The following is a 72,089-nucleotide window of genomic DNA, read 5'->3' on the forward strand; positions in this document are numbered from 1 at the left end:
CATGACATCAAAAACTTCACATCTGTAAGAAAGAATCTGTCTTCCAAAGATTTGAAATGGACAAAAAAGACAAAATCCTGTATCTTCAGGGAAATGAAAACAAGACACATTTTGTCCAGATGCATAAAATGGCAGACTGAGGGCAGGAAGATTAACAGAAATATATAGAAGGGTAGAAAGAAATTGGGAGCAAAACATGGCAGATAAATTAAGAAATTTCTTTTTTACAGAAATGTCAGGAATTAGGAATGCTGAACAATCTAGATTTTCCAGTGTCAAAAGGATATCTTTGTATTTACATCAAAAGAAATGCTAGTTTATCTCATAATAGTCAAAGTTGATGTTGGCTAAGAATTCTGGGACTTTGGCCCATTTAAAAGTTGAGGTCCCTCAAAACTATTGGATAATACACATAATTTGGCCTAACTCTGACTCTTTGATCTCTCTGACTTTGCAGATATATTATTGGGAAAAAGGAAGGTTATATCTGGTGTTCATTTCTGATGTTGATATAAACAGTATAGTATTTTTTTCTATTTCTATTCTGTTCTCTATCAATTTTTCACCTGCATTTTTTTAAAAAAATCTATTTCTATTATGCCACTTATATTTTCCTCCAATTTTTCCCTTATTTTTTTATATTCCTTCCACTAGTATTGTCAGAAACCTAGAGTTGTATTTTGCTAGAGAGGTAGCCATATACATCAAATAAACAAATTTATCTTTTCTAGTTGGCCAGTATGGCCAATATGGGTGGGAGGAGTGTAATAGCCTTTGAGCTGAAAATTAATTCTGGCTTTTATGTGAAAAAGAATATGCTGAGAGTAGATAAACATTGTTTACTGAGTCCATAGAAACCAGAGGTGGTTGGATAAGATTGCTCTGGACTTTGGGCTTTGAAGTTTCTCACAGATCTGTGACCTTACATAGGATAAGCAAATCCAAATCTTCCAAAATCCAAGTTCATTCAAATCAGAAGAAATTATTTACAAAAAAAATGCACACTTCCATCATATGCATTCTCCTGCAACTGAGCATTAACAATGCAACTCTTTTCGTGCATGTGCTTTTCAAGGATTTTAAATCCCAGTAAAGTCACAGTCCCCTTTTAGACTTGAATCTTTTGAAATGATTTCTGTCCTCCTGGGCATATTGGTACATGTCCCTTCTCCCAACCTTGGTACCACTTTTTAAGTTATTCTCAAACTCTCAGGGCTTACCTTGGTTGGCCTTGTGAAGTTTTTCAGTTTCCTAATCATCTGTGATATTTAGCAGAAGTCATTTTTATATTTTTTTTAAGTAATACCGCTTAATCAGGGTATAAAAGAAGAAGGGGAAACCCTGTTTCCAGTTTCCTGCTAAAGATACTATCTCTTCTTTACAAATTAAACTCACCTGGACTTTGTCATTTGACAAAATCCTGTCTTTGCTGCATAATAAGCAAAAGGTTACAGTCAACCTCTGCTGAACTGTATTCAATCCTACTATACACCATGGAAAAGTTAGAGACGAGCATTTCTGTTTTTTAATTTTGGAATGTTGTTAATGTAGCAAACCCACTATTGAGCAGCTAAAATTACAAAGAGTTGTCAGATTCCAGAAAACTCCTGTGCTAGTTTGCTACAGAAGAATAACAAAAAGCCTTGTAGAAACCATAGGAAGGAGATCAAATCTTCCCTGCCATTCAATCTTCCCTGTTTTTCCCATTTAATTCTTCTTGCTATTTCCAGGGCAAAAGATTAGGAATTTACATTTGAAATTAAAAAAAAAACTTAACAAAGAGGTTAAACTTGACCAAAGATGGCAGCTCATTCAAATAAAGATCCTTTCCTCCATGAGACTGCCATTCTATCTATAATGCTAATTGAGCAGGAAATGAAGAGGGGGACTACAACTCAGCAGGGTACTTGACCTTAGAATGGCCCCTTTTGGAGATCTGGTCAATTACACTTCTTAAAGGGCCGGTTCCTTCTACAGCACCTTACAGAACAAACATAAGGTTTTCCTAAAGATGCTTTTTCATGGGGCAACTGGATTGTCTTTGTTTTTCCTTGTTTCACTTCTCATCCAAGAAGGTTCTGAAAGTCCAGTTGCCTCTTGAAAAAGCATCCTTGGGACAATCATGGATGACCGAGAATCTCCACAGACATAAGCTTTTCTTATATAACGGGCTTGTAGAGGAGGGCTAGGGTGGCCAACTGTGGTCAGTTTGTGTTGTGCTCTTGGAATAAAATTCATCTCTGTTTGCAGCAACTACCTGTGTTCTCTGCTTTTTGTTTGTTTGTTTTTTTCCTTATCGTGGCTTGGAACAAACCAAATTTTCTTCTAACAAAACTTAAAGAGTAAACTTAATTCTTGACAAGGTTTATTGAGACTCTGCAGTCTAATAATTGAACCGTTGGTCTAAGCCTGGGAAATTTTGGATCCAAATCTACCCTCAGCACTGGAAAGGTCACTGGATAACTTTGGGTTAGTCACTCTCTCAATCCAATTTATCTCAGAAAGTTACTGTTATGACAACAGAAAGGAGAGGCTGATCTAAGCTGCCTAAGGTTCCTGGAAGAAAAATCAGGCTATAAATCTAACATATAAACAATGAATACATTTCATAATAAACTTGTTAGTTTTTAACATGCCAAGAGACTCTTTTGCTTTCTGTTGTCAGAGATTACTGATTTGTTTTGCCTGAACCTGACTTTCCAGGGTTCTGCAGGGACCTGAAGTTCAAGATATATCACAATGTGAGGATATTATGTGTTTACTGGGACACATGGCTTCTCATGCGGTGTTTTAATTCTGAAATACCTCCATAGCTTGAAGCTTATTTACAAGGTCTTTTTTCACTATGTAATCCATACATGCTTTTTTGGCAGCCTTCTAGTATTTTCTTTTGAAATGAGCAAAATCCCAGTGGAACCACCAGCATGAGATTATACATTTTTACTTGTAAAGCTTGCTCTGAAAACCCTATGCCTAGCTAGGACAGCATGCTTTCAGTTTTCCATTAATAATAAGGTATTAATCAAACAAATGACCAGCAGAGTGCATTAAAAGAAATCCCATGAAACTACTACTTACAGATCCACTTGTGAGCCAAAATACTATACAAATACTGTTTGTCTATGTGAGTTTATTATTGTGTTTATGTATGTATGTATGTATGTATGTATGTATGTATGTATGTATGTATGTGTATATATATGTCTATATACACACACATACATAAATACATATATATGTATGTATGTACTCCTTGACTAAAACCATTTGTTTAGCAACCATTCAAAATTAGAACTGCATTGCAAAAAATGACTTATGACTGGATATCACACAACTGTTACAGAATCTCCATGTTCACGTATTTATGATAGTCAGAGCATCCTGAATTTATGTGATCACCATTTGTAACCTTCCCAGGCTGTTTCCAATAAGCAAAGTCAAGGGAGGGGAGTCTGCTTCACTTAATGACTATGTGATTCAATTAATAACTGCAGTGATTTGCTTAACAACTGTGGCAAAAAAGTCATTAAAATCAGGCAAGATTCACTTAATACCCATCTTACTTAGTGACAGAAATTCTGATCCTTATTGTGGTTGTTACTCTAGGACTATCTTTATCCATGTATATACTGTATATGTGTGTGGATGTATATACAGTATGTCTATGTGTATGGGAATGTTCTGTTGCATTGCATTGTGCTGTGTTGTATTGTTATATTATGTTACATTTCATACCAAGTCCTGTCATTGAAAACTGTTTCATTACCACCTATATTAAGACATAACAATGATTCCCTATGAGTTTCTTAAAATATGTTGGAAATTTGCTTAGCTACTTTCATATTTGAGAGGATGGTAAGATAGAAAGTGAAGGCTCCATTCTGGAAGCTCCATCCATCCCATCATTTAAGAACAATTATGCTACTTCAGTGAATAATGCCCTATTAGGTGAACCTACATACTAGTTTTCTCATCGTTGTTGTATTAAATTGAAGGCCAAAAACCTTCAATTATGGAGAAATTTAAATGTGGATAACTCCAGATGGTCACCATATATAAGGTAAATATACTAACAGAGTCAATGCTTCCACCAGGAAATCTAAATTTGTTAAAAACATGGAGATGGAGAGGTTTTAGGTAGAAGAAAGTACTAATAAAGTCATTTTGATAAAATGAAACGTGTCTGTTTCAAAGGTATGTTATATAGAAGTATTTCTAAACCTTAGCAAGTTTAAGATGCTTTAACTGGCTGGGGAATTCTGAGAGCTAAAGTCCACATATCTTAAAAATGTTGCGAAACATTGGTATATAGTATAAAATCACCATAAGCTATCCAAAAATAATATTCTGAACATATTCAACAAGAACAAATTTTAGCATGCAAAATATGCTATGGGAAAGTTATTTTGACTTGCAAAGCAGACTCCATCTCTTCCAGTACATGAAATGTAAGTTGGTGATGCTTTATCTTAAGACAGTTAAGAGAATCTTAATTTGCACTGCAGAATGAATTGCATAAAGAAAGTGGGCTTTTGAAATCTCTGCACTGCTGAATTGTCAAAGGCATTGCACATCAATGCAAAAATAATATATAATCATGACTTGTATATTTTGCTTTAATGAAGTGAATAAATTTTTTATTATATTTTTTTTTCTTTTGACAATAACCTTGTATTGTTTTCTTTAAAAATAATGGGAATTGGCATAGATGACTCTATCTTAGTATTTGGAGATGAAAGGAGTATTTTTTTAAAAAAAGAAACAAATTGTGCTAGCCTGAACAAAACCATTTTATCACTTCTGTATTCTAAAAACTTAGGTAAGTTGGACAGCATTAAGCATTCCTATTCTGAGACATTCATTCTGGTATCTGTGGCCAAAAGAGAGAAAAAACCTGACTTTCCCATTCTATTCAACTGCTATCTATTGTAACAGATAGAAGTCCCTATTTATCCTACTCCATTGGCTTCTAGCATGATCCAAGGGGGAAAAAGATGTATTACTTTACTATGTAAGATACAGTTGTTATAGGATGAATAGGGGCAATTCCCATAGCACTGGGTAGGGTGACCCTAAGCAGAACCTTTAGTTTTTTCTGTTGCTATGATATACCTGATTTATCCCTTCCAGTTAGCTCTTTCATTTGCAAGTGAAAAAGATGAGACAAGGGCCGGTTTAATATTTCTTGAGGAAATAAAACTATGCAAAGCCAATCAAACCAACCAGCAGTTTACTTTACCAAGGGATGATAGCATTTTTATTTTGAATTTGGATCTCTCTCTTTGTATAAAACTCCTATCTATTGGCTCTAGTTTTATCCTCAGGTAAAATAATTTATTCCATAGCTTCCTTCCTGTGTTGGAAGCCTGCTGTCATGTTTTCCCTTATTCTTTTCTTTAGGCTAAACATTTTGTTTTTGAAACCTCTTCTTTGTATTTAGCCTCCAAACATTTGCCATCTTGCTTCTCTTCTCTACATTCTTTCCAGTCACTCAACATCCTTTTTCTAGTGTAGCGACCAAAACCGGACATAAAATTCCAGGTACGATCTGACCTATGCAGCCTTTAGTGGAATTATCACTTGTTATGATCTCCAGCACTGTTCCCATGTTGATGCAACCCAAGTTTGCCCTGTTTTTTTGGCAGCTGCAGCATGCTGTTGGCTCATATTCAATCTGTGGGCTACTCAGACACCCACTTAATCAGCTAATGTAGTCACTGTCAAAAGCACAATAAGATTTGTGTGGCATGACCTATTTCAAACAAGCTTGTAGGGCTGATGATAGTACAAGCATGCTTCCATATCAAAATGGCTGGCATAATTTAAGTAATCAAATCCTATCGTTTTAACATGCATGGTACACTTTGCAGGATTTCATTGAAACATGTACACCTGCCATTTTGATGCCATTTTTTTGTCTCCTGTAGATGCCCGGTTATAGGGCTACAGAGATACAGATCAGAGTTGGGGCTACATGCCACACTGTTTCAAGGACTGCTCTGTTGGAGAGTATTTCCCCTGAAATGGCTTTAAATATCCAAGGATATCCAGGGCTGCATTACACAACACCCAGTCGCAGCTGAAAATTGATATCCCTGACTTATGAGGGTCAGACTTTGCAAACCTTCAATTTTGCCCTACAAGTGATTTTTTTTTTTACTTTGTTCATTTTTAGTTACCCACACTGTCTCATGGATTCACAATTTTCTGGGAATAGTAGGGCTGTTTTTGTGTTTTCTTGTGTTCGGACTCACTGCTGTCTATGGAGATTCTCAGGCATTCAGGTCATGATTGTCCCAAAAGTGCTTTTCCAAAAGGCAGCTGGACTTTGTTTTTTCTTTGAAGACATTTTGTTTCTCATTCAAGAAGCTTCTTCAGTTCTGAACTCTGATTTCTGTTTGCTCATTTTCCAAGGAAGATGATGTAGCCAACTGGGCTCTGATAATATAGCCCAGACATGTCAAACACAAGGCCCGGGGGCCGGATGCGGCCTGCAAAGTGGTTTCATGTGGCCCGTGAAGCCATCCTGGAAACAGTGAGGGAATGGTCCCCGCTGCCTTGGCCCTCGCCCAGGCCGGCCGGGAGCCAATGTACAATTTTGTGGTGGCCATCTATGCTGAAATGCATTCAGTCTTAGCTCCACAAGGCTGTCTGGAAACAGCGAGGAACCAGCCCCTGCTGTGTTGGCCCCGCCCCGTGGATGCATGCTGGGGAGGTGTCACCCTTTGTGAGGAATGAAGAAATGGACCATGCCTTGGCGCTTGCCCCGGTCCCAACCCCTTCTGCCAAAGACCCTCAGATCTGTCCCACTCCTGCCCAGGCACCCACAGGCACCCTTGACGCGAACGATGTAGAGCTGGCCATGCCCACCCAGTAGGCCACACCCACTCCATCCACGCCTACCCAGTAGGCCGCACCCACCCTGGCCACACCCACCCAGCCCCCCGAGGGCAACCACAATGCTGATGCGGCCCTGAATGAAATTGAGTTTGACACCCCTGGTATAGCCCCTTAACCTCTAGCACTATCTTCATCAGTTAATACAACACACAAACTTCTTCCTTTATTACTTTCATTTTTGCAGGGAATGAGGCTAATCAGACTGCACTCCATTTTCCTAGAAGGGATAGCCCTTTATAGATAACTCTCATCCAGAGCTGAATCATTCTAATCATTTTTTTAGTATCACCCAGGCAGTACTGTGTTAAATATCACATTGAAATGATTAATTGATTGAAAGAATGAATGGGCAGAATTCATTCATTTTTATCTTCATCATTTTAATATTAGAAGTTTCCACGTTAATTCGTGTTTGTGTATATTATAGATGAATTTTATTTTATTGCAATTTGTTACATTGCTATCTATCTTGGGACATGTTATGTAGTTTAATAGAGTTCTGATGTGGTATTTCCTTCTGAAAAATGTTCAAGAATTATAGCTAACATATAACATGATGACCAGATTATTATCTGACATGCATTTTGCACCAATCTTGTCATTGTTGATTTGGTTCTAGTTTGCTTCAAAGCTCAATTCAGAGTACTGCTTATAATTATCAAACACTGGAAGAGCTTGATGATATGTCTCAAGAATTGTTTCTTCCCTTGTGAGAATGTCCAAATTTTGCATTCCTTGGCAAATTCTATGTCTAGTAGTCCATCAATGGGCCAACTTGCAGCTCCATTGGCAGTGGAGCCTGATTATATAATTTTTTCACTTGTTTTTTTAACACTTGTTAAGGCAATCTTATTTCCTGGAGATTCTGGTACTTAATGCTGTGCCCAGTTTGATTGTAGCAAGATCCAATCTGGGTTGATCCCAGGGACCAGAGGTTTAGTCTTCCGAGCTTTCGGATTCATGCTGAAGCCCATCCTCAGGGATCTTTTCTCTAGCAGAGTCCTAGAAGATGGGCTCCAGCATTAGTCCAAAAGCTCAGAAGAACCAAACCTCTGGTGCCAGTGACCGACCCAGATTGGATCCTGCAAACATTATCCTGATACATGTATATTGCCTTCATTTGCGAGTTTCATTGTAACTGAAGCTTTAATCTCTGCCTTGTGTTACATTTCCTTTTACTTTTGTTGTATATCCCTGCAAGCATAGAGTGGAATGGCCATTTATAAAATGTCAAATAAACAAATAAAGTACCTTAAATAACAAATGAAAATAAATATGTGATGTGACATAAAACTTTTACTGGAAAACTATCCAGATTTTACTCAGTCTTCCATTATCAACTTGATTAGAAACCTTTATGTTATTAAGGAGTTAAGGACTGGGGAAACATTAATTTGAGGAGGAAATATTCCTGTACACTGCTAGTGTCATTATTAAATTATTATATCCATACATTTACATCTCATATTGTTACTTGTGTTTATTTTAACAAGTAAATGCCTCATTATATGAAAGCCATCTTTTTTCTATGGGAAGCCCTTTCTCACATGTCTCAGTGAATTCAACTGCATTTTTTCTGGAAGGCAAGGCAAGAAGCACTTTACTAATTAGCATACTTAATTTCCACACATAGTTAATAGTTTTCTGCCATGTCTAATCAGAACAGAAAGTGGGTTTTATGATTACAAAGGAGTAAATATCATTCTGTGTGTTTTCAAACACTAAACAAAAACAAACTGTAACTATCCAAGCATTATCTAAATGGTCTCATTTCGATTCTTGGCAATAATAATCCATGCTATTTCAAAAAATTTGCTGTTTCAGGTAAATTTCAAAATGCCGTAAATCCTCTCATCTCCTAACTTCAGGAGAGGAAAAGATGGTCAATGATTAACAAGAAAACCTATAATATATGCAACCACTTCATTCATTATTATTTCACATTAATATAGCATAGCAAAGAAAACTAAACTGGTATTGGGGGAGGGGAAAAACAGGCATTACTAATGCAATGTTTTTCAATCTTGGCACCTTTAAGGTTTTTGGACTTTAATCCCCAGAATTCCTCTGCCAACATGCTGGCTGGGGAATTCTGGGAGTTGAAGTCTACACACTTTAAAGTTGTCAAGGTTGAAAAATACTATGCTAATGCCATCTTCAAAGATGTTTGTTCAAATTCCCAGTTTACGGCTTTTGAGCTACCCATTGTTTTTCTACTCGAGTACTCATTAGATCCAGTCAAGTACTCACTTTTTCAATAATAGCCAAAGTCAACTTGAGGAATAGGATGCCCAATTCAAGTCTCCTATCACATGCAGTCACCAAGTAGGCTTAAGGGTATCCCTAGAGAGATTCCTCCTGCATTATTGTTTTTTTCTTAAATGATTGAACATGTAAGCGTTAACACATCTATGGCTGCTACCCTATGCCAGAATTATTATTAAACTCAGTTTCTTATCTATGAGCTGAGACTCATACAATTGCTACCCTAGTTAATTTTGTTTTATAGCAAAATCCTTTAAATTAGATGGCCCATGGTGGTTCAATGGTTAGAATACAGTTAGAACAATTAACCAGTGGAACAATCTGCCTCCAGAAGCGGTGAATGCTCCAACACTGGAAGTTTTTAAGAAGAGACTGGACAGCCATTTTTCTGAAATGGTGTAGGGTTCCTGCCTGAGCAGGGGGTTGGACTCGATGACCTCCAAGGTCCCTTCCAACTTTATTATTAATTATTATTATTATTATTATTATTATTATTATTATTATCATTATCATCATCATCATCATCATCATCATCATCATCATCATCATCATCATTATTATTATTATTATTATTATTATTATTATTATTATTATTATTATTATTATTATTATTATTATTATTATTATTACTTCCAGGAGTTCAATCCTGACAAGCTGAAGATTGAATCAGCCTTCTTTTCTTTCAAGGTCAGTAAAATGAGACAGACTGTTGGAGGCAATATGCTGACTCTGTAAACTGCTTAGAGAGGGCTGTAAAATGCTATGAAGTGGTATATAGGTCTATTGCTATTAAGGTTGCTGCTTTCATTGCGCTCTTTGAATGCAGTATTGAAATCAAGGAAACATTTGGAATTAGGTATATTCCAGATATGTTGGACTATAACTTCAAGAATTCCAGAACTACAAATTCAATATAAAGGGAGGGCTTGGAGAAAGATATTCTAAACATACAATTTTCACCTTCACACCTTGTGTGATATTATAGTTTTCATCAGGATCTAATAATCTATTAATCCCTGACATAAATATTGTTCAAATGCTAATACTGCGCTATAATTGTGTGTAGAAGCTAACAATGTATGCCTGTTTATATAACAGATGATCAGTGCTAAGCAAGAGTAGGAAATATGGTATAAAATAAGGCTGAAGTAACTGGAGCAATACTAGGTAACCTTTCAAAGCAAACAATTTAGTAGGAACAGAGGAACTGATTGCGACAAGCATTAAGACCAACAATAAAAAGTATATCTTAAATATATTGAATCTGAAGCCAAACAAGGAAGTTAAGAGACATGCTGGGTATCTCAATAAAAATAACAACCCAGTGTGTTACAGCTGTAAAAAAAGAGTGGATTTCATGCAAGAAGGAATAAAAACAAACTGCCAATATATTAATGCAGTTATATAAATATCTAGTTTAAAATCAGATGGGGAATTATTTCACAAAGGCTACTGTAAAGCTGAAAAACATGCTGCAAAAGGACTAAACATAATTAGAGGGCTGTAATAATTATCTAAAGAGGATAGTTATTTAGAAAGTTTGGAAGGTTTAATATTTGAAACTTTTTGACTCGGAACAAAACAAAAGGAAGAAAAAACTCTTTATTGTTGTAAAAAAGTGTTATCCTCCTTTCTTATTTTATTTATTATTTTTATTTTATTATTAAATTTATATCCCGCCCTTCTCCTTGCGGACTCAGGGCATTATATTAGAATGTGAAGTTATTGAAGTAAAATGTCACATTATATTAGAATGTGAAGTTATTGAAGTAAAATATGAAAAAATATGAGACCAATATTTTTTTCTCAGTATAATACATAGGTACTTTATTAAATTCGCTGCCATCCTGTATGATGATGACCATGAATTTAAATAGCCATCAAGGGGAGTTATTTATGGAATTAGACAAATTTAAGGAAAACTTGATTATTAGTGTTTACTAAGTGGATATTTTGATGGCTGCATATAATAACTAGAATCAATGGCAGTATGGCCTAATTGAATTACCTAATTCTTACAGTGTACATAGCTGAAAAGGATTATCTCCCTTACATCCCACTTAAAGCTTCTAGTTTGCATCTGGCTGACTCTATAATACTAAGTACTGCACTACACAGGTCTTTGGCCTGATCCACAAGGAAATTTCTTCTGATGCTTAAATTTCATTCTCAAAGTGTGCATAGGTCTGAGGGATGTTTGTATAAGGAGCAATAATGAATTTCCAATGAAAGTGGACAAATACAGTAAAGCCAAGGAAACTAATCTGAGAAAGGTTAATACTATAAAAAAGGAGAAAAGCTATTTCCTGCAACCATTTCACAAAGTACTTGAGAGGGTTATTTGTTTTCATTTAAGTTCTGTAAACATTCTAATTGTATAATAAAAGTTGCTTTTTTATTGCAAGAGATAAACATTTGTCAATAGAAACTACATGTCAGACTGTGTGTGACACCAATGATTAATTTGTTTAATGATCCATCTAAATGAAGTCAGGCTCTAATGATAGGAATATAAGAAACCTGACAACAATAAGAGAGTTGAAGTTAGTAGTGATCTAAACAGTACAGCAAACCGCAAAAAGAATTATGTTAGTTTAAAAAAAGCACTTCCTAATTCTGTAGTAGGTATATAAAACCAGATCAGCAATTAATTTTTTACTTTTCATCCTAATGGCATTGTCAACAAAAACCTGCTTAAACAAAAAAAAGTGCAATTTAAGACACAATGGAGGTCTTATTTAACTTATTGAGTGAGGGTCTTGAGATAACATACATTACAAATCAGAGATGAGACAAAGAGCAATACACTTTAAAAAAGATTTGGAAGTTAAAATATGAGGGAGACTCTTAAGAGTGGATGAAGAAGGCTTCTTGATAGGCCACATTTTTGTAGGGATTTTAATCCATGAATTAGCCATTGTTCCATTAAAAAATTGAAAAATACATATGTATACATAGAACTGTGGAGGTTTGTTATTGTCTCATTTCATTAGTGGCAATGCTCAGCAAATTCTAGTTTCAGTAACTATAAAAATGCAGCAACTGAAACCACACAATGGTTGACCAATTAGCTGCTTGAATACCAGTAGCCTACACGTAGTGTGTAAAGACTAAACCCATCTGAAAATAAGAATCCACTTGTGTGCAGACTACTATTTCTTTGTAGTTTATGACTTTAAAAACCTATTGTATTACTTCCCATATAGTAAAGTGTAGTTGTCACAAATAAATGCTTAATCAGCAATAATAAAAAAGTCAGGTTATGTGAGAAGACATATAGATATCTTAGATATATAGTTATTATGGGTAGTCCTCGGCTTACAACCACAAAAAAGTTCATTTCTTATGTAATTTTTGAAAGCTCCAGAGACCATGAGAGCATGCCCCATTTTTGCATGGCCTTTACATTCTTCAAAAATCATGCGAGAACGGGCTGTGATTTCAAGAATAGCTGTTGAGTGTCGGTGGACACTGGCATGTCACCCAAAATGTCATGATATGACACCTTTGACACATGTGTCATAGGTTCTGCCAGTGTCTTCAAAATAAGCAGAACTATGGCAAATCCTGAACTTCCCTAAGAGAAGTACTCATAATGTCCTTTCCTTTGTGGATATTCAGGCAAGCTACAATCATTAGTCAAGAGGTTACCAGTTCTGTTTGGAGCACTTGGTCACTCATCCTTACACTGAGTTTTGAGGAACTAGAAAGTTATATAAACAACTTTTCTGGATGAACCTGACTCCTTGCTTCATTGGTACACATACGACAAATATGAATTAAATTCTCTTACAGAAAAAGACAGGAGTTTTGATGTAAGAAAAGCCCAGATATATTTTTCTTCATTTATCTTTTAGTATCAATGTGTATTTAATTTATTTATTTACTTCCTCATGAGTTTAGTTGATCCACCATACATGGGGCAAGCATTTTGGATTGGTTAGAAAGCTGAAATAGATGGTCATCTGAGGTTGGATTCTTTTTTCATTGCAATTCTATCACCTGTTGTCTGTCCATCTGGTCCTCTTCATCATCTGTATAATGTTCGTCACAGAGACTAAAAAATAAAAAAGAAATTATAAATTTCATTTTTCTAAATAGGTGAATATCTTCTGTTGGGCAGTTATGTAGGAACACTTGGATCTTATCAAGAGAACTTGAAATATTTCATCTTGCCACTGGAAAAACATGTGGTCTACACTATGTATAAAGATCAGTAGACAACAGTTCTAGCAAATGATCTTTGTTTGCTCCCTCTTTTGAATGGTAGTTCAGAACATTAATTACAATTCCATGAATTTGGATTTTAAAAAGAGCAACCAGAAATCATTGCAAATAACCAGCTGAAAGGTTCCACTGATATCACAGTAGTTGCAGCAGCTGGTGGAAGAGGCTAAACTGGATAACATAGATAGGGAGTAGGAGAAAAATGAAAAAATATCATTGCAGACTTCTTACTTGAGGGAAGATCTCATTATTATTAGAAACAGAGAAAGTCTAATGCTTTCAAGCCATGTATAATTGAACATTTTTCAAATGAGCTAATAACTGGGAAGCAAATTATATTAGCAAATAATTAGGAAAAATACAGTAACCTACATGAGGGCAGCATGCTTCTAACAATCAGAAAGAACTGCACTGTTTACAGAAAATTATTCAAAGAAATGTAAGGAATATTTTATATGAGAAAATTGCCTTTATTCACAAAGGTTTATTGAGATATCCAGAGAGGTGTTCTCAAAGCTTAATAAAAGTCAAGATTAACTAACCTTACAGCATCACCTTGACTATAGTCTTTTGTTTCATGGTTGTTATGCAAATCCCGATATGTGATTTTTGAATGTCTGCTGAAGTCTCCACAGTTTAAACCATTGAGATTTTCCCACGAATCTGAAATGTTCAATGTATTTTTTTAAATTACAGGCAACAGAAATTCTTAGATGTCTGAAGTACAAAGCATAAGGAAGTACAACTAGCCCTGACAATGTGTATCTTACATACAAAGTATCTTACATACTTTTGAAAAAGAAGAAAATACTCTTGTCCAAAATATTGCTGAAAACTCTTCAGTGTAATATAGAGCTCTACTTATTTAATTGACTCTGCTATAAACTTGTGGAACTATCACACAATGCCAGGTCAGACTTACAATGCTCTACTGGAAGCAACAGCATTAATTAATGAAAAGGAAACATACCATATCACACATGATTTCTACCAAAGCATTCAACACTTCTTACATTCTCTCAATCTGCCATATTAATTAACAGGGAAGCTAATTAAATAGGAAATGTTGCTGGGCTATTGGTAAGGATTTCATATTCTGAAGGCTATTGGAGATACACCCAACTTGATGCAAAGTAGTCTATATTTCTTTTTGATTTAGACATTGACAATGTTGTGAATAAATGAATTGCTCAAAACATCATGTCTTAGGGTTTTCAATTCTACTGAAAATTTAAAATCTAAATTATGTGCTTGTAACATTTACTGTTACAGGGCTGAGTGGTTATAGCAGTTAAGATGCTGGGCTTGTTGACCGGAAGGTTGTCAGTTCAAGACCCAAGTACCATATGATGGGGTGAGCTTACATTCTTGCCCTAGCTCCTGCCAACCTAGCAGTTCAAAAGCATGCCAATGTAAGTACATAAAAGGTACCAATTTGGTGGGAAAGTAACAGCGTTCCATGAGCCTCAATTTATAGTCATGCCAGCAACATGACCACAGAAGTCTCTTTAGACAACGCTGGCTTCCTCAGCTAGTAAACAGAGATGAGCACCACCCTCTAGAGTCAGATGGGAGAAGCATTTCCCTTTTACTTTTTTAACATCTACTGCAGTTTGACTTCCTAATAAATAAATACAATTTCTGTTTGTTGAAAGTAATTCATACAGGAGACAGGAACTGAAAGCTAGGATTCCGAACAATGAATACATATTATATAAATTTATTTCTTTGCTTGCTAATCCATGCTTCCTCACTTCTTTCCACTCCAACCCATTTCATTAATCACAAACTTTTCTTTCTGCTCCATGCTCCTCTAAACCTTTGACAAGTAGCCTTCCCATAGATGATTTCCTCTGCTCTTCAATATCCTTATATGAGTTAGGTGACTTTGGTTCTCTATTCCCAGTCCTCCTGTGTCAGGGAAAGAAAATGGGGCTCGCCATATGACCTAACCCATTAAAAAAAATCTACTATAATAGCCAATCTTTTTATACCCAAATATCCATCAATAGCTTTCCAATCCAACCTTTTTCCTTCAAAATCACTGTTCTTTTTTTTAAAACAATAAAAAAGGGAACATGATCCCTAGGACAAATTCATTCGAACTGAACTATAATTTGATCAATAAGGCTTTGTGTTTATATCCAAAGGAATATTAGAAATAGACAGTGCAGAGGGATGCTACACGTTGACTACCTATTTATGTCTTCCATTCTTTATCTAAGGGCAGAATAAATAAAATTGTCTACATTTCAGTTTATGAATGTAATTACGAAAATGTACACACACACAAATGTGCAAAAAACACACACCCTATAAGGTTACTGTCAAAATTACATTGTTTTACTAAGAAAGTTTAATGAATGGGCATAATTACCTGAAATACTCTTTAATTCATGGTCTAAATCTGTTAGGGTTTGTTGACTAGTGTAATACTCTAAAAAAGGATCATCGTTCTCAGTGACATCTATGCCTGAAATTTCTGAAATTTCAAAAGCAGCTTTTGATAAAAATTGTGTATTCAAATATTTGGATGCTGTTTCAATGACTGAAGATGGGCGAGGATGGTGTTTAGCAGTTCTGCAAAGGGGAATATTTGCAGAGAAAGGTCTTGAGGAAGCATTATCTGAAATAAAAGAAGAGAAATATATCTGTTTTGAGCATTGCATTGGGAGAACTAGTATGTTTGGGAATAAAGCATCATATTCTGGATCATGATTGTCTAAGGCAGTGTTTCTCAATCTTGGCAGCTTGAAGATATATAGAAGGTGGAGTCCACACATCTTCAAGGAGACAAGGCTGAGAAATATTGGTTTAAAGTAACAATAAACACAGTGAAAAATTACGATTTCTTATTATATATTTTTCCTTCCATGATAAACAGTTATAACATTTCAACTATAACTGATATTAGAAAATGTACATGGGACATGATTGTTGTAATGTGGATTGTATGCTTTTTTCCAGGGTACAGAGTTTCATTCCTTTTTTAATTTTCCAGTCTCTCCTCCACAGTAATTAATCTGAATTCTGTAGTTATTAACCTACTATTTAGTTATACAGTACTTCTGCAAACCTTTATGAGACTGCTAGTACTATTCCTCTTTTTTCTGAATAAGACATTCTGTCTGCATGAAGATCAAAACCTTGAGGATGGGTTTGCTATTAGTATACTCTATTTTATCATTTCATAAGTCCTGAATAACAAAGAAGGAAAAATATTGCTGCTTCTTTCCTGATTCACGAATGAGCTACTTGATTATATAGTAAGCCAGACAAATAAAACATTTATTAAACCCTAGCTCTACACATGCTATTTCAAGCAGAAGGCCAGAAAGGGGAATGAGTTTGCAGAAATGCAATTATGGAGATTACTATTTCAGGATTTTTTTAAAAAGACAATGCAGCAGCAGTTCTATTACCACCAAAATAGTTTTTTGGGAAATACGTGCATCATATGTCAGTACATAAAAAATCTCAACTGCTGGATTTAATTCTTCACACTACATCTAACATCAGTCAATAAGTAAAATAATGTTCAATGAATTGAAATATTGAAATACTGATTTTCATTTGCTGGCTATAGTGTTGGGAAGGAGTTATGCGGGGAGGTAAATTACTGCTGTCAGTACCCAATTAGTTTTGGAAAGCACTCACCTATGGATAAGTTTGATTGAGAAAGTTGAGTACGTGGATTTTGCTTTCCCAGCCTACTTAATGGTCTACCAAGCTCACTGTTCATTATTTCTTGTACTACAGATTCATCAGCACATTCTCCCAGACTCAAGTGCCTTGTCCACTGTTCAGGTCCTGAAGATGAAAATATAGATCCAATTAAGACAATCAGACGTTTTATATTAAGCATTTTTATACTGGTCAACATTTATCCTTTCTCAAAACTTGAACAATATACTGATAGAATTCTGTCTCTCTTTCTTCATCTTGAATTTTCAATAGCAACCTGACCCGTAGAAATTAAGCAGGTGAAGATTTTTCAGTTGCTTACTTCCTACCCAACTGCTGTTAAAAGCATGCAAGCAGTAAATCTGTAGTCTATACTGTGAGAAAACAAAGATGGGAAACGTATGTACCAAACAACTGAAAAAAAAATTGGTTAGAAGACCAAGCTTGCATTAATTAAATCATTCATCTAGATATTCAAGTTGATTAATTGGTAGCAGCCAGTTTAAATTGGCAAGGGCAAATTTTAATAAAACAAACTATTAAAGGCAATGTCTTGATACAGCATCATTTTCTTTCTGTAATAAACACTGAAAAAAGGAAAAGTGAAAAGCGTCATAGGCTTATCAAATTAAACACAGACTTACATCCATCATTTTGTCTAAAAAACCATAATGAGCTGTTGCTAATATGGAGATCTAATTAAAAATAATCAATGTATAGATACATTACATAGTAAAAATAGGCAGATCAAATAAAAGTTCTCATCAACTCATAGACACAAAATAAAGTGAATGCAAATATTTAATTACTTTCTATTTAGCACAATTAGTAAGAGAAAAATCCAATCAGACTTATTCTGAATTCAAACCCATGATTTGAATTTCTCTCTGCCTATTTGTTTTATTTTTTTCTGGCCATTGAACAATTCATTCTGAAGTTAGGTAGCTTTCTAGAACAATAGGGCATTAGTACATGGAACTACAACAAGCAGCAAGGATTGACAGAGTTAACAAAAAGCCTTTATGGTTAGCAATTCATATGCTATGCTATGCTACGTTAGTTCTGTACCTCTCCCTGAATGAAACTAAAGTGTAAGTAATAGTGTCCACATAGGACTCTATTTACTTTGGCCTGAAGTGGGGAACTATCTATTAGGGCAATAAGTAACATAGATAGATAAGCCTTCCATATGAAAGGGAAACATAGTTTCTGTTCAGACTTTCACACGTGCCATTAAAATGTCCATTGTACACCCAATGGCAATCATGTTCAGTTCTTCCAATTGTTAATAATTCTAATTGCCATTGCAACCAGGAGACTGTCTTCTCTTTGGTAACCATTTTTCAGAGACCTCTAAGATTACAAAATTCTTATAGATAGCTATAGATATTAGAAAATACCTGGACCCTCCATCGTGCTATTAAATGTTAACTGCTAATTCCTTTATGATTTTCTTGTTTTTTTAAAAAATATATTTTTACAGTTATTTTATTGTATGCTTGTCTTTTATTGTGTTTCACCTTGAGTTGAAAAGGAATTTCAGTGAAAGCTCTTGAGACTTGAGCTGACACTGTCTTGCTGTCATACTGTGTCACCAACTGGAACCTTTGAAAGACCTTTAATTCATAGCCTTTCCTCTGGACAGATTTGGTGGAAAGTAAACTTGACCCCAGCTGCAACCTCAAGATGATAAACATTCCAAGGTTAAAACCCCAACGATCTCAGAAAATGAACTCAAAACGTTTACTTTACCAGCCGACAAAAGTAAAATGGAAAAGTGTTTTAAGACAATATGTAGCTTTTTTCATTAATGACTAGGTTGTTTATTAAGCAATTGAGTTATCTCTACATGATTAATTAATGATTACCCAAAGAGCTCTCTTGATAAAGAGGCAATCGTTCCATCAACCATCACTTGAATAAAAAAAAAATCAAATGGTTACATAATTATATTTCCCACTAATAAGTGTAATGTGATATTGCTTAGAAGTTACATATGGCATAAGAGAATGCCAGCTTTTTAAAATGGTGCAATATTTTTGTGTGTCTTTTAGGTATAACATTTGTACAAATTGAAGCCAAAATTGCTTGTGCATAATGCTACGGTTCTGATGAGCACACAGACAAAAATGTTTAATTTAAAAATGGAAGTGAAACCATCATTGCCTGAAGATGTTCTGAATAAGCAGAAAAGAAATGTTCTTATGGATGACTACCTGGAAATGAAATGATATTCTTTGGAGACTCTCGGGCCTTGCATGGTGAAGGGATGGATTCCATCTTAAGTTGTCGACAATTTGTACCCATTGTAAAAAATTCCTCAAGTCCTTGATATGGGTTACAAACAGGTTTCTCTCTTAGGGCTACCCGTGACAACTAGAAAGACCAAAAAAAAAAAAAAGACTAGAAAAACAACACTAAGTGCTGTTTTAAATTTTTCCACATGAACTCATGCACTGAACAATCCATTTAAAGCATCTAAAATCCAGAGTAACTTGATGTAAGCAGAATAGTTAGGGCTATCATCATTTACTGTCTCTCCTTAAGGCTCCAAGTAAGCAATGAAATTATAGCTTGGGTTTTGCTGATGGTATTGAGTCTTTTTTTGGGGGGGAGGAGGGATTTCCCAAAAGTACCAGGACGATCTGCTGACCACCTTGCCCAACAGAGAAAATAGAATATTAGGAAACCAATGTTAAGTATAATGCATTCAGTAGGAATATAGTAGTGATACTGCTGCCCTGTCTTGCCTACTCAGAATTAGGTTTCTTACATTTGGTGGAATTTGTTCCTAGATTGCCAAATATTAATCAAATATTTTTGCAGTCAATTCTTGTTTTACTAAACTTTCATTAAGCTCCATCTCTACATAAACCAGTAATCATGCAGGCATGATTATATTTAAATATAAATAACTATATTTATAGTATTTATTTAATACTATGACCTGAATTAAAATTCTGAAGTTGTTCCACATGTATTATTTTGGGCTTCTTCACACAGCATAGGAAATGTAAGCGGATTTGCATATACTGAAATATGCTCGGTTCCACAGAAATAAAATGATGTATAAAATAAAATACAAATTTTAAAGGCATACAGAAATGGGATGTCATAGCTATAGTACAGCTAAAAAACCAAAATAAATGTAGATGCTGCTGTCCAACAAACCAAATGGTCTCATTTGTCAGTGCAAATGCTGGAAGCAAATTTTACACACATGCACAGGATCAGTGGCCACTTGTACCAATATGATTTCTTTTTTAAAAATTTTACATTTAAAGGAGGAACATTAAGTAAGTGCTTAAGGCTGGTGTTATATTAGATATCTGAAACAGCCAAGCAATACAAATCTTCTTTGAGGCTATTATAAAATAATTAAAGGATACAGCATAAGAAAATCAAGTTTGTAATATTAAAAACAGCCCAGTGAAATCTAATATTTTCTCACATTACAGAGAGTTTCAAATGGGAATCATTAATGCATAAATATATTTAAATGAATGTAACTAACTATTTAGGGTCAAGAATCACTGAACTATTGTCTAAGACCATGTCCTCCTCAGTCCACTCCTGTCATTTAAGCTTCCACTGAAATATTATTAAAGAAAAAAAAGCAGAAATTGCTATAGAAAAGTGGTTGCCCAATGAAGGAAGGTAGTGTGGGAAGCAGAGATCAAAAGACAAGAAAAAAAAATAAAGCAAGACAGTGAACTAAATAAACTGTATATAAGAGACAATATGTATATGTCACATACTTGATAAAGGGTTGTGTGACTAACGTGTGAGAAAAAATAACAGTGTGTGATGGGATGTTTTTTTTACTCTCTAAATAAAGTGAAGGTATAATGAAATGAACGTATGGTAAGTTTTTTAGAAGTGAAAAAAAAAGGTCAGAAAAGTCCCTTAAAGGTCAGATATCCCTTAAGACAGACATCTAAAATGTGTCTATGGGAGTGTGTAGTGATGCCTCTGGATTGGCCTGTATGACCTTAAGGAGGATTTTTTACAAGAAGAACACAATTGTCAACCCAGTAAAGATTCACACATCTGCGTCAGTTGCATCTTAATGTTCAAAGAATCATCCTAGGCACGGCTATGTACTTGCTGAATAAATCACTGAGAGAAAACCATCTGCAGGAACACCAAAGATCTTTTCAACGTGTCATTGTGCAAACAAGTGGGACACAGGAGGAAATATATCAGTCTCCCTTTCTCCCCATCACCAACCAAATAATAATGTGGATTTTTTTCTTCTCAGAATAATTTAAAAAGAGGAAATTGGAAGCATGAATGCCAGCTCCATTCCCATTCCTGACTGCTGAGGATTTCCTATTGTAAAATCTTCACAGAAACTCCCTGGAATTTGGTTTCTATGCATGCCAGGTAAACAGATTTATTTATTTATTTATTATAAACTCTTTTGAGACCTCTCAGAATGTCAGTGTGTGATTAGAAACTATTTCCCATGAAAGAAGTTAAAGCAAGGGGATAAAGGGCAGGAAATGATATCCATAATCATGAAGATAGGGTCAACATATATCCTAGTAGCTTTGCTTCCCCTTGTATATAAGCTCTCTTCCGAAATTCGGGATTATATTTTGTTCTCTGTATCCTCTCCTTCCTCCCTTTGCTTCATAGATCTCATGGATTCAGGAATTCCGCCAACACATAAGGGATTTCAATTTGAATGACAGCCTGAAAGTACACTCTGCCATACAACTAGAAATGATTCTGACTGGCACTCTAAAAAATTAGTCCAATGAATAATGAGAAAAATCCCTCTCAAGCTAAAACAGCAGTAAGTAGTAAGAATATGTACAGTAACAGTACCAAAGAATCTTTTGGAGCAACTGGTGAAGCATCATGCATGCCTTGAGACTCCTTCTTTTCTTTAACTAACTCCATTGCAGAGAAAGATTTGCTGGCAGCCAGTTGAGGACGACTTGGTGTCTGCTCATTTGACATGCAAAAGCTTTTCTTTTTGATTTTACTATTCTTGCCTTTTGTTATTGCTCTTTCAGATAAGGAGTTGGGAGTTATGTCTTCTCTACAGGAACAACTATCAGCCACGTCAGCTCTTTCAAACTGTGGAGATGCTCTTGCTAAATATTTGAGACAAAAAAAAAAGCAGAAAGATCTTGTCAGTTTAAATCGCTGCACGTAGCCTCTCGAATAATTAGCCTTCGAGTTTTATCAGCTCACATGGAACGCCAAGGAGCTTTATTCAGAACTGCTTCCCAGACTGATGTACCAAAATGCAGGCTGAAGCTGCTATATTGCTAGCTTCCTGCTGATATTATTTTAGTATTTATAGTTCAAAAGCTTATTAATTAAGGTTAATCAGGAAAAAAAATCCCTGTACAATTTTCCAAGTTTCATTTATCCCTTGCCACATTTCACCTTGTCCTCTAGCTATTCTGAATACTAAATTATTAAATCCATACAGGTCTCTCGTCTAGCCATGTACCCATTAGAAATAATTTTATATATGATTGGAAATGTAGAAGGCATAAAGAATGGCCTTGAAGGACAGTGGAATGATCTGCTCCAATAGCAACAATCAGACAAGCCCATTGAGTGAGTTCATTCCAACAAACTAATTTGAACAAACATCTCAGGTCCCTCCTGTAGGAGACAGCATGGCAGAACCTGGGGGGTGGGGGTGGGGAGTGAAAAAAGAAATCAGCCTAGAATCCCTACGTAACCACAAGTGAAATAACTCCAATCCTCCTTGTATGCCGTTGATCCTTATTTAACTCCAAACGTGTGCTGACCATTAACTGAGAAGATTCATGTGCATAGGCTGTTTAGCAATAAATCAGCTTAACTGAACCTTCACATGTGGACTGGTCTTTCGCACGATATATCCCTTATTCACACAGACAAAGTGAGGGAGGAAAGAAGCACATACAGATTTGAAAGATTCTGTCACTTCAGCTGTTCTAATGAAGATAGTTTTAGACCTATATGGCATTGGTTTTTTTTTTAGTTTTGTCAACCCTACTGGGCTAAAACAAGAAGTAAAAGATACTTATATTAAAAATGTATCTGCATCCCAGTGGACTAGTGAGTATATTAGCAGTTTTTCTGAAGATATACCCTTGAGAAAAATACAGAAGCTGTTAGCAAGGCTGCCTCTGAAGTTTGTGAACGAGGCTAAAAAAATGTTGACACAAGTCTACTTTCACAGCAGAGGAAAATGTTATAAGCTTACTTTTAGAAGTTTCTTCATGTCTGTTACAAAGAAAAGTTAAGCCCTTTTTTCTGTCGACTACAGAAGAAAGAGGTGACCTTGTAGTCATACTGATGGAGGGTGGCAGAAAAATATCTGGTTCAGTCTTCTGAGTACCACTTGAGATAAAAGGGAAAAAATAGAATTTTAAAAAAAGGAAAAAATAGAATTAAAAATGATCAAACTATCATGTTAGGGCATCATCATACAGATTTCTATGGGTTAAACATACACGCAGGAATACTTTTTTAACAAATGTTGAAACTGCAACCTGTAAATTGCAATTTCTTGATGATTTCATAGTGAAAATTAATTGCTTGCAATTATTTTAATTGGAATATACTTACACCCATACATTTAACATATACATCTTCAGAATGAAAGCCTAGTACATATAAAGATTACCTAGAGCAAGGGTCCCCAACCTTCAGTCTGTGAACTGGCACCAGTCCGGGATCTGCCAGCAACTGGACTGTGGAAACTAGGGAAGCCCCATCTGCGGTGTGCAGGCAGCATGCGAAACCACACCTTCTCCAGTCCATGGAAAAACCTTTCTCCATGAAACCAGTTCCTTGTGCTCAAAAGGTTGGGGGCCACTGACCTAGAGTATTAGCTAGCCCATTTAATTTGTGAAATCTGCAAATCTTGTAGTAGTCTTTCTGACCTTTATTCAACTCATTAATAAAAAAAAAGTATGCTACTGGATCAAAGATCAAAGCCTGTGACACTGCAATATGATTAAAAATATACTTGTTCTCTTTACAACAGCTGTGAATCCATTTAATAAATATGCCATTCATTTCTATTGCCTTCTTAGCAGAATCTTGTCAATACTTTGTCAAATGTGTTCTCAAGTCAAGAGATACTGTCAACGCTGCTAATATTGAATATTCTTGCTTTGACAAAATATGCAGAACTATCTGGTACTTTTAGAGTTAATTCAGATGAGAATGAGAGAGAGAAAAGCCCGCGGAAGAGAACGGAAGTGAATCTTTGCTCTCCAGATTAATTGGAAGATGTGAATCATGACCCCAAAATAGGGGAGGGGAAATGCCTGGAATGTTATGTGCAAAGGAAGGGAAATTCAGATCTTGGAATTCTCCATGCTGTGCTGACACTCCTTTTACACTAATAAAGGCTTTTTAGGTTAAACCATGCCTGAAAGTTCTTTGAAGTGTTTCATTAGTCAGACACATGACAGATACTGTATTCATTGCATTCCTATAATCTATTCAGTTACCTTTTAAAAAAAAAAATGGGCTGTTACTCAGACCACACTTGTTTTTTGACTAACCCGTGTTCTAGTAATCACTGCACTGTTTCCAAGATGCTTACAGACTGATTGCTTTATGAGCTACCCTAGGATCTTCCAAGGTATCGTTGCCAGGTTGATCGGTCTGTGGTTCCCTAGGTCCTCCTTCCTTCCTTTTTCAAAAACTGAGACATTTGCCTTTCTCCAGTAATCTGGTAGGTCATCTAGTCTTCAGGATTTCTCAAAGACTTTTGGCCACATCTTCAGCAGCTTCTTCAATATCATAGAATGCAACCCATCTTGTTCTGGAGACTCATTCAAGATCTGTTGGTATTCTCGGAATATTTATCAAGCCTTAAGGCGCAATCTGGCTCTTTCACAATGCACAGCTCATAATTAGGTTGAAATAATTACCCATAATATATCAGCTCATCAGACCCAGCTTCCATTACTATAAAATGAGTGGACTCTTCTGTCTCCTCTTTACAAGCCTTATAAAAAAAATAAATACATAGGTTTTATATTTTATATTACATTTTATCTTACAAATTACATTACAACATAATTGGACTTTGTATTTGTTGGAAAATTGTAATAGGTAAATTATTAGTTTGCACGAAGCACAGATATATTCAATAAAGTTAAAAAAAATAGTTTGAGGTTTACTTATCAAACATTAGCAAACATCTAAAACAGCTGGCAAAAATGAGAAAAAAAGCAGACAAAAGTAAGGCAAAACCCCCCACCAACAATACATAAAGGATGAAGAGTGTGGAGAATTTAATAAAATGTTCTATATTATTTACCTTTATATATCAAAAAGCACAAAACTTTCCAGATCTTCTGGAAACAATACTGTAGGCAATTAGTATAGACAGCCCCAACAGGAATGGCCTTTAATTGTTCCAGCTTTAACCCTTTAGTGTGTGGACTAGAACTGGAAAATAGAATACCAAATGATTCTGTCTTCTATTGTACACCATGGAAGTAACAATTTGGTGGAACATTTGATGATGTATCCAAATGACGTCTTAGTTATGCTACACATTTTTATCCTTAAATCAAAGTTTCAGCTATAACAGCATCCCAGTGGTCATATGATTGTGATGTTGATGCTGGGCAATCGGTCTGAATTTTCAACAATATCAGTTTTACAACCTTACCTGCTGGCTTCCCACAAGCAAAGTCAACAGGGAAACTGACAGAAAGTCAAAAGTTGTGGTCATATGAAGTCGTTGCTTAATGACACACCGTGATTCACCTAATGATGTGGGAACTGCTGGAATGGCCATCGCTAAGCAGCATGGTGATGCAATGAGCTTTACAACCACATTACTTAGCAATGGAAATTTGGGTCCTAATTGCTATCACTAAGCAAGGACTACCTGTAGTACAATTAACTTTATTAAACTGTTGACCTCTGTGTTCTGCTTAAGTTTAGATAATGCTAAATTAATTTTGTTCTGCATAAATATTCTTTTTCCTTCACTAAAAAAAAGTTTGAAAGATTGAGGGCAAAAGGAGAAGGGGACAGCAAAGGATGAGGTGGTTAAATAGTGTCATGGATGCAATGAACATGAATTTGGAAAAAACTCCAGGAGACCATGGAGACAGGATGGCCTGGCATGCTATGGTCCATGGGGTCATGAAAAGCCGAACACAATTGAACAACAAGAAAACCAAAACTTACTATACATGTCCCATTCAATATTGCTGTGGCCACAGCACACAGATGTGACTTAGTTAAATAGTTGTCAAATAATTAACATAAAGCTACACACATGAAGATAACATATTATATACTTTTGTGACCCGATTAAAAGAGAACTAACTAGGCATTATATACTTACATCATCAAGGATCTTGATTTTCAAAGAAGGCTCAGAGCTTGTAGGAACAATATCAAGTTCTTCATGTTCCAAAACATCTGCCCAATACTTTTTCATTTCTATTGCTGGAAATAAAAAAATAAATTTTGCCATCAACCAGTTTTTAAGATTGGTAATAAATATTTCTGCATGACTAAAATAACAATACCTGCTTGTTGAAAGAATATGGTTTTCTTGCCTTATATTCTAGGAACGAATGTTTTAGACATTTAGCATAGTACTTAAAATTAGAAGATGTATCTTTATTGAAAATTATAGTTTGCACTATATGAACTATATGAATCCCATGGACTTATATGAATAATAAAATATGGAAAACCACATAAGTAAAATCACAATTCTTCTATGATTTTTTCTATGTTTAGATTATATTCTGCTGATTTTAATGAAAGTAATTTTATTAGCAATTTTAAATGTGTATACAATTATGTAAATATTCTCTTTAGCTGAATAAGAACTATGATCATTCCTGCTTATTTCTAAAGAAGGCAGATCCATTTATAGTGAAAATTGATATGAGTCACAAGGAAGGTGGGTTGGACATATTCACCACCATATTTGTAAAAGGTGGGATATAAATAATAGAACTAAATAAATAACATGGATTAAATGTGCATCTTGCTATGAAAACACACTAACTAGGAGACAAACCAATATTCCAATGCATGGAGCTTTTGACTTCTGCTATAGAAAAAAGAAAGGACATAATTTTAATAAATAAAACATTTTCTAGGTCAAATACCAACTGTTAATAGTAAATTAATAACGAGGGGGGTTTCTTTGTCAAAAGAATAGGAATCATACTAAATTGTGCCAGTATCTAAAGAACAATGTTTTGCTAGACATCCAAAATTCTGTCTCTCTGCTTTCTAAAGACACTTTACCTTCTGGTGAGATGGATTCCCAGAAGAGTCTAGCAGGTTTTTGATTATGCTAAATGAGGAGAAAAGTATTTTCCCACATTTTCTGTCCTTATCTAAGCATATATGTAACTTGACTAGATTCCTAGTTCTCCATTCAGCACAGGGCACTAAGGTGCAGTAAAGTATTACAGCTTTATCTTAATTGAAAGGAGTTGGGATGAAAAAAGATATTAGCTATTTTTTCTGCTGATTCCTTCTTTATCTAGGCTCCCAAATGAAGAAAGATTCTGCCTTTGTCTCTACGCTTGTTAAGGGGCAAAGAAAAACAAAGATCCCCATATAATAAGCGAAACCAATACTTAGGAATCCCAACTATAGTTTTCCCTATAATTGTACCATGTGGAATTCACTCGGATCAGATTTTTAAATAATGAGAATGGGTTCAATGATTATAGTTTCCTTTTTCTCAAAATTCTTTCTGTTTTCTTTGTTTTGGGTTTGGTGCAGCAATATCTGGTTGTATTTAAACATTCCCCTGACATATGTTGGTGTTGACTAATATGTCATTTCACTTCCCCCAAAGCTAATTTACTAACTGAATTCTTGTAGTGGTTTTGTCTTAGACATACACAGTGATGTATGAAAAGCCAACTAACCTATATCACGAGCATTTGTTATATCTTCCTCTTCCTCCTCCTCCTCCCCCTCTGCCTCCGCCTCCTCTTCTGCCTCTTCTTCTTCCTCTTCTCTGCTGCAAGTATCAGGGATTTCACTTGACAATGATTCCTTGAGTTTTAATTCATCCATTATAATGTTATATGACAATTGATCAACTGGAGTTCTAGAAATGAACATAAGGAAGATAGTGCTTTAAAAATTAAAAAAAATAATCTTAATAGGTGTCAAAGCAATAATTATACACTGCAAGAAAAATCAAGTGCATAATCTGTTGGTGGACTCAGTGATACCTGCTGGAATACCGGTAGATGTTGTGGCCAAGAAACTATAATTTCAGCAACTGATCCAGGTGTATGTGGAGTTGCCCATGAAGTCGCAGATTGCACAAAATGCAGTTGCTTACTTGCTGACCAGCCTCAGCAGAATCACACCTAATCTGAAAGCATTCTACCAGTTGCCAAGAAGCTTCCAAACCCAATTTAAGATGCTAGTTTGTTGCTTATAAAAGCCTATTGTCTTCTCCAGGTAGAATCTGCCCACCTGATATGATACAGCCAGGAGAAGATGCTATGATACTCATTTTAGTGAAATTGAAGGTATAGAGAAGTGGAAAATGGCATTCACAACTGTAGTTCCTTTACTTTGGAACATCTTTTCCTGTGGAGCTAGTTAAGTCTCCTGCTTTTAACCTTTAGGAAGGAGATCCAATGGAATTCTAGGATGCATCAACACAGGGATAGCATCAAGAACACAAGAAATGATAGTATCACTCTATACTGCACAAGTAAGGCCACACCTGGCATACTACATTATGATACCATGATACCGAAAAAGATTCTGAAGCCTTAAAAAGAGTGCAGAGAAAAATAGAGATAATAAGGGATCTGGAGGCTAAATGGTACAATGAATGGTTAAGGAAACAAGGTATATTTAGCCTAACAAAGAAAAATGTTAGGGTGACATGATAGCCCTCTTCAAATACCTGAAGGGCTTTAACAGAGAAAAGGGATTGATTTATTCTCCAAGCACCTGAGGGCAGGACAGGAAGCAATGGGTGAAAACTAGTTTGAGAAATATCCAACCTGGAATTAAGGAGAAACTTCCTGACAGTGAGAACAATTAGTCAATGGAACATCTTGCCTCCCAGAGTTGAGAGAGCTCTATCGCTAGTGATTTTCAAGCAAAAACTGGATATTCATTTGTCAGGATGGAATAAAGTCTTCTGCCTTGGCCAGGGGTTTGGACTAGAAGACCTTCAAGGTCCTTTCCAGTCCTATGATTCTCTTCCATTAATTTTTGGGGGAAGTGAAGACAGCAGCATTTTTTTAAAGGTGTAATGCTTCTTTGGATATTTTTTAATATACTGTTGTAAGCCCCTAGAATGTTTTGAGGAGGATACAAATATCTGTATTAAAAACTGCAATAATAAATAAATTGTAGCAAAATAACATTTGGTTCAAGCCATCTACAGCTGAGCTACACTGAAGAATGGTCCACTGTTTTTCAACAACAACAACAACAACAACAACAACAATAGTAATGTTGAAAGGGACCTTAGAGGTCATCTAGTTCATCTTCTCTGTACTCTCATCAACATTTGCTCACAAGCAACTGAATAATTCAAGTTCAACAGCCAACAATAACAGTTTACAATGCTAACATTCATTCCAATTATTTTCTTTTATTGGTGAAGAATCTGAAACCTATTGCAATTGCTTGCTGGTATATAACTGGTAACAAAAAAAACCCACCTTGGTATTTATTACTGTACTTCATTCCTAATCAGCATTTAGAATAAGCTATCCTTCTGCAAAGCAATATTTTCTAATATTATTATACAGTTTCATTTATTTTAAAATGTAGGTTTCCCTCACATATTGCAGCTATCCAGTCAATACCTTCTATGCTTCTTAATTAATAATCTTTCCATATAGTTCAAGCTATCTTCTTTGAATTCAATTTCAATAGACTTTTTCATAATTGGAGGGCTCGTCTGCACCTGACATGTACCCGAATTTTCTATAACAATAAGAGAAAATTGTTAGCTATTATTTTAGCACATGAAGGTATCACTTTTGCCTGATTGTAATTTTATTTAAAAAAAAGTATTAAAAGTTTTAAAGAGAAGATAAAAACTAACAAAAACTAATGTAAAGAAAGACAAAAAGATAAAGAAAAGGTCCTGGGAAAAAGGATAAAAAGAAACAGAAGTGGCTTCCAATTTTCTCTGAAGCAAATATGAGTACAAGGTTATTTCTTACTCTATGTTGACAAAAACAAAAGCTCACTTCTTCTATTATCCAGTTTTTTTCTAATCATTAAATGCATTTTCCTAGTACATGCAAAAAAAGTATGTAAGGGGTTTCCAATCATTCATAAATATAATTAATGTCTTTTGTCTAATCATCTCTGCAGGTTCCATCATCTTCACTAACCATTCCTCCATTGTGAGCAGTGTCGTCCTCAACTTACAACGGTTCATTTAATGACTGTTTGAAGTTACAACGGCACAGGAAAAAGTGATCTATGACCACTTTTCACACTTACAATCATTGCAGCATCCCCATGGTCATGTGATCAAAATTCAGTTGCTTGGCAACTGGTTCATATTGACGACAGTTGCCATATCCCAGGGTCACGTGATCACCTTTTGTAACCTTCTGACAAAGTCAATGCAGAAGCCAAATTCACTTAACAGCCATATTCCTAACTGAACAACTGCAGTGATTCAGTGAACAACTAACTCACTTAGCAACAAGTGACTTTTTTCCTAGCTTTTCTGTCCATGAGATCCAAAAGAAAAGGCTCTGGTTTCAATTATACTTTAGTCTTTAAAAATCCTCTGAATTAGTATATGCATTTCTATCCATTTTTTCTGGTTTTATTACACATCTTCTAAACATGACAGAATATTCATTCATGTTTATCTGACTGTTAATATTCACTGTAGAATACTAACAGGATCTGTGGAATATTTAAAAGAAAATCCTTAAACATAATCTAGAATACAGTATTAATATTCACTAGAATAACATGCAACTCATAAAATCAATACTGCCATAATCATAAGCTCTTTGCACTGAAATTCCATTAAGTCTTAGCAAATAAGCTCCCCATGACCCCAGGAACAAAATCAGCACAGAAGTACAGATTAAAACAAAAATGGTGAAAGGGTATAACGGCTGATTAAATATGTGAATGGTAATTTTGCATTGCATACAAAAAGAGACAGAGACAGAAAGACAAGCATACCACTTGAAGAACATGGGGCAACTTGTTACTGTTTTCGTGTTCGGGAGAAGAAGCAACCATCTCCTACTTTTAGATTGAAAATAAAGTTGAACTTTTATGCTGGTTTTTCAAAAGTTTTGCGTTAAAAAAAACAGACATATCCAGTACCTGACCCAACCTGGCAGGAACGTTCTTCTTTACTTTTCTGGGAACAATTTCCACTTCTCCACTGATTTAGAGCTTCTTGAAAAGACTTTGCAGATTCTTTTTCATCAAAGGTACCATGCAGAAAAAATCCACCATTTTGAATCTCAGCCCAGCCCTCGGTAGAAAGTTCTATAGAATGTTTCTGAATTAATTAAAAAATTAACTTGAATTAAATGAATTTGTTGTTTTTGAGTGCATCACCCAGCTATAAAATAGGTTGTGGGCAGCATTTAAAAGTATGCTTCGCAAAGCACACTGGCACACATAAATTTCCCAGCTGCTTCAAGGAGTTTTCCAAATTATCTCTAACTGCATACATGAACACAGCTGCTTTGCCAGGAAAACTATTGTTTTTGACTGCCCAGATAACCAGAGATATCTTTCAACGGGCACACCTACTGTGTTCAAAGAGGGATGGGTCACTAAAGCCAATGTATTTCATTAATGCTTGGCATAGCCATAATATTGTGCCATTACTCTCATCCTTAACAACATACATACGAATAACATGTAAGGTACTACAGGTAGTCCTTGACTAAGGCAGTTTTTAAGTGAGTCATGCTCAATTTTATGATTTTGTTACAATGCAATAACAGCCCTGAAGCATGGATTAAAAAAGAAAATTAAGAAAATATTGGATATGAACTCAAATATCTAATATTATTCAACTGTCCAACAACAAATAGAAAAGCAAATTATTTTCTTTCAAGAATTTTCCCCGAGCTGCTTTGATTAGATAACATCCTAAATAAGTGAATTTTGGTTATGATTACGTTATAGAAGTGTCTCTATTTTTAAGATCCCAATCTTCTGGTTGCAAACATCATACACTACCTCAGTATTATCCGTTGGTGTTTTTGGTGAAAATGGAGGAACAGCAACTATATCCTCTACTCTAGTGGTCACTTTTTTTTCCTGTCCATTATTTATGAAGTCATTAGTCTCCGTTGGATTGACAGTTTTCAGGAACTGCTGTGCAGCTTCCAGTTTTCCAACTGAGATACGTGCTTTTCCCTATGGAAAAAAAGACATATATGAAACTCAAAACAAATACAAAAAAACTTTGCATCCCTGTATAATCAACAGATCACTGTAGACATCCTATTCTGATGATAGCAGGCAAAGAAGCAAACAGTTTACAGATTAATATTTGGCTGTTCTCATTTAGTTTTCCTGCATTCTTATCTACATGTTCATTCCTTTCTCTCTCTGGCTTCTTTCTAGATAACCGGCTTTGTTATTCACAGTTATTTTCCAGGATTTCAGCCATTTCCAAAAAAATCCGTTCTTTCCTTCCTTAACACATTAAGATGGATGCCTAATACTCATTGACACAATTAACTAGGGTATATGTAAGATATCTGTTAGCTCTCACCTCACATTCAGGAGGCTGTGAATATTTCTCTCTCTGGGCGCAGACAGAAAATATCTGCTGCGAACTCTGCATAGGTGTCAGGAAGGGCATCTGGCCAGTAAATGTTCAGCTCCATTTAGTCTCCCCGATTCCACCCTAATGCTAAGCAGTGTGGTGGCCTAGAGGTGGAGCTCTCACCTTACATTGAGGAGGTTGTGAGTTTAATCCTAGGTAGTAGCAGATATTTCTCTGTCTGGGAGCAAAGAAAAATATCTTCTATGAACTCTATGTGGGCATCAGGAAGGGCATCCGGCCCGTAAATGCTCAGCTCCATTCAGTTGCCCTGACTCCACCCCAGTGCAAGAGATTATAGGGTTGTTAAAAGAAAAAAATATATAAGATATACTGTGAATTTAGGCTGCCTAAATTCACAACAGTATAGCAAATTCTTAATTAAGATTAAGCAAAGAAAAACACAAATCTATCAATAAAAAGCAGGTAATTTAAATATTAAGAATTAAAAGGTACTATTCATTTTAATATTACACAGATTATTCTATATAATAGAAATAGATAGTATAATTAAAATTGTTGTACAAAACAAATAAAGAGTCAAGTTAGTGTTTACCCCAAAATACATCATTGTAAATAAACATTCCTGTATTAAAGAACTACATATGTTATGTATCAGCTCTGGCAATCTGTGGTTTTGGACTTTTTATTTGAAGAAAATGATACAATTTGCTCTGCTTAACCAAGAAGTAACTAATTGAATTTAATATGCAAGGGAAAGTGGGAGCATAAATGGCCTATACTCTATAAAACCAAAGGTCAGAAACATGAATACACAGAAAGCAGCCAGTGACACAAGCACGATTATCTTAAAGCATTAAACATTTTAAGGGGGAAATCTAATTATAAAAATTGCTAATGTTTTACTCTAAAATTGGAGAATACTTAAGGCACTTCTAGGGACACTACATTTTTACAAACAAGATTTTACAGCATACCCCTTGCAAATTATATATCTGAACCATCAGAATTTTTTCTTCCATGTTTTGAACAAGTTCTTCAAACAATTACTCCAACAGAATCAAGAGACTAAATAACACAATATATAAATTCACTAAGATATCTGTAAGGGTTAATGAAGATATTTTAATATTATAAACAACAGTCTAATTGCATTGCTTTTTACATTCAACATTAGACTTTCTCAACTCGATGGTGTTTGGATTCTGTCTCTCTCTGTATATTTGTTCTCATTTTTTGCTAGATGCAAGGAGCCCCCCTTAACTGCTCTTTGAGTATTTGGTTTTGGCAATAAAGAGCAGGTGACTGCATGTCAGTCCGAAGTCATGAAAGTGTGGCTCCTGGATAAACTTGTTCAAGTCACTGTTATTACAGTAAAAAGAAAAATATCAGGAACATCAGTTTTCATCAAAGAATGGCCAACTTTATTGTGAAGTCAGTCAAAGAGAAAGAATCAGTTACAAAAAAGTATTTCATTTGGGAACAAAGCATTTTTAAAGCTGCCAGTTGGCAGATGGCAAAAGAAAGAAGTCTGTGAAAAAAAAGGATTTGAGTTCCCAACTTCAGCACTTTATGGGCAAAACGGAAATAAATAATTATAACAAAAACAACAATTCAAGTGTACAGAATATTATTTATTCTGATGTATGCTTTTTTTTTCATTACAAAAGACACAGCTAGTCTAAGATATAACATTAAGCCATAATGTGTCTTGCTTTTAGTTAGTGCCTTTTATAAATCTAATATGGCTTTGTATAATGAGTAAAGCAAGCTAGTAAGTCCTTTAAATGTGTTTTTTTAAAAATTTTGCTTTAGCAATATGTATGGATGAAGCAACATTAATTGCTTGCTCTGAGCTCACAATTATAGCCTTACCTTTTTCATCCTTTTCTTGTTTATCCATAAACGTTAATTCTTTCTTAGAAGAAACTAATTCCCAATTCATACTGTTCTAGCTTCCAAAATATCTTCATTAGAAGTAGGACAATTCAATCTATTTAAATTTTATTGAATTGGCCCTATTATAACTCCAAAATAACCCTCCATATTTGACCGGTTATAGGCAAATTAAAACAGGCCCAGTTTATTTTCTTACTTCAAATGTCTTCTCTAATAATCCAATTTTACAAAATACTATAAAATGTGTAAGTTAACCATGAGTTATATGAAGAGATATCTTTTTTCCATTTGTCCAAAAACTATAACCAGCCATTTTGATTAATTTATCATGTATCATCAACTTGTCAAGTCTCAGTAACTACATGTGTAGATTTTTTTCCATAATGATCTGTCCCTAATCTTTCAGATCTTCCAATAGTGCAACCATTGAGTCCATCAACCTTGCTGCTGGCTGTCCTCATCTTCTCTTCCTTATTTCTGGCAAACTCTTTTTACATTCTTCCCAAACAATTTCTTTTTAGTTGATCCCACAATTTGTCTTGTTCAGGACTTCAAAGCAATTTCTGATGTTCTCCTTGAAAATGATGGGTATATGCTCAAGATAATACTGTGGTTGGCTTTCTTCCTCTTTAGTTTAATTCAGAACTTGCATATGAAAAGTTCATGATCTGTTCCAGCTGGCACTTGGCCATTTCTTTGATGCTATAATTGAGATCTTTCATCTTTTAATAAGAATATAGTCAATTTGGTTTCTATATATTCCATCTGACAACAACATGTATAGGGCAACCACTTGGTTCTTTGAAGACAGTCTTAGCTATGAAGAAACCATTGGAGTGGGACAATTGACAAGTTGATCTCCTGCTTCATTTTGGTTTCCTAAGCTATCCAACTACATTTTCCTCTTTAATGTTTCCAACTTCAGCATTTCAATCTTGAATCACAAATAGAACATCTTGCTTGCATTTGCTGTCAATTTCAAATTGAAGATAATCATAAAACTCATCCACCTTCTCTTCTTCTGCACTGGTAGAGACAGCATAAACTTGAAGGATTGTCATATTAAAAGTCTCCATGAAGTCTGATATTACTGAGTCATTGGTTGCATTGTATCCAAGAACTATTGTAGCTATATCTAGTCTAGCTATAAAAGCAATATTATTCTTTGTTTTTCAAGTCCCGAGTAATAAGCCAAGTGATCTTCTGACTAAAAGTGTTCAATCCCAGTCCTTCTCAATCTGATGATGCCTAAGATGTCAATTTGTAGCCAGTTCATTTCATTTTTCATTGGGCTAAGCCAAGGGTAGGCAACCTTGGCTCTTTTATGACTCGTGGACTTCAACTCCCAGAATTCCTGAGCCATTGATGGCTCAGGAATTCTGGGAGTTGAAGTCCACGAGTCATAAAAGAGCCAAGGTTGCCTACCCCTGGGCTAAGCTTTTCTTTGTTTATTCTTCTTACATTCCATGTCCCTACTGCAACTGTATCTTTGAAACTGAGAATTTTCTTTTCTTGTATGGCATCATTAGCAAACAGACATTCCAAAAGCATTAATCTAGCCACATCCTAAACACCATTATCCTCAGCAATTCCTCAGAAGCATGCTGAGTACTAAACAACCTGAAGGCATCATTATTGTCAATCCTTTCATATTTTCTATTTATGTGATTTTCTTTGTAAAAATATAGGAATGGTTTGTCGTTGCCTTCTCCCACGAAGCATGAATTGATGCCTTTATCACCAAAGAGATCATCTGTCTCTGATATCTTCCTATATCGCTGCTGCCCAATATATCTTTGCTTTAGCTGGGTAGTTAGGAAATCTTTGCACCCTAGATGACCCTGCTAGGAAAGTATATTCTTGGCATTCTCTCCCAATGTTCTTCACTCACCTCACCCGAGAACAGCCCTGCCCACTGCAGTCATGATGAGTTAGCACAGCAGGACTTGAGAGGCACTTTAACGTGACTAGTTTTGATTAATGCACAAAATGTGTCTCCACTCACTTTACACTACATATATTAAATCAACCATACAAAAAGACTACTTGGATGTGGTAATATTTGGAACCATATGCAAGTGGCTAACATGTATGTGCTTCCAAGCAGATAACCATTCCACTAAGATGAATGGTGGACATAATTAAGTGAGAAGGACTCAAATGACTGACTTTTTTTCCCATAGCTCTATGTTCCAAATGTTACTACATATTGTGGGAGAAGCGCATTTCCCATGCCATTATGACAGCAGAAAATAGGGGCATAAGAGATGGTGGAGGAAAACTCTGTACAGATCAAAAACAGCTCTAGGATGTTTTCTCTGAAAGGCAAGTCCAGCTGGAACAAACTGAATAGCAAGAGATGTTCAGTTACACAAAATGAATGGTTTCGTTAGAAAAGATACAAAAAACGGGTGTGATCTCTACCTCTTTTATATATAAAGTGATATATTCTTAATGAGAGTATATTCTGTTGCTTTCAATCGGGAAGGCTGCTTGCTGGGCCAAAGTGCTCATGTGACCAGATTACTGCATAAAAGCACTTATCCTGCAAAAATGTCATACCCATTACAAGCTATCAGCAGATAATGATAATTATTTGCATTAGCTGAACAGAGTTATGGACTTTAAACACAATTCTCTACACAGAGTTTCAAGTATGTATTGTGGGTTTCGTATTCATTTAGGGCTGTTTCTATATAATAACATTGGTTAAGAGTAAATAGAGAGTAAGACTGTCAACCTGCCAAAAGAATTTCTACATATCACAGATAAAAGTGCTCCTAAATTTGCCTTGGTGGCTGTTTGTGCATGTATTTAGTGGTAATATGCCTTCTAAGAAGAGTTTGCAATGATTAAATAAGGCTTTACAAAGAAATATACCTGCAAAGAAGTTGTTCTGTGGAGTTTCAGTGCTCCCTTCTGGTGTATTCTGGCAAAGCAACTAGGACAATAATCTTCTCCACATTCTAAACACACCTTGTGGGGAGAAAAAAGGAAATTAAGATATAAATATCTTCAATACATACCTTTGTGATCCTAAAACACTTTGCAGTTTACCTGATTGTACTTACAGCTCCTTACACTAAATAAGAAAACAGATCCAAAGAAATATAAGAAAAAGCCTCCTATTATAAAGCCACTGAGCTAGTTGAAATGGAGAGGGATTATATTGTGAGGCACTAATCTTTCTCTTTTTGTACAAGAGAACTATATCCTTTTGCAATCACCAGAATCATTTTTAGCTTTAAAAACTGAATAATAAATAAACAAAATTTGCACCCTTCAAGACAATGAAGCCCTCCAGTGGCTTATGAAATTTATGTACCATGCAGATGCTAACAGAGTATTTTTTATTTAAGTAACTCAAGGCAATAAAAATACATAACACTCCTTCCTCCTCCTATTTTCTTCACAACAACCCTTTGAGGTGAGTTTGGGTTGAGAGCAGCTGAATGGTCCAAAGTCACTCAGCCCTGCTTTCATGCCTAAGGCGGACTTGACTTGATTTAATTTAATTTAATTTAATTGCCAGAGAAGAGAATTATAAAGACATTATTCTATCTAAGATTCTAAAAAAAAATATTGCATTCTAGTTTATTGTGTATGAACTTCTCAAAATGGAGTAATTATTCCATGTCACTATTTGAAATTGTAACCTTTTTTGGTTTGAAAAAAATAATACAATTTTTCTGAAGAAAAATTCTCACAAATACAGCATGAATTAGGTTTGATTTTTTAAATACATTTCATAGTAGGCCATTTTCACAAACAAGAGGATGCAATGCACAATAATTTCAGCAGTTGTTTCATTCATAATATTTTGTCCCAAAGTACCAGGTACAATGGGGGGATTCAGCCAGTTTGCACCACTTCAGCAGAACGGGTAGCTAATTTTTTGTTGCCCAGGCCCAGAATGGACTTCCGGAAGCGGCATCCACACAGAGAACCAGTTGTTCACATATTTGAATCCCACCACTGATCAGGTCCTCATAGTTATCAACTAGGTTAATCAATTTTAGGCATTCTAAAGCCATGCTAGCTGGCCGTGCTGGGACTTTGACATTTAGCTAAAGAATAGGCCAGAGGAGGCTTTTTCAAAGTAATTTAAGAAAATTTATTACACTAGATCTGAGCACTTGTTTTTTAAAAAAGAAGTCAAACATTTTTAAGGTCGGCAAAGCTTATATTAATTATGATGTAATTATATAAATTATACTAATATAATATATGTTGTATCAATTTATTATATTAATATAAATTAATTATATTAATTTCAAAAGCATTTTAGCAAAGATAATTTTTAGCTTGTAAATTTATTTTTTTAACATAAGCCATTTATAAGACAAAAATAAGAGCAGGATTTTATCAAATACAAAATAAACTTGATACATCTTATTTTTTTAATATATTTTTCTGTCCAAAGTCAGCCAAATAATGTTCCCACCTACTTACTAGCAATGCAGCCTTCATCTCGCATTGACCACAGGCCTTGCCCTTCACTTTAGGTCTTTCAGTGGCTGCATCATTTGCTGTTTTAAGTACAAATGGCTGCTTGGCTGGATCCGGAGCTGCAAAATGTAGATTTGTTTTTAAAGCAAGCAAGCAAGAAACATAGATAAATGCACTGCACTAATAAGTAATTTGGCAGTAAAGAGGACTAACATATTCCCCCTAATGGTGCTGTAGTTGTTTTCAGTATCATGAATTTGTTCTTCGTGCATTTGTTCTTTGATATAAGCTACTCAAAATTATTTAGAATTAAGTAGCCTATATGTCACAGCAATAAATAAACTATTAAGTCAAAGTAATTGAAATTCTAAAAGTAATCTTGGCAACCTTATAGTATAATAAATATTTTCAGACTGTTTCTCAAGGCATATGTTACTTCTCAAGTTCTCCTTTATGCAGATCTTTACACTGTCCACTGAAAGCATAAACAAAGTTGGCAATATGCTAGAACTATGGCTCATGACCGCTCCCCCATAATGCTGAAAATCCAACATTAGGTGCAGGTGGCCCTTGGCTTATAATCAGTTGTTTAATGAATGTTCACAATCACAATGGCCTTGGAAGGGTGTTTTATGGCCGGTTAAAGTACTGCCAGCTATTGTAAAATGTTACACCAGCACCCGGTCATATGCTTGCATTTCAGGTGCATGACAATCTGTTTGCATTTACGACCAGTTGACAAGTGCCTTGCAATCATGTGATTGTCATTTGCAATCTTTTCTGCCAGCTTCCCCAGGAAGCTGGAAGGGAAGGATGCAAACAGAGGGGACGCTGGATTTGAGGTCCTTTCCCCCATCATGCTGAAGGAAGGGAAAATCCTCCCACATACTGAAGGAACAGCCCTGATGTGAAAACCCTAGTGAATTCCACCATTTTGAGCTTTTCAGAATGCTGCCATTTGCTAAGGTTTAACCAGGTGTCATTGTTTGTGCCCTTCCCATAGGGAAAAATACTAGCAAACACCATCATCCTGAGCCTTTCCATCAGAACAGAAAATACTAGCTAATGGCAGCATTCTAAGCGTTCCAGAATGATGGTGTTGCGAGCATTTTCGCCAGATTTGAGGTCTGTTCCTCCAGGATACCAAAAGGTTTCTGCTCCGGAGGGGAATTGATGGAACAGACCTTAAATCTGGCAAAAATTCTAGCAAGTCAATTATTCTTGCAATCATTTCCCTTGGCTTCCCAGCTGTCTGCTTAACAACTTGCAGGGTTGTTAAAAGATTGCAATGGGGAGAGTGGGAATTGCACTTGTTGAGTAAAGCATGGCATCTTGCTTAATGATTGCTTTGCTCAATGACCAATTCCAGGCTCAGTTGTGGTCCTAAGAGGAGGACCATTTGTAATGTTATGCAACCCCAAAATTTATTATGTAATTAAATTGATAGAAACTTGTTAAGTTATCAATTTTCACAAGATGTTTATGTTATCATCTGAAAACGCATGAGATCTTGAGTAAGGCATCAAACAATTTTTAAAAATAAAGCTGTTGTTATTATGACTGGTCATGTAGTCAGCCAGATGTTTAGACTATATTTGGTATTTTTCTCCACCTATCGCATATTTTCCAAGGCACCGGGATAAGCAGATGTTGTTTGATGGTGTTAAGTGTGTTGTCACAAGGATGTAATCTATTCCAAGTAAAGCTGTCTTTGCCAATTGACTGTTGGAGATTTTATTAATGCCAATGGTGTTCAAGTGTGCTCCAATTGTTTTGGTATTGCATCCAAGGTGCCTATTACTATTGGTACTATCTTTGCTTTCTTTTGCCACAGTCATTGTACTTCTATTTGCAGGAGTACAATCTGCACTGTTCTCATGAATTATCAGTTATTCATGGAATACAGATTGAAAACCATTTTGGTAGACTGGTTAATTGGGTGATTTATTTTTCTCATTTTGAAAATCAATCTGGTAAGGCACTGTCACCAGTTAATTCTTTTAACCTACTTAAAGCGGCTTCTGTAAGATTTCCTCAATGAAAAAATAGCCATACTTGCAACCACATTTGGATTATTGCATTATTTTTCAAATCTCAACATTGCTAATACCTTGTTACCTGGAATATGTTCTTTAAGTAGCCTCAGTTTTACTCTGCCTGAAGGAACCTGAGAAGGAAGGAAGGAAGGAAGGAAGGAAGGAAGGAAGGAAGGAAGGAAGGAAGGAAGGAAGGAAGGAAGGAAGGAAGGAAGGAAGGAAGGAAGGAAGGAAGGAAGGAAGGAAGATTAAATTAAACTGTGATTTCTCCAATTGTTCTATAACTTCCTTTTCTTTCCCAACACTAGCCTTCATGGAGCTAGCTATTTTGAAGGCAAGTGTTTTAGATCATGTGGGAATGCAAAGACATAGTCTTTGTTAGCAACTTCTTAAATCAACTGCACTTTCTCCCAGGATTTTGTGGCTGCCATCCTCAGGTACAGTGTGCTCCCCAGAAAAATTAGTTTAAGGAGTTGAAGACAAGAGTATTAAATTAATACAATGAATTAATTAAACTTAATTTATTTCATAGTTATCTTATTTTTCTTCTTTTTAAAATGACAATCATAAGGGTTCCTCATTAAAAAAAATTTGATACTCTGTGGTCTTTAAAACTGCTGTGCTAAAACATGAGAATTACCACAGATGAGAAAAAGCTGCAAGTCATCAAGACTAATAAGAAACAATGTGAAGGAAGCTTTTTAAGATAAAGGGTTCTTTTAGGAAATGATAAATGATGATGAAATGATCAAATTCACACGCAGAAATGGAAGATTCTCAGGAATTGTGAAACACATTTTTACTAACAGTTAAAACAACATTTCAAAAATCTGTAAACATGTCAGGGGTCTGGAGGCATGAGTTGCTAAAGGGAAAATTAAAATTCTTTTGTCTGTCACTTTATCTAGTTAAAATCATATATCTACGCCAGACTTTGTGTATTCAGAAACCTGGAGAACTGTGGCAAATACACCTTTACTGAGTAAATGTCCAGAGGTGGGCAACAAAAATGGTGAAAGGTCTATGGGACAAAACATATCAAGTGAGATAGGGAAAAAAGAATCTGTACAGCCTGTGGGACAAAAGGGAAAGTAGGGACATGATTGAAACCTTTAAATACACTTAAGGCTATGAATAAGGTTCTAGAAGGCAGTGTTTTCAATATTAAGCAAAAATCAAGGATACAAGGATATAACCTCAAACTGACAGGAGGGAAGTTCATATAAAGTATTCCTTCACAAAAAGAGTAGAGGAAGCTTGGAACCAATTTCCAGCAGAGATAGTGGGTCAATTATCAGTAACTGAGTTTAAACATGCTTGAGATAAACGCATGTCTATCATCCAACAAAAAAAATTAAAAATTAAAAAAAAGAAACCCTCAAAGAGCAAACTCAATGGATCACTTTTTCTTTTTCTGCCATCACTTTTCTTTTTCTCTGTTTCTGAAGAAAATAAACACATTAATGGAATCAATGGGTGGAATTACCGTAATGGGTGGAATTTCTAAAAAAATCTCAAACGGGAATCTGCTATGATTTAGATTTTGCGACAATTTCCCTCTAGATAGAGTTGGAAGACAGTTGGTATGCCACATTCATGCAAAACAAGCCTCTTGATATGGGCAAAAAATCTGCCATTCAGGTCCAGTACTATCAAAATGTCAGAAAAAAGTTTCAATTAATCACTTTCAAGTATTTGACCACAGTGCTGTCCTACAAAAAGCCTTCTTTACTGCAGATGTTTGAATACAATTTATTTAAACATCCTAGTTCTTACCTTTATAGCATTTTCTTTGTTTTGTAAGATGGATGGTTGTGTATGTAGATTAGCTTGACCTGATTTCCATCGATACCCATTTGCTCGCCTAAAGAGAGATCCAAAAATTGTTTTATGAGCATTCATAAACTCCATTTTCAAAGGCTACTTTGTAATTTGTAGACATAAAAATTTGTTTATTAAATTTATATGCCATCCAATGCCCAGATAGGGCAATTCAAATGTTTTCATTTAGGTAAAATCCCTGAAAATCTCATAGGCAAATGAAGAATCGGTAATTTTGACACATTTATTAAGACAGTATAGCAATTCTGATTCCCTCACTAAAAGGTGCTTCAGAGCATACAAGATCATGAATATAACATCTGTTTGCAACGCTTTAAGTACAATGTCTTTCCCCAGAATTGTCAGGGCATCTCTGCAAACCCAGAAATATAACAGAATAACACAGTTTGAAGGGGCCTTGATGATCTAATCCAATCCCCTGCTGAAGCAGGAGATCTTACAACATTTCAGATAATCTCCTTTTAAAAGCCTCCAATGATGGAGCATCTAAAACTTCTAAGGCAAGCCATTCCACTGATTAATTGTTCTAACTGTCAGGAAATTTCTCCTTATTTCTAGGTTGCTTCTCTCCTTGATTAGTTTCCATCTATTGCTTCTTGTTCTATTTTCAGGTGCTTTGGGGAAAGCACAAAGATGATAAAGGGTCTTGAGTTAACATATGATGAATGGTTGAGGAAGCTAGGTATGTCTAACTCATTGAAGAGAAGGATTAGGGAGGACATGATAGATAACTGTCTTCCAGTACTTGAGGGGCTGTCATAGAGAAGAGGGGACTTTTTTTCCAAAGCACCAGGGTCAGGACAAGCAATAATGGGTGGAAGCTTGAGGAGAGATCCAACTTAGAAGTAAGAATAAATTTTCTGACAATGAAATAATTGATCAATGGAATAGTTTGCTCCTGGAGCTGTGGGTGCTCCATCACTGGAGGTTTTCAAAAATAGACTGGACAACCATTTGACTGGATAGTATAAATTCTCTTCTTTTGAGCAGAAGGTTGGACTAGAAGACCTTTGAGGTTACTTCCAGCCCTATGATTTTGTATTCTATGTCCTAGAACAAAATATCTCTAACTGCCTATTTTGTTACTTATCATCTTCTCACTGTTTGGGAATCAGAAGGAATAGGGCCTGCCCTTTGCTCCTATTGTGTTTAGTACATGTAAAAATAATTGCCAATAGGCCACTTAGTTCTTGCTTGTTTTGTAACCCAGGATTAAAGAAAACAGCAACAGCACTTTGATCCCAATTTAAAGGCTTAGATTAGGCTTCTTTTCTGGAACAAATATTTGATATTTCTTACTTGCAGTTTGTTAAAAAAAACAGATTAAATGTTACCAACCAAAGATTAGATAGACCAAACCCACAACATCATCAACCGGGGACTTTCAGACAAGTAGAGGCAAAGTGCACCAAGAGAAAGAATAATTGCTTCCAGTTCTAGTGCAACTTCACTCTTTTGCAAGCAAACAGCAAAACAAACAAACTAACAAACTGAAGAGCCATCATTTACTGTAAAAGAAAGGGAGGGAGAAACTTGTTTGAAACTAGAATGTGGTATTAAAGGCTGTGAGAAAAAGATACAAAAATGAATGACTATGGTCCAAGATAATTAGTAACACTTAAAACTTAAACAGAACTATATATCTTGTTAAGTACACTGGAACACTAATGACCACATATCTTTAAAAAGCTGATCCTGGGAAAGAAAGTTAACATTACTACTCACATCGCTGAGAAAGGGAAACAAATACAAAGAGGTTAATAAAGTAGTTCTCAAATTTATACGGAAAAAAGTTACAGATATAAGGGTCGTGCTTTGTCTGCAGAATATTTCAACGTCCGAAATGGATTCGCTCAAATAAAGAATTATTACAATTGGTGGTTTTTTTTTATAATGCAGCTATGAGCACTTAAAGAGCTCATAAGGACTGGATTTCTATTACAGTATAAGAACTTTATAAATAATGAAGCACTCTCAAAGAATGAAAAGTGAATTTGAGGAGCTGAGAGCACTTCTGATAACAAAAGCCCAATGGAAGAAAAACAAAACAAACAAACAAACAAACAAAAAAGGTTCCAATGCTACAGAAAAAGTTTTGGCCTAGAGCAGGAGTGTCAAACTGCCAGCCCGCGGGCCGGATGCATCATAGCGAAACCGCGCCCACCCCATTGCTGGCAATGGCAAAAAAAGTCGTGATACGTCACGACATGTCACATGACATTCCGAGTTTGACATCCCTGGCCTAGAGTGTATGTCTAAATCAGTGTTTCTCAACCTTGACAATTTTAAGGCATGTGGACTTCAACTCCCAGAATTCCAAAGCCAGCAATGCTGGCTGTGGAATTCTGGGAGTTGAAGTCCACATGCCTTAAAATTGTCAAGGTTGAGAAACACTGGTCTAAATGTAAATAAAGACATTTCTTAAACTTTGGTCCAGTTGTCATGATTTAACCTTTTTAGATGCTTTTGGCCAGGATGATTGAGTTTTCATTTACATTTGCAATACATTTGGGGGAAACCCCTGCAGTAAGTATGGTACATTCCAATGACTCTCTGGCTAACTTTTTTTTTTTTTCATTTTGACTGAATAATTTACTTGGGTGAATAACGAAATGTCTTGGTTTAATAAACTATGGTCCAGTTCCTATGATTTAACTTTTTTAGATATTTTGGTCTAGTGTAAAGCTACAGTATATACTAAGCCAGAAATGTATTGAATCTTCTCCTGCAGTTGCTGGCATAATAATCCAGATACAGTAGTTTTCTGTTAAAAATCACTTTTCCAGTTTGGATTTAAAGGCATGACACCTACAGTTTCTATCAAGATAGCAATTGGTAGAAACATGCTGAATTGGGCTGGTATGGTAGAGTAGGATAATTTACATAGGAGTAGGGATGGAAAAACAATAAAAAATATCTGTTAGAGTACAGAAAGTTTTTTTTAACACAGAATGAAAATATACAATCTTAGAGCTATTTTCCAACTGTGGTTAGACAGAGCTATTGCTATGAACTCATTTATGGAAAGTGAAGATTACTCTGAAAGAGGGCGTTCATAACTATAACGCTAAAAACTTTTATTATTCTGACTGAAGGAAAATGTCACTTTCTCACAACTAGCCATTTTAAAAAGTTTCATTATTCTTTGTACTATTTTATGGTTAATTTAAAAACTGGCAGGTACTTCAGATATCATTAAATTCAGTTTTTTATCTAATGCAAAATTTGCTACAATATAGCAAAAATTCATTTTAACAGACTAATGGTAAGAAATTGTTATTTCCAAATATGCAATAAATTCACAGCAAATAAAACCGCTACAAATTCACAATAAATTCGTTACAAAACTGCAGCGATTCACATCATTTGTATTAATTGACATCACTGGTGAAATGTCATTAAGCAAAAGACATTATGCAAATGAAAATTACATAATTCTGCAACCATTTCTGTCATTATTTGCAAAACAACATCAACATGAAAGTGACACAAATTGTGTGTCATTCCTGTCACTTGACATGAAACAGCATAATCACTGAAGAAATGTAGTCCTTTGCATTTAAAGTCCATTATATCAAGTCCAGTAACATGAGATTTCCTTGTGCTGCCATTCTTAAAATATTCAAACCCTTCCTGCTTTTAAGGCAAAAATGCTTTTATGAATTTTCTATCCATTTATAGACATTCCTGTCCATGCATATCATTGATTAATTCCCTGTATCTTTACACCCACTTCAGACAATTTTTCACTAATGAAAGGTTGATAATTCCCTTCCTGTAGGTGACATTTTATCATACATTACTTCTGTCCCTCCGGCTAACAGATAGGGACTCTTATCGCTGATGATAGAAGCATGATATGATTCCCTTCAAGTCTCTAGTCCCAAAGCCAGAACAGAATGTCAGAAATCACAATCCTACAACTGTGCTGTTCACTGAAACATCATAATCACAGGCCAATTGCCAAATACCCAGATTACAATCACATGATCACAGGGACGGGTAGAATTCCGAGTATGGTCATAAATCCCCATACCTACCACATCTTTCATGTATTTAAAAAAATAAACTATACAAGTTTCAGTATGATAGTGATGGTATTTTTCTATTCATATTTACTGCATATTGCTCTTAGCTATTATGGCTGCAGACAAGGAGGGGACAGTAAACGTACATTACTTCAAGTATGTTAAGTATATATGTATATTGAGAAAATATGCTAGAGAATATGGGAAAGGATGCTTGAATATTGAGAAAGCATGCTAGAGATATGATGATGAGATATACTCGGTACCTGTATAAGTTGTGTGTGTGTGTTTTATATATGTGTGTAACATGCAACTATATATACAAATAATACAAAGTTCAACAGAACTCCAAATGAATATTACTTTTCTATGGTTGGGTAAACGTTTCCTCTTTTACTCCCCAAATAATAATAAGAATCACTGAAGTTCTACCTACCCTCTTTCTTGTTTCTCTAGGCTCATGTGTGATTGCAGTTGCTTCAATTTCTTCTCCATTTCTTTATTTTCAAATTCCAGTTGAACCTTTTCCAATTGCAGCTCCTGTACACTTCTAGAGAGATTAAATTCAGCTCTAAAACTGGCACCAAACTGCACTTTCTTTCTCTATTTAAAGTATATGCAATGCAGCAGAAAATGGCAGATTGGTATTTTGAAGGGGTTTTTTGAAACCAGGCAATACATTTACAGCTTGGCTTTTTAACTAAAAAAAGGATGTTCTTTTTGTGCCATTGCAGAAAAAGTAATTATTTAAAAACAGGCCACCAATTTGGAACAAAGAACAAAAGAAAAGAAACAAAAAACAGAAAAAGGACACCAGAAAACACGCCAATTCTAAACACATTTACATGGTGGCAGCTCTCATTTGTTTCAATAAAATTAACTTCAAATAAGTGATTTTAGGATTCAGTGGTTAGAAATAGTCTGCATTTAATGATGCATATAAAAAGGCAAAAGATTATCCAAGCACTTCAAATCAATTAGGGAAAGAAACTTACTTTTCCTTCAGTTTTACAGAAACTCCAGTTTTTGAACCAGGGAGTATCACAAAATCATTGATGTTCATGATTGCAAATTCAGAAAAGCTTAAAGATGTATTCAAATCATACAGTTTTGAAATCTGTTTAAAAGAGAAAAAAATGTATATTAAAAGTTTAACAATTCCAGTTATATTTATAAATGGGATAAAATAAGTACTGAAGAAGGAAAGCTAAAGGTACTGTTAAGTTTCACAAAGTAATTAATTAGACAGTGGATCTAACAATATTGAATAATCTCCTTTACAGAAGTTATGTGTAAAAGGCTTGGAAATAAAGGCTTGAGCTTAGCTTACCTAAGCTAAATCAGCAAAGGCTTAATTAGATCTTGGCTAACTTCTTTTAATTTCAAGTAGTTTACCTTAAGCATAACAAAACCTAGATGCAAGTAATGTGTTAGAAAAGAGCAGACTGTTGATGTTTAGAAAACAATTTAATCAACTATTTGTGTTCAAATGGAATGGATCATGATGGTCACTGTAATTATATTAGCAACTTGGAAGTTAAAATTATTCAATGGAAATGCTAAGCTTATGAGCTAGAATCAATATGAGTTCTTATGTTTAATAGCAATCTTGACTTAGATTACATCTGGAATTCAAGTTTGAGATGACTCTTACTGTTAGCATTTGTATTGGACTTTTGGGAAACTTAGGCTAAGGGTATAGTTTTGTGATGCTTATGGTAAAACTTTTCCCTATGGATTGGGTTCAGGAAGAATATAAAATATTTTGTAGTAATCATGGATGCAGATTAAGGTTGAAACTCTGCAGTGCAGTGAGTGAATATCAAATTGGCCAGCCCTCTTATGGATATTTTAGCTCTAAAAGATAGTGAAAACCCCCACCATACCTGAAATCTAACCTTGATTCTAATCCACACACTAAATATTACCATCAACATTTGAGGTTTCCTGGAAAAATTACTCCGACAACAAGCATTATGGTAAATTTTCATAAAGCTCTTTGATAAATGCAATGCCAACCCAGTCCTGCATCAGTCTAAAAACTAGAACTCCCTGCTCTTTAATTCAATCCAAGCAAACCTTTACCACTAAATCTAGCAGCTAGGGACTTTCTGACAGGCATGCATTCAACAGGGGAAACTGCTTGAAAATAAATAAATAAGAGATACAAAGAAGTGAGATGGCAAACTTCAACCCCTGGATTTGTGCTTCGTTAGCAGCCCCTACATACAAAAGGACCAAGGATATTGGGACACAGATCCCTTCCCCGGAAAAAAAAGTATTATGCCCCTTGGAAGTGTACTGGAAATAACCCAGGACTTGCTCCTAGTGCTCAAGGACCTAGACATCAAACCCCACGCTGCAGTTTTATTACAGATCCAGGGACCAGTCTGTGCAGGTGGGCGACTCTCGGTGAATAGGGAGGGGGGGGGTCTTACTCCTCTACCTAAGAGTCCTTTAAATTAACACCTTCCTCGCCGATCCCCAAACAGCTACTGCTACTCATCCTCCCCCCCCCTCCGGCTTAATTATCTCGAGGACTGCGAGAACCTGGCGGCCAGAGACGGGCGCAGCCCACTCCAGGCTTCCCGGGCCGGCTCCCTTCTGCCTTCCGAAGCCTCCCCCGCCGAAACAAGCTAGCCGTTCCCACGGCAACCGGTCGCTTGGGCCTCTTCCATCTTCAAAAGCGAGGGGGTGGGCGGCGCCAGGAGCGTTCCATTTCGGAAGATTCCATTCTACGAGACCGAAAGGTAGGGGTGGCATGCAGGCTGGGTCTGACCGCTGGGTTTTTTACTCTCTATTTAAAATGGAGCAATTGCTCCTTTTTCGAGCCCAGTGGGAGTTAATTTCCAGCAGACACGGAACTGTTTCAAGACCTGGTCGCAACAATACGTGCCATGTCCAGATGATCACTAGATGGCAGCTAAGAATACAGAATTTCATAAAAGTTGGGAACTGGCGGGCTGGGGAATTCTGGGAGTTGAAGTCCACCGGTCTTAAAGTTGCCAAGGTTGGATACCTTTACTTTAGACTAGTGCAGGGGTAGGCAACCTTGGCTCTTTTATGACTCGTGGACTTCAACTCCCAGAATTCCTGAGCCAGCATGGCTGGCTCAGGAATTCTGGGAGTTGAAGTCCACGAGTCATAAAAGAGCCAAGGTTGCCTACCCCTGGACTAGTGTATTGGAATGGTTGAGATTGCGAGCCAGCTCAGCTGGAAGGGAATCAGACTGAAGAAATGGGGAAAATGTATAGATGTTTCTGCATCTGATTAAATAGCAATGCTTTTCAGAAGCTCCATTAAAGTGAAGCAAATTACAGCTCAAAAAATTCTTTTTTCCCAATGGTAACTTAACAAAGAAATCAATAAAGAGGGATGAAGGATAAAGGCTTTTCTTTATAGCAAATCAAGAATAATAATTAAAGAGTTCAAAACACAGGATGCTGGCAGAGTCTTATGTTTCCACTCAGCCTTCAGTTAGGAGACTTTGGCTTTATTGCCCTACAGCAATAGAGGAATAGAGTCACGTGTATTTCTTTCTTAAAAGAAGAGGGTCAAGACAGAGAGAGAAATGTTATTTTTAATACAGATAATTTGTAAATACCTGTACGGTATAATATAGTAACTTTCTCGAACCAGATGCCCTCCAGATGTGCTGAGGCTTCAGTTCCTAGATTCCAAGGAAGCAGTTCCCATAAACCACACTATATGGAAATTCTGAGCAAAGCAATTCTAACAAAATCAGTAGGGTACCAGGATGGGAGAGCTATAAACCTAGTATCCCTAACTGCAGTCCTGGTTGCTGAAAGGAATATAGCCAAAGGAGTAATCAATTTATCTGTCTGCTTTTCACAAATACCAACCACAAACTAAGATCTCTGAACCTGAATTAGAATGTTAGTACTATTAATAAACGTTACTATTGATATGATGATACAAACAATGCATTTTCCTACCAATTTAAAACCAGAAAAATCCCTCTAATTGAGAGCCAGTTTTGTGTAGTGGTTAAAGCACCAGGCTAGAAACTGGTATTTCAGAAGCCACTCCCACCAAAACAAGCTAGCTGTTCCCACATTAGGCACAAAGATAGCTAGGTTACTTGAGCCAGTCACACTTTCTCAACCCTAGGAAGAAAGCAGTGGCTAACTATGGCTGAAAAACTTTGCCAGAAAACTGCTTGAAGGTATCCAGATAGTCACCAGGAGTCAACACTGACTTAAAGACACAGGTATATAGATATAGATCACCTCTAATATTACCAAATGCTAGGAAACCCAAGACAGAGAATGGAGTGCGTAATGGCTACTTTTCTCTCAATGTAGGCGTGGGTATAAAGGGCAACATGCAGAATGCATAGCCACCAACTGTTTTGACTGGGCTAGTCATACTTCAGAAAAAAATCTGGGTTGGCTAGTTGAGTCTGAGAACCATTTTCTTGAGACCATTCTCAAGAGTAATTACCCTTGAGTAATCTAAGGAGATTTTCAAAGGGTATTAAGGGTGGGGCGATACCCAAAAAACAGCCTTTGTGAGAGGGTGTGTTTTATAGGAATGCTGATCACATGGAAGCTGTGGAGTTTGCTGGTGGTTGGAGAGAGGAAACCATGAAGTTAAGGGCTTTTGATCAATATTATTTCATTTTCTGAAGCTGATGATTGCTCTGCTATGTAAGTTCTCGATATAAAAGGTAGTGGTGTTGTTCCAGTAGCAGTTTATTGCTCCAGTGCAGGGGTTCTTTGTAAGAGAAGAAGGTTTTGACTGTCAAAACCTGTTTATTGTTTTAGTTCAAGGCATTTCTGAGGTAGAGTTTTATTTTCTTATCAATAAATGTGATTGCTGCACTGTGTTCAAATAAGAATCCAAACAAAAACACAATGCAACTAATTTTTGTTTTCTTATATTGTGCAGAAGCTAGGGGGCTTATAAAAATTACCCAGAAAAGGAACAACATGTACTTTTCACAGTTTCATTATAATATCTATGTACACTACACATGAGTGACAATCTTTGCAAGAAATATATGCTGCAATTGGGAGACCTAGTTCTTCAGAGAAGACTCTTCAAACAGTTCAAAACGCCACTTGAGTACCTATTAATCACTATATATTCTTCTAAGAGGGCTATCCCTTTTAAGGCAATATTTCTCAAATTGAGCAAATTCCAGATGCAGCCACTCAACTCCCAAAATTTCCAACTACATAGTTATTGCTGAAAATTCTGGAAGTTGGTCCAAATATCTTCTTGTTGTTCAACTGGGAAATTCTGTGTTTATATTTCACAAACAGAAGGCCTGCCAATGCATGCATGAGTAGAAGAATACAAATCAATTAAAGTAGGATAAATCATGCTCCTATTTCTGATCCTAACAAATTGTCAGTTTTCATACTATCCAAACTTTTTTGTAATGAAGCAGAAATTGCCCTGCCAAGGGAAAAAATGTGGAAGGCAACTCTTCCCCCATCCTCAGCTTTGTTATACATGCACATTTATTTATTTCATAATGTTTGTAATTCATCTCTGCATATTGCATTAAGATACAATGTGATTTATTTTTGATTTAACAGTGAACTCATCCACTATAGCTGAGTAGTTTGTGTGGATCAGCCCCCTGCGCTTGTTCAGAAAATCACAGTTTAATAAAGGACTGTAGCATGTGAATGCATCAATATATTCACTTACCTTTTACCTGCCTTCTCTTTTTCCCAGAGGAAAAGTTATCTATCGTTTCAAATACTTTTATTTGCTTTTTAATATAATCTCAGAGTGTATTTAAGTTGTTGGCTATAAGGAAGACTATTTCTGAGAAGGATTTTCCCTGCAGCACTCCTTCTGTCTAAGTCAAGCTAAAGAACATTCAAAGTATCTTTCATTTTATTTTAAAATAAGAAATAGACTTCATATCACAGAAAAACAAATTGTTCATTCTTAGATAAGGCTGTTCACTGAAATTAATTTTGTATGATCTTGTTTCCTCTGCTTTCTGCAATATTCTCCATGAAGGAACGTCTTTTAAGAAGACTAAAACTTGACAGTGCTAGCTGTATATATTTGTTTTCATGAACAGATTCTAGTCTGAACAAAGGTCTACTTGACTCATTTATTTTGTGTCTGGTAATTACTTGGCTGGATGCATGGGAGCAGCTGGATACTTTTTTATTCAGCAAGTAATATGTCCACTATATGCAAAAATAATCAATATAGGCTGAAGCATGGGAATTGCATTCTTGGGTAATCTGGAACAAGCCGCAGTAGAAGACATCTGGAGAATATTTAGACAGTAGGCCAAAGCAAAGCTTTATAATCTGTTTCACATCAAATCTGTTAACATATAAAATTTACAAATAAATGTATTTTCTTTGGCTGAAATCTGTAGTTCACATTGTATATTATAATGAACATTATAGTTCACATTGTATATTATACAACTACAATACATCTGTAGTTCACATTGTATATTATAATGAACATTGTCCTGGGCTAATGATTTTTTTCTGGTTTCAGCTTCCTTCCCATGTTCTGTATCATATTTTAGACTTTAAGTTATTTGGGACAACATGGTAGTACTTGTTGGATTCTTCTTCTTCTTCTTCTTCTTCTTCTTCTTCTTCTTCTTCTTCTTCTTCTTCTTCTTCTTCTTCTTCTTCTTCTTCTTCTTCTTCTTCTTCTTCTTCTTCTTCTTCTTCTTCTTCTTCTTCTTCTTCTTCTTCTTCTTCTTCTTCTTCTTCTTCTTCTTCTTCTTCTTCTTCTTCTTCTTCTTCTTCTTCTTCTNCTCCTCCTCCTCCTCATTGTAGTTTGAAAGTTTGAAAGTTTCTTCGATGTAAAGTTGTCCTCTTTAGCTCCAGCTTGTGGACATATCTCGCAAAAAATAGCAATGTATCTGATATGATGTACACTGTACAAAAGAAAAGGTTTTGTTTAAAGCTCTCTGTTTATATCTTTGCTAAACACCTTGAGCTTGAGAATGAAAGCATGAATAAAAACCCCATGAACTGTAGCAGCAATAGCTACATTCTTTCATACCGAACAATACAAGCAGACAGCTTTCCCAGAGCATTTCTGCAGTCAAAAGAAACCCAGAGAGATTTACACTGCAGTTCACTGCCCAGTTGCTGAAATGTCCAATCATATTAAATGAAACATATCTTAGTTGACATGAGTAAGAGTTCACTAATAAACTTCTATAGTACCATTTTTCCCACAAAAACCTAACTGTAAAATTCAAAATATGAATTTTTAAACTGCTTATCCTTATCTCCCTACAAATATAATTGTGGCTCAGGTTGGTTGCTAGATTATGTTCCAAACACTATATATTTTACTTCCATACCTATCTTCTCTGTACCCTGCAGTCTTCTTACTGTATCAGGAAGCAGATTTCTAGATGTCCCACTATTCTATCCAACAAGAAGGTAAAATGACCCAACTAAAGAAAAACAAGCCTACTAATTCATTGGCAAGCAGGGGTCTTCTCTTATCTTAAAATCTAAGCAGTGTCAGCACTTGGATGGGGAGTATCCCTCTGGATCTAGACTAGATTCTAGACTTGATTGTGCATTTGAAGAAGAATTCCAAAATAAAGTAATGGCAAGCCACTTTCATATTATTCTCAAGAAAATCTCAACAATGGTGCCTTTCAGAAAAAAAAGTAATCTTAACATGAGAATAACCATGAATGGTTTAGGAGAAGGTTTTAAACATTTCTCTTTGTAGTGATTTATTTTCATAGGACCTTATTCCAAGGTGAGTGGGAAAAAACTGGATTTGAGCATACAGAGAAACATCTAAAGACATAAAGGTATACATTTCCTGGTAAAGAAAACTGGTACCCTGATTTCCCTATAATTTTGCTTATGCATCTTTCATTCATAATCTAATAAGAACATTCTTCTGCAGCTTTATTTGGTGTGGCCATAAAACCATTTAGCATTCGTGCAACACAACCTTAGAATCTCCCAGTGCCAGGCTTAATGTTATTTTTATTGTTAGCAAACTTCCTAGATGACCTCAACATATTCAAGTACCTTCCTAGGACATTCCAGGAAGTAAGATCTATTATTAATTATTAAATTAATAATAGATCTTTCTTCCTGGAATGTCCTAGGAAAGTACTTGAATTATTAAATTAATAATAGTCAGTGTTGATCGTTGATGATCAATAGATTCTGATCTATTTTCAGCTTGGATTTTTAAGTCTTTCAATGGTACATTCATTGCTTTTGTATTCAAATCAATCTGCTTTGCTTCTGATTATCTTGTTTTCTTTCCTGAAACTTTTCCCAGCATTGTGGACAATAGTTCAAAGTAAAGTACAAATTGCTTTTGATTTTATAAGAAACAAATGTACTCTAGGTCAGTGTTTCTCAACCTTGACAATTTTAAGGCATGTGGACTTCAACTCCCAGAATTCCACAGCCAGCAATGCTGGCTGTGGAATTCTGGGAGTTGAAGTCCACATGCCTTAAAATTGTCAAGGTTGAGAAACACTGCTCTAGGTTCATGCCCAGACACAGAGTTCCATTTATTTATTTATATCCCATTTGTCTATTCAGTCTGAATAACAATAATTAGTTCTAATAAAATCTCTGAATCCTCTGAAAATATCTACCTTTGTAGTAGGAAATATGTTTATAATATTCCTTCAGATTTTTTTTCTCCTTTCTATTGCTTTGTAACAATCTCTAACCTGAATTATGAAGGTAGGTTGTTTTGGAATCTCAATTGACTAAGTATTCATTGCTCCCTCTTTGGGAATTACAGTAACATAATTTTGCTGCAAAAAAGAACAATTTATATTTTACAATAAAAATAATAACTTTGTAACTTTATGAATGTTACTTTGTACATTCACAGTTAATTATTCCCTGATTCTGATAAGGATCCTGCAGGATAGTCATAATGGACCACAAAGTATATGTTAATCTAGAATTCGATACTTGAACTGTTTGCTACACCCCTACTGCTTCATGGGTAGTAGGACTCTGGATTTATGCTTTAAAGTCCAGTCCCCACCCTACTGTATGCACAATTTTGTCCATAGTTGCAGTCATATTTTATTACAGTATCTGTATTACCGAAAACGTCATATGCTGTTTCCTTTTTTTTTTTCATACGTGCACTTAGCAAAAGAAGAAAGACTTGAAATTCAGCTGAAATCCATTCGGTGGAGTTGTGCCATAACTTATAAGTATTTTACCCTTTCTAGGACTTGAAGCTGGCAAAATCCATTTTTATTTCTAATATGTTCAAAATCCCTGTGCAGTTTCAGAACCTATTTCTTACTAAGCTTCCAATAGAAAAACTATGTTAACCAATCATATACACAAACACCAACAGAGAAGAGCAACAAAGATGATTAGGGGACTGGAGGCTAAAATATATGAAGAACAATTGCAGGAATTGGATATGTCTCATTTAATGAAAAGAAGGACTAGGAGTGACATGATAGCAGCGTTCCAATATCTAATGGGCTGCCTCAAAGAAGAGGGGCTCAACCTATTGTCCAAAACATCTGAAGGTCCAACTAGAAGCAATGGATGGAAGCTAATCAAGGAGAGAAGCAACCTAGAAATAAGGAGAAATTTCCTGGTGGTTAGAACAATTAATCAGTGCAATGGCTTGTCTTCAGAAGTTAGACAAGAGATTGGACAACCACTTGTCTGGAATGGTATAGGATCTCCTGCTTGAGCAGGCAGCTGGACCAGAAAATTTCCAAGGTTTTTTCCAACTCTATTATTCTGTTATCTAGTAGTAAAGGAGATGGATCTAGTTACATGACCAACCTTATTTGAATTGAGAAGCTAAGCACATTAACCTTGTTGATACTTTATGAAATCAGAAGATATCATCAGAAGATATCAGGGTACAAGCCAAAAAACATCTTGGTAGCAGATAATAGTATTATTATTAAGCACTTGCTTGGTGTAAGCAAAAATACCAAATGGATGCATTTCTGTAGTCACCAAGAACAGAGTTCATCTCACAAATGTTTTTTTCTGATTTTAGCTCAGTAAAATGAAGGGTTGGCTGTTATATAAAACTAGATAATATTTGTGTAGGAGACCATGACAAAATACAAAGGTTGCAGATTAGATTTTGTTTTTCAGTTTCCCCTATCTTCCTGTCAACAGTCTCAGCTTTAAGATTTCTTTAAATTAATAACTTGGGTGTCCTGAAATAATACCTCTTGAAGCCTATCAAAGGTTTTGATAACTATGATTGTCTTTTAATGATCCCAGAAGGGAGCCAATGCAACATGACAGTAATGTGTTTATAATAGGAGCTGGGTTGGTTTGAGGATTTTCATCCCTCAGGGGAACTGATTAGGATAGACTGATTACTTTAGTTAGATTGTGCTGTGAGGAGAAGTAATGCTTCTGTTCTCTTCAAGAAAACCATGATGGCGAAAATTATGAGGACTCCTTTGAAATGTTGTTTATCCTGCAATTTTTTCATTCTATGCACCATTTCTAGATATGTATAAACAAACATTGTATCATAGGAGTGTTACCAGTCTTCATTAAATTCCTTCCAAAATTTTTGCACTGATGGAAACAGTCTTCACCAGAAGACTCACTCAAGATTGAGTCACCCCAAAACATCTCAGATTGGTCAACTTCTAGTTACTTCATGGATACATACATTTCTTGATGTTACTTCAATCAATCAATCAGAATAGAGCTAGAAGGGACCTTGGGGGTCTTCTAATCCAATCCCCTACTTAAGCAGGAGACCCTATACCATTTCAGAAAAGTGAATGCCCAGTCTTTTATTAAAAATCTCCACTGATGGACCACCCATGATTTCTGAAGGCAAGCTATTCCATTGGTTAATTGTCCTCACTGTTAGGAACTTTCTCCTTAATTCCAGGTTGCTTCTTTCTCTGATTAATTTCCATCCATTACTTCTTATCCTGCCCTCTGGTGCTTTGGAAAATAGGATGACTCCCTTCTCTTTGTGGCAACCTCTCAAATACTGGAATACCACTATCATGTCCCCCCTAGGTCTTATTTTCTCTAGACTCTTGCATAGTCCTGGACTTTCCTAGCTTCCATCTACATATGAACCTGTATTGGTTTTTGTGATCAGCCAAGGTCAACTAATTAAATATGCAAAATGCAATAAATGTTTATCCTATGTATTACTGCCCAACCTCAAGTACTCTCCAGTATTGGGCATATTTGCTTTTGCCTCTAAAAATAATTTAATGGAAAGATAGCTCAGTATGTTATACTTCAGAAAAAAATGGTTCTATATGCAGATCTCAAATTGAAGGGGAATACAGATAATAATAAAATTAGATGCTGGAGAGACCTATAAGTACTTATAGGTCGTTGCCCATACAAACTCCAAAGGGACAAAACCACCAAAACAATGGTTCATATCACATCTAGCTATGGTTTGTTTGAATTATGATTGACTGAATGAGAGCTTCTCTCTCATAGCTGACTTGACTTTGATTGAAGCTTTCCACCACAATGCTGCCTTCCATCATCTCACCCATTTTGACTCTTCTCCCTCCCCCCCCACACACAAACATGCCCAGATGTTGCTGAGGTCATTTTATTATGCAGACAGAACTCATTACAAACAGTTGCTTGCCCTCTGACAGATGTGGTTATGTCTTCTTCTTTTACATTTAAGCTTGGTGCCACTTTCAAGCATCCTTTTCACCCAACAGAAAACCCTGCTTTCTGCTTCTCGTAGTAAGGGGTTAGGTATTTATTTACATTTTTGGCATTCATATTATGGGAGATGCTAGCTCCCAACATCTTTCTCACAGCCTTCTCAGACAACATTGGCATAAGCATAAACAAGCCACAGCATCTGAGTTTATTCATAACCCAAAGTCAAATAAATGATACCATGGTTTAGCATGAGATAAAAACCTGTCACAGCTGATATAGGAATCCAGCCTATTATGTTTTATTCAATTTTCTGAAATCAATGCATTGAAAGAACATGATTTCCCATCATTGTTCTCAAGGATACAGGATAATCACTGGGTCCTTCATTTTCACAGTTACTTCATTAGGGTTTCCCTCCCCCCCCCCCATACACACACAGTTACAGGCTTTGCAATGAAATGAATCACATTTTATTGTGGTGAGGAAAGGAAAATGTGCAGCTACTGAAATAATGGAGAGCTATGGTCATGAATGCTGGCAGACAGCGATTTGGAAAATTATATGTTCAAGCACTGATGGATGTCAGACTTTGAAAGCTGTTCTGGCAAAGAGTAGTTAAGCCATCAAGCTTGCAAACGGAAGTATCACTGCACCTCATACTTACTGACCTGCTTGCAACCAGCAAACAGATGGCTGGCTCATATAACCCTTTCACGCTGTTTGAAGTCAACACAAATGATCTTTATAAAGGAGATTTGCATCACGTATTGAACCAACATGATGAAAAGCCATTTTGTTGTTTTTCTCAGTCAGTGGCAAGCCTCTTACAAGGGTATCCTCTCCTAAGTTGTCCTTGAAACTTCCTGCCTGACAGTTTATCTGCATGTGGGATGTAGTGTTTCATATTTGCTTTCTACTGGCTTGTAAATTGGGAACATTATGGTGGGGGATTTTTGTTCACTGTAAGAGCAGGACTTGGAACTGTATCCTTTCTGTGCAGCCATATATGCATATTTACATTCCCTGATATGGAACACAAAATTCTATACTCTATATCAAACAAAGAATTATTTCAAAGATGATATATTAGCATGAAAATACATTAGCATTGGTTGATTAATAATGTGCCATCAGATTGGTGTCAACTTTTATCAGCAACATAGATTTTGTCTGGGATAATCTTTCACCACGCTGGTCCTTCAGATCTTTTCTATCCTACCTATGGACATGTTGTCATTAATGACTAGAGATCCAAAGGACAGAAAATTAGAAGATGAAAAGCCACATGAAAGAGTAGCCTAGAAGCTTGGAAATAAAAGTCTATTCTAGAGTAGCTTAGTATTCTCAAGTTCATAGTCAAGTTTCTGTAGATAGCTATGATCAACGCTAGTTGTATTTAGGCGCAGGTAAAAATTTCCAGCACATAAGCTTCTTCCTCTTAGCATGTACATGCTGAAACAACTTCTAGGTTAATTTGGGTTTTATGTAACAACTTCCGCAACAGACTGTCTTTTTATCTTTGCTTGTTTGAGTCTAAGCCTCCTGGAATTCATGACCCCTGACTGGATCTGACAACATCTTACTCTTATAGCTTTGAACATCAACTGTCAGTAGAGAAATGCCTCGAGGTATGAATCAGATAATTACAACACATTTGCCTAACAAATTTTCCATGAGTCTCTTGTAATATTGACAGGGTGTTTCTCATCTTCGGCAAATTTAAGTTGGGTGGACTTCAACTCCAAAATTTTCCCAGCCATCCTGATTGCAGAATTCTGGGAGTTGAAGTCCACCCATCTTAAAGTTTCCAGAGATGAGAAACTTTGGTCTGAGATCTCTATGAGAATCATGACTTTGTGCAATTGTACCTGATACTTAAGTATTCTTTGGCACTATGTGTCAAATGCACAATACCTAAGGCCATCCTAACTATTTTTACTGCCAAATATCTTGCAATAGTTCTTTCTCCCCATAGTAGTATTATAATTACAATTTTGTTTCAGGTTTAACTCTTGGTGCCTTACAAGGATGTAACTGTGCAGTTTTTAAAACTACAGACCTGGTTTGCCACTGCTCTCTTTCAGTATTTTCCTTCCAGTTCGTACCACAAGCCTAGATTTTTCTGAAGGTCTCTTATCCATACACAGATTAAGGCTGACCCTGTTTAACTTTTTAGATTAGCCAAAGGTATCTTAATTTTTAAATATATGGTTCTTATTTATTGCTTCAGTGCTTTATATGGTATTTTAATTGCATGACTGTAAGCTGCCTGGTTGTCTGGGCAATGTGGGTGGCATAGAAGTCTAATAAATAAGTAAACAAATAAGATTAGCTGGATTATGCCACTTAGCAAAGTATAATAAAAATACAACTAGAAAAAAAATATTTGTTTTTTTTTCATTATAACCCACATCTAAGGCTTGAACCAGATGCTTCACACTTACTGATAGGTCTTACTTTGCCTTATTTGCCCTTGGACATTCATATAGAATATTAATATTACTTATTTACAAAATTCCTAAAATACTTTCTTAGAGCATCTCTGTTTGGGCTTCAATAATCCAGATGACCCTAGATGGCACCAAAATGGTTCATAAAAATATAGTGCTTAACTGATATTTGGTGGTAGTTTGAATGTTACTTAAATCACATATAAATATGAGCCAACAGTATGTGGCAGCAGTCAAAAAAACTAATACAATCCTAGGCTGCATTAGTAGAGGGATTAGACTCAAGATCACATGAAGTTCTGTACTGCTTTACCAATCCTTAGTGAGATCACACTTGGAATACTGCATCCAGTTCTGGTCACCACAATATAAAAAAGAAGTTGAGACTCAGGAAAGAGAAGAGCAACAAGAATAATTAGGAGACTGGAGGCTAAAACATACAAAGAACGTTTACAGGAATTGGGTATGTCTAGTCTAATGAAAAGAAGGACTAGAGGAGACAAGATAGCAGTGTTCCAATATTTGAGGGGCTCCTACAAAGACGGGGGTGTGTGTCAAACTATTTTCCAGAGCACCAAAAAGTAAGACAAGAAACAATGTATAGAAATTAATAAAGGAAAGAAGCAATTTAGAACTAAGGAGAAATTTCCTAATGGTGAGAGCAATCAACCAATGGAACAGCTTGCCTTCAGAAACTGTGGGTGCTCAAGGTCCCTTCTAATGCTATTATTCTGTTTTATGTTTTGAATTCACTCAGATTAAGTTTGTATTATGTAACCCACTTAGGGAGCTATGGAAAGTGCTTAATAAGGTAATTTATATCATGACATTGGAGAAAGGAAAGATATGTATGGCTTTTTGGACAAGAGTCTGGGGTTCCTAAGTATGCTTTTAAGATTTTCCAGCTTAGTTTGCAAACATAGATTTAAAAGACCAAATTGATTATCTCCTGAAGCAGGATTATAACTCAAACACCCTGAAAGAGCTGCATTCACAGCAGTTGGTCATAAAAATTTTCCTGTGCCACAAGAACTAAGATATTATATCTGCTCCTAAACATATCTTCCTTCTTTGGGAGTTATCACTGCTTGGCATATACATGTGATAACTATATTTTTCTACAGTTCTGTCTTTACAATAAACATAAGGCTATCTGGGAATCAATTGGAGAAGAGATGGCCTAATCAACATACAATGTTAAGTAACATTTTCTTTATGGCTTCCTATAAATTTCCCCCGCTGGGGTAGTTTAATTGGGTTTCATGATAAGAACTATAAAGTGTAGAAATAGAAAGTTTGCTCAAAGCATTCACTTTGACTGTAGATCCTTTATTTTTTTAAAAAAATCCTCTTGCATTTAAATCAATGCTTAAAAAATCCTATCACCTTCTTTCAGTCTTCCTCATTCGTTATAAATAAACCTGTAAGTTATCTGGTGTTCCTTTATTGAAAAAAATAAGGCAACCAAAAATATTAAAGTGTGGAGAATCATTTATCAAATAAATTCAACCACAAAGATTAAGAACTGAATTATTGCAGCACATCCAGTTTTAAGTACTAAAGGTAAAACTTCTTAAGTGGATCAAGAAGATTGTTGACTTCAATAATGTACCCATGTAGTTTTCATAGCAACACTATGGAGCTACTTTTCTTGACTTCCTTCAAGATGTTTTGTTGATTTCCAAGTGAAGCTCTCAATTTGATCCATCCTTGCTAAAGATAAGTCTATCCCTGCTAAACTTTTGAAAATCGACCAAGGTTAATTAGGTGCTGCCATCAACTTGAATCTGAGAGAAGAGAATATTTGTAGTATAGGGTTGAACTCTGGGGTCCTTGGTGCTCTCTGAGCCTGGTGGTTTTCTTGCAGATGTTTCATTACAAACTAGGTAACATCATCAGCGAATCACCTAGAACTGATGATGTTACCTAGTTTGGCAATGAAATGTCTGCAGGAAAACCATCAAGCTCAGAGACTACCAAGTACCACCCACACCAACTTGATTGTTTAAGTTTTATTAAACACTATAAAGAAAAGAAAGTAATATTTTTTTAAAAAAACAAATCTTCAACAATATGCAAGTGGGCTCCTCACTCTTATAACCCACATCTATGTTTCACCTCTATTGCTTTTGCAGTTATTTTTATCCCATGGAAGTTATATTCTGGAATCCATATTATAGAAATCCAGGAGAAAAATATCTGAGTAACATGTTTAGGAATCACCATTGTTCTTCACTTGCAAACCCAGTTACTTTTGCTTGGATTTCCATTTAATTGTTTAGTTATGATTTATCGAAGAAACCACAATAACTGAATTTACACACAAAGTCAAGCTAAAAGCAAGTTAATAGCATATGGATTTGTATGATACAAGAACTTAGCCAATGATATTTCAAGTCATGCCAAGCCCTTTGCACTACCCAGTATCTTCCTTCTTGGTACCAAACCCTTGCTGGTAAACAGTTGTGGGAGCTAAATATCTGGATAATATTTAGATTGGGAAAGGCCAAATTAATTTAGAGAAATTTGTGATGATCTAATGTCGATGCATAAATAGGCTATTTATAGTAGGCTCTGTTATAAGACAAGTGAAACCAGAGAAACAATAATTCAAAGACAAAAAGAACAGAAAACAACAGTGTTCTTTACTGTCCCTCAAAGTTAGATGAATGATGTAACCTTCTTCACTGCTATAATTTTTTTCCTGCAAATTGGCCTCATGGTACAACTTGCATTGGTCCAACAGTGGATCTATTGAAGTCGAACCTGTTTCCTGGGCCTTTCTCTGGAAGAAACTAGCAATAGCAATAGCACTTAGACCAGTGGTTCTCAACCTTTTTAATGCCGCGACCCCCAACCGATCGTAAGTCGAGGACTAAACCGGTCGTAAGTCGAGGACTAAACCGGTCGTAAGTTGAGGACTACCCAACCGGTCATAAGTCGAGGACTTTCCCTGCCCGGGAGCACCGCGCATGCGTGGTTCCGCCCTCTGCGCCGGCCGAGGTGTAGCTGGCAAGCGGCAGAGACGGAGCAGGCCGACCACCAGCTGGCCCAGCCCAAGGGAGGTAAGGCACCTGCCGGAAAAGGGGGAAAAAATGGCGGACAACCTTGCTTGGCGACCCCCGTGAAATGGTCGATCGACCCCAAATGGGGTCACGACCCATAGGTTGAGAACCGCTGACTTAGACTTATATACCACTTCACAGTGCTTTACAGCCCTCTCTAAGAAGTACAGAGTCAGCATATTGCCCCCAACAATCTGGGTCCTCATTTTACTGACCTCAGAAAAATGGAAGGCTGAGTCAACCTTGAGCTGGTGAGAATTGAACTGCCAAGCTGCAGGCAGTCGGCAGTCAGCAGAAGTAGCCTGCAGTACTGCATTCTAACCACTGTGCCCACCACGGCTCTAGGTGTTTCATTCATCACAATGTTCAAAATAACAGTAGTGTAGTACATCCTCTTTTTTTAAAATATGTCAATTTTCTAATGTTAAGACTTTGTTCAGGTTTTTAAGCCTTGCCAAAAGTAGCAAAGGAGACTAGGACATCATGTTGTCATGACATGGCTAGGGAAAGGAAGAATTAAGAAATAATTCTTTTTTTTTTTTAATGGATGATGTAGTTTGGAGCAGAGAACATGCTTTGGTTCTCTTGCATGATTTTTGCTCTTTCACTTTTTTTAAAAAAAAAAAGTTTAAATTGGATTGGGAACTAAGGAAATGATTAGTGTTGATTAGATCTTCTAATCAGTAGAGCATATACAAGGAATCTTTTTTGTTCTTTTCTTTTTGAAAGGAGAGAATTCTTACCTCCAGCCCAGGTACCAGGTAAGTGATGAATGCTGTCACGGAAAATAAAAAGGAACTGTTTTTGTTTTTCAATATCTGAAGAAACAAGTTGATGTAGCTTACATGTAACAAGCAGAATGGCAAATAGATATCATCCCCTAGTCTTGTGTTGCTGCACAGATGAACATTTACCTGCTTTTCTCTATCTTCTGGAGATTTATTAGGTCACACATGGCTTTGAGTGGGTTTTCAAAGATTGCTTTTGGAAATGGAGACAAATGTGTCCAAGGTTTTGAAGATATTCAGTGCAGTGAGCTATTAAGGAACACAGTGTGCTTGATAGAAGCAGTTGCATAATGCACATCACATTATAGCACTGTATATCTCAGAGAGATGGAGGAAGTTTTTAAGGGAATCAGTTAATCTTGAAAATATGAAAATATGAATATTATTTGGACTTAGGAAAGATGGAACATATGAATATCCATTTAAAATTCATGGTGTCCCAAACACCATGTGGGCTATCCAGAGTCAAAAGCTAAGTTGTCAAGTCGCTTTCAGCCTTATTTTCTAATGGATAGCACTCCTTTTCTGTGAAATAGGCAACTGGTGAGGCATCCTTACCAGTCCTGAGATGAAATAGGTGCAAAAATGGGCAACCATGCTGATAAGCATTCCCCCATGAAAAAGACAACAAATGCTGACAGCAAAGATGATTATGGAATAACATGATAGAGATGTGTAGAATAATACATGAACAATAAATGATCAGATAGAAAGAATACACACACACACACACACACACTGATGCACCCTATCGGAAGAAGAAATCTTTTGTCTGTATCAGCCCAATCTAGGGCTATCCACAGGCAAGCAGCCCAGGTTCGAATCTCAGAAGGGTATGGCTGGCTGATGAGAGCTAATTAGCTTGAAATAGCTATAACAGTCTCCCTTCAACTCTTTGTTAGCAATCCAAAAATTTGTGTGTGTGTGTGTGTGTGTGTGTATGCAGGTCTTGGCGTATACGGGTCTTTTCCCATGTAAGATTGAGAGTATCTTGGCGACGTTTCGACGAGGTCCCACTCATCATCTTCAGGCTGGAGTCTTCGGCTTCAGGCTGGAGTCTTCAGCTTCTGTGCGATTATATATATATAATGTGAAATAAAATAAGGTGATCACCAGGATAAAATCATAAACACAAATGTTTAATCTACAAAACCAAGCTTTCGTCGGCCACACTATCAACATCGTCAGGGTATAAAATGTTGGATCTGGGAGTCGGTTTTTATGTGGCTGGCTGCCTCTGCGCTTTGACCCTGGATCGGGTCATTTTCCTGCATTAATTTCAATGAATATCCCTGAGTTCTAATTAATTTCAATGAATATCCCTGAGTTCTAATTCATTCTCTCTCTCTCTCTCTCTCTCTCTGTGTGTGTGTGTGTGTGTGTGTGTGTGTGTGAGGGAGTGAGTGAGTGAGTGAGTGAGAGAATTATATATATATATATATATATATATATATATATATATATATATATATATATATATATATATATATATATATATATATATATATATTTCTCTCACACACACACACACACACACACAGAGAGAGAGAGAGAGAGAGAGAGAGAGAGAGAGAGAGAGAGAGAGAGAATTAGAACTCAGGGATATTCATTGAAATTAATGCAGGAAAATTGAGAGCCAATAAAAGAAAGTACTTAGTTTTACAATGCAGAATTAAAACTGCCAAATTCAATGTCATTAGAGCCAGCAATAGCCATCAATTTAAGCATTGATAAAAGGAGACTGGGTACATTTTTGGAGGATAAAGCAATGAAGTCATCATACCTTCCAAAATGTAGGCATCATATATTAAATGGCTGGTTTTGGAAAGCAAGAGCAGAAGAAGGCTATTGATCTCCTCTCCTTGTTTATGATCTTTCTGAATGTTTCCGGTTTGTCATTGTGAAACACAGAATCCTAGGCTGGAAGTATCATTAAGTAGATCCAGCAGGGCCGTCTTAATTTTCTTATACCACCTCCCTGGTCTTCCATGTTTCTTCTTCAGTTGGTGCTCAGCTGTTCACAACTAATGGAAATTATTAGTCCCTTTTCAATTTTCAGAGGGAGTATTCTTACAGATTCCTCTCCAACATCATTTTGTTACTTATATCTGACTATAATGGTACCTCATTCTTATCACTCTGTGGACTACTTCTGGATCCATTTTGTATTTCTTCTGGTGCTTTCCTTTTGAGTTTCCTAGTACATGTAAAGAAAGACACATTTGGAGAATGTGTTCTTAGAATAGTGACTGAAATTACAAGTCTCTCTGATATCAACCCACAGGAATCCATCCAATCACATATGCTATATGTTTCTAATGTGCATACACATTTGACAATAAACCATTTTATATATATGGGTATTAATAAAACATAAGTTATTTTTTTCCTCTCTCAATTCAGCCCACTGAAATGACTAAAAACTGCTAAAAGCACGTAGAGAAATAAAAATAAATCATAATTAAAATAGTGCCAGACTAAAAGCAACATCGGGAGCCAAAAAAACAGAATTCAAAATCTACAGAATCAAAATCTAAAAATAAATAAGATAAATTAAGCAATAACAGAACTAAAAGCACATTATAAAAGAAATGATTCTGTCACTGGCAGAATGCAAATAGAGAACAAAGTGTAATGTAATTTCTTGGAGCAAGGAGTTCCATGTGCCACCTACATGAGCAAAACTTCATATTTGTGTATATTTCCAGAATCATGAGTTCTCTACCAAGCTTTGAGCACTGCCCAAAAGATCCCTCTAAAATTGGATTCCAAATTGTGATTTTGACAGAATGGAAATTGGTTAAATAAATAGTATAAACCCTCAATTGTCCTTAATTAATAATGTAATTAAAGTAAAGTTAATGAAAATAAGTTTCCATTAAATTAAGTAAATATAGTTTTTAGTCCAAGAACATCACTGAAAAGCCAAATATGTAGCAAATGTAAGAATCTGTAGATTTTATGGGATGTTGTGGTGCTGGAGTTGAGATAAATGTTATGGTCATGGGTTTGGGTAGGTTTTATTTATTCCGTTATTACTGATTATTATTGTGATCTCCTAGGATTATCATATATTAGAAATAGATCTTTGAGTAAATAAATGAATAACCTTCACTTCCCCCCAAAAAAGTTTTCAACTCTTTGTACAGAAGGAATAAATAATATTACTGCCTACACAGTCTCCTAAGAACATATAAATGATTAAGACAACAAGTACTATATATAGGTCAATATTAGGGTTCCAAGCTTGTATATTTTCTATGTCTTGGTGCTGTTTGAACTGTTCTTTGACTTGAATTCATACTGTAACTTTCCTGAAAGTTCTTTGGATGTCTCTAGTAAATATGTTATTTTGTGTTTGTTTCAACTAACAGAATTATCGAATTGAGCTGGAAGAATCATTGACTCTGTCAAGTTTAATCCTGCTTGAGTGCAGGGATCGAGTTTGAAGCATTCCTAAAACTGTCTATCCAGTCTCTATATCAATATATCTTTTGAATTCATTCAATTCCCTTGATGATGTGTTTACTGTCAAACTGCCATTACCATTAAGAAAGGTATTCTGATGGTCAACTGATAATTGCATTTCTGAAACTGAAGATTGCTATTTTGTATTTCACACAATTCAGTTATTGGTAAAAATTGTCTCTTCTACATGACAACCATTAACATTGAGGAAACCTGCCTTATCCTGCTTTTACTAATCTTTTCAAGGCAAAACGTGTAATTCTTTAAGTGCTTTTGAAGGTCCTAATTACACCAGACAGCGACTGACTAGTGCAGAATAGTATAGCATTTGATAATAGAATTCTTTATTGGCCAAGTGGGATTGGACATACAAGGAATTTGTCTCCAGTGCAAAAGCTCTCAGTGTACATAAAAGCAATAAGTGATAAATCATGATGATAGTCATTGTAAAAAAATACATTCATCATAAGACATAAGATACAACACTTAGTGATAGTCATAGGATACTATATAAGCAATCAACATAAATCATACTAGGATACTAAATAAAACAATATAAATCATAAATTACAAGCAACAAAGTTATAGTCATAAGTAGATAAGGAGATAGGTAATAGGAAAGATGAGAAGAAGAATAGTAATACAGCCTTACTAGATAGTTTGACAGTGTTTTGGAATTGTTTATCAGAGTGATGGAATGGGGCAAAAACTCTCCTTGTGTCTAGTTGTTCTGGTATGCAATGCCCTATAGCGTGATTTGGAAAATGTAGTCCTATTATATTTACCATTTTTTTCAGCCCAAATGTATACTCATAATCAGTTCCAAGATTCTTTTCTGATGAACTGTTGCAAGTTATTTTAACTGCTGCCAATTATTTTCCATCCCAGACTTATGTGTTTTAGTTCCTTTCCAAAAAATATTTGCCAGGAAACATCTTTTTGATATTCTCTCTTCCGAATGTATCAAGATGATTCTTAATTGTGTGTCCTGCATCTAAAGTGTTATCTATTCTGTCAAATCGTATGACAACTTCAAAGTTAAAAATTCCTCAGTTCACTTCCAAAACAACAACCTTGCGTGTTGTTGACCCAACCTTTACAGAATGTTGCAAGAAGGAAGGAAGAAGTGCTAATAATGCCATATTGTTAATAAATATACAGAGAAAATGGGTAAACAAAAAATGCATTGCAAATTCTTTGACGGCTTCTAACATATGCTGCCAGTCCATTTTTCATGAAGTATCTTTTAATATATGAGTCCAGAGACTCATATATTAATGTGTTTACCAGCAGCAAATTATGAAGAAATATGTATAAATAGTAAGGTAATACATTACTTAATGGTAATGATTATATGGCAGATTAATGACAGACCTATTGAGCAAGTCATTGCCTATAAATATCTAGGCATCCACTTTCAATCATCTATTCACTGGCTCAATCAAGCAAAGGATCTTTTTATAATAGGTCTCAAGGCATTCTTTGAAAATGTCAACATGGTAACAACTATGTACCAACAGCTGTGAAATTATTCAAGGTTGAAGTATTCAAGGCTAAAGTACTGGTCTCATTGCTACATGGTGCCCAGCCATATATTTACAAGGATGCTTCTAAGTTAGAAGACTAAAAAATTCAATTTTTAAAGCTATAACCTGGATTCCTTTTTCTGCCCTTCAATTTATATTATTAAGTTGCATCTCTTTAGTACCCATCTGAGGTTCTGTCACCTCAGATTCTGGTAGAAACAAATTCTTTGGAGAATCTCTTTCATCCACCTAATCTTACTCGATAGGTTTTAATCTTCCCTGTGAATATGAGTCAATCTCATGTGGCTTTTCTTTTCTAGCATTGGCTGGTTTCAACTTTGATAAAGCCATAGTCGCTTTCAGCAGAGGATAGGAAAACTTGATCTCTAAGCAGATAGATCAAGAGTTTGTCACCTTCATTATAGGTCAGAAATCATCCTTCTTTTCTCCCTTCTCATATACATTTGTAAAATTTCATATAGTTCACATAAAAGGCTGTTCACTTTGGTCTGAATTTGTGAATTGCATATAGGGCAAAAATTGGTAGTATCCCCTATGAAACCCTTGTATATGTTTCAATAAAATAAGGAGAAATTTCTTGACAGTGAGAACAATTAATCAGTGGAATGGCTTGCTTCTGGAAGTTGTGGATGCTCCATCACTGGAGGTTTTCAAAAATAGACTGGACAACCCTTTGACTATGATGGGATAAAGTCTCCTACTTTGGGCATGGGGGTTGGACTAGAAGACCACTGAGGTCCCTTCCAGCTCTATCAGTCTATGTTCTATGTATTCCTCTGCAACAGTGCCATCTATACAATAATAGAGGGAAGAACTCACTCACACACACACACACACACACACAAACACACACAAACACACACACACGTTCGTACATACATTCATATACTCAGAAGTGGAAGTTATTCACTTTCTCCTAGTAGGTCAAACTTGAGCTATTTCTAATAAAATATTTCTTTTAAATATTGGTCTTGAAAAATATATACATACATGCATACACATATATATATACATATATCTTTGTTTCTCATCTCCCAGCAAAGTAGTCCATGAATAGCACTAAAGAATTGTCTTTAATTTTATCACAGCAACTTCAGGAATATATAATATTTCTTGTGTAAACCTGAAAATATAGTGGTAACATCTCATTCTTGAAACAGATAATACAACCACTAGCTATGCATTAGGAGAAGAAAAGAGCTACTCTCCTTCAAAAATATTTAATCTGGTTTCCTCCAAACCAAAGGTCTTCTTCCTGCCACATGTAATTAATTGCTTTCTTTTCATGCACATTCTTGCAAAACACTATTTAAGGACCAATATTATAAATAGATTAATTCATTCAGGAAAAAATGCCTGTGCAATAATTTAATAAGTCATTCATTCATTCATTCATCATATAACTATGACTGCTCATCTTACAAAATGTGACTCTGGATGACATACAATCAAAACTATAAAACAGTAATTTAAAAAACAGACAATATTTAAAATTATGATGAAAAGGCAAAGAAAGAGCAATAGATATTAAGAACAATGGGACCATCTCAAATACTCATCATTCTCTTGGGACTGCCAGGTTTGATGATATAATCAACTTTTAAGGGACTTACAAAAAGTTAACAAGGATAAAGCCAAACTCACCTCAGGGAGGGAGGGATGATATTTCATAAGGCCACTAACACAGCAAAAAAGGCCTGTCCCCTGGGTCCTGCTAAATCTAACACCTTAGCGGACAAGACCCACAACATATGTCTACGGTCAGATCTGATGGGATGGACAGATGTAATCAGGGAGAGGTGATTCTGTCAAATAATCCGCCCCTATTCTCTGAAGGGCTTACAGGGCAAAAAGGCACCTTGAACTGGACCCAGAAACAAACTGGTAATCAATGCATCTTGCAAAGCAGAGTTGTAATATGCCATTCTAGGAACATACTAAATGCTTGATTTTTGCACCTACTTAAGCTTCAATAGTAAGTACCCTGCAAAGTATTTAATAATAATAATAAAGTTGGAAGGGACCTTGGAGGCCATCTAGTCCAACTCCCTGCTCAGGCAGGAAACCCTATA

The 72,089-nt window shown here is 35.8% G+C and overlaps 1 protein-coding gene across 1 annotated transcript; it reads right to left on the bottom strand.

Annotated features, from left to right (window-relative positions):
• Positions 1-12,480: 12,480 nt before the first annotated feature.
• Positions 12,481-49,676, bottom strand: ZBBX (zinc finger B-box domain containing). Its single transcript, XM_015822160.2, has 20 exons — positions 49,623-49,676; positions 48,068-48,189; positions 47,509-47,622; positions 42,979-43,066; positions 41,285-41,333; positions 39,170-39,285; positions 37,598-37,693; positions 32,266-32,445; positions 31,393-31,573; positions 29,892-30,012; positions 27,972-28,156; positions 26,414-26,517; positions 24,978-25,054; positions 23,294-23,430; positions 21,910-22,181; positions 19,293-19,452; positions 17,050-17,202; positions 15,770-16,018; positions 13,935-14,055; positions 12,481-13,222 (listed from the first exon to the last, which is right to left on the bottom strand). The coding sequence occupies exons 2-20, from the start codon at positions 48,133-48,135 to the stop codon at positions 13,150-13,152; spliced, it is 2,544 nt and encodes an 847-aa protein (XP_015677646.2). The 5' UTR covers positions 48,136-48,189; positions 49,623-49,676; the 3' UTR covers positions 12,481-13,149.
• Between the last annotated feature and the right edge of the window lie 22,413 nt (positions 49,677-72,089).

The sequence above is a fragment of the Protobothrops mucrosquamatus genome, unplaced genomic scaffold (genome assembly GCF_001527695.2).
Source record: "Protobothrops mucrosquamatus isolate PMUCROS unplaced genomic scaffold, P.Mucros_1.0 scaffold1482, whole genome shotgun sequence".
Lineage (NCBI taxonomy): Eukaryota > Metazoa > Chordata > Lepidosauria > Squamata > Viperidae > Protobothrops > Protobothrops mucrosquamatus.

Coding starts and splice junctions, on each gene's coding strand:
- ZBBX (XM_015822160.2), bottom strand. CDS start 48,135: ATGAACATCAATGATTTTGTGATACTCCCTGGTTCAAAAACTGGAGTT. Junction 30,013..31,392: donor TTCCTGCCAGGTTGGGTCAG/GTACTGGATATG, acceptor TTATTGTTATAG/AAAATTCGGGTACATGTCAG. Junction 25,055..26,413: donor AAATCAAGATCCTTGATGAT/GTAAGTATATAA, acceptor TTTTTTTATAAG/GCTTGTAAAGAGGAGACAGA.